This window comes from Jatropha curcas, chromosome 8 (genome assembly GCF_041381405.1).
Source record: "Jatropha curcas cultivar XTBG-Jc1 chromosome 8, XTBG_Jcur_1.0, whole genome shotgun sequence".
In the NCBI taxonomy this organism is placed as follows: Eukaryota; Viridiplantae; Streptophyta; class Magnoliopsida; order Malpighiales; family Euphorbiaceae; genus Jatropha; species Jatropha curcas.
In genome coordinates this window covers 22929552-23001640 of record NC_143158.1, presented here as the reverse complement: position 1 = coordinate 23001640, position 72089 = coordinate 22929552, and the positions used below count along the sequence as shown (strand labels likewise).

The 72089-nt window shown below is 33.8% G+C and overlaps 2 protein-coding genes, 1 non-coding gene and 1 pseudogene across 3 annotated transcripts; 2 read left to right on the top strand and 2 right to left on the bottom strand.

Annotated features, from left to right (window-relative positions):
- Positions 1 to 31989: 31989 nt before the first annotated feature.
- LOC149494357 (uncharacterized) lies at positions 31990 to 32690 on the bottom strand. Its single transcript, XM_089725259.1, has 2 exons — positions 32289 to 32690; positions 31990 to 32181 (listed from the first exon to the last, which is right to left on the bottom strand). The coding sequence occupies exons 1-2, from the start codon at positions 32671 to 32673 to the stop codon at positions 32153 to 32155; spliced, it is 414 nt and encodes a 137-aa protein (XP_089581385.1). The 5' UTR covers positions 32674 to 32690; the 3' UTR covers positions 31990 to 32152.
- Positions 32691 to 43420: 10730 nt separating this feature from the next.
- On the top strand, positions 43421 to 47633 carry LOC149494356 (uncharacterized; annotated as a pseudogene).
- A 9691-nt stretch (positions 47634 to 57324) lies between these two features.
- On the top strand, positions 57325 to 58134 carry LOC149494354 (uncharacterized). The gene has a single exon (XM_089725475.1). It carries the CDS (start codon positions 57325 to 57327, stop codon positions 58132 to 58134), a length of 810 nt encoding a protein of 269 aa, XP_089581601.1.
- Positions 57763 to 57869, bottom strand: LOC149494355 (small nucleolar RNA R71). Its single transcript, XR_016322349.1, has one exon. It is a non-coding gene; the product is annotated as a small nucleolar RNA R71 (small nucleolar RNA).
- Positions 58135 to 72089: the final 13955 nt, after the last annotated feature.

Sequence of the window (72089 nt, the reverse complement as noted above, 5' to 3'; positions counted from 1 at the left end):
AGGACGCTCATTAGGGGTTTCGGTGACGCCACTGACTAATTTCCACGTGATGTGACTATGTGAAGATGTTAATAATTGTGAGTGATGTTGTGATGCCATTTGTGTGGCTGTCTGCGTGAGCGTATAACTAGTCGGATGACTAGATTGAAACATTTGCACGTTTGTATGAATGCATGTGTTGTGCAATAACTATTATTCATTAATAAACTCACATGTCTTCTGTTTAACCGTTCAGGAAGTAGATTCTTCTAAACCCCGTTAAAGCTCTGTCTCTTTCCTCGCAGAGCTAGAAAATAAATTTTAGAGTTAGCAATTATTGAAATTATGTAGCCATATGTACAAGAATCTATCTGCTTGTGAACTCTGCAGTTGTAGAATTTATAAACTTTTAGTCGTGTATTAATATAGAAGAAATAATTCTGTGAGCCCATATTATAAAAGAGATATATTGTAATTGGGCTCGATCTGTGAAATGTTTAAGATGTTAAATTTAGGCCGAGATATAATATAATTACGAGATTTGTTTTGCATATTTATATGGGCTGAATGTTTGAAATTTATATTGAGAAAATGAAATTTTAGTCATTAAGGCTTACTACGGGCCTCGGGGGCCTTAAGCTTACCTGGGCCCTAGTGCCAGTTCGGCCCATGGAAATGGGTCGTGACAATAACAATCCTAAAATACTTTATTTAAATTGCTTAAATTATAAATTACCCAAAATTTAGCTTAAATCAAAATTTAACTTAAATCAAAACACATGGTATAGTAAAATTTATGGCCCGGTACTTTCTTTTTTTATTTCTTTGGTTTTTATATTTTTATTTATTTGTTGTTCTAAATTTATTTATAGGTTTTTATGCTGGAAGGTGTTCTAAATTAACACAATATTTTATTTTCTATATAACATTTCGTAAAATATATATCATAGATTTTTTAAATATATTTTTAAAGTTTAATAGTTATGTATAGATTGTTATGAATTTGAAAATTTTAAACTATTTTTATGTTATTTAATTATTATCTTTAAGATAATTACATTTAGATAATTACAATTTTAATTTTTCTATTTATTTATATAAATATCTATACGTTTATTTTCTTTTTTTCATTATTATTGCTGAATTCTCTAATACTTTCTGTTGCTTTATTTCTCAGGCTTACACTGATCTTTTTGAATTTTCTTTTCCCAGAGTTCCGATTGTTCAACCTATAGAATCTTCTTCAACATTTTCCTATTTGCCCAGGTATGCTTATAAAGATCCTATATCTCCTTTATAATTTTTAAAACCCATCTAACGGTGCTTGAATTAATCCTTGTGCAGTTGCAGCATGAAGCCTGGGCGAGTTTTGTTGTCCTTCGCTTTATTATGTTAGGAATTTACGCATTTTATGGCAGTATAATGCCAAACCAAGTTCATATGAGGTTGTTGTTTATCGAAAAATACGGTATTTCAGTTGTTATTAAATTATATATTCTAACTTAAATATAACTTCAATTATTATATTTTTTAATTGAATACAAATTATAGTATATATGACACTACAATTTTTAATGGTTTCTTTTTCATTTTCAGTAATTCGCATTACACATATTTTTTCAGGTCATCGGTAAATTTTACAAGTGCTTACGGTTTGTTTTCTTTCTCTCTGCTTTTTTTATTTTATTTTTATTATTTTCCTGCATTGCCTGCAATTTTCCTTTGACCAAAAATACTGATCAATAAAATTTTATGCATTTTATTCTATTTCAATAAATGCTAAATGTCCCTAGTTCAGTATCATTCTACTGGAATAAATGCTAAACACTTGAAATATTGTTTTTATTTTTTATTTTTTTATGTAAGTTTCTTCTTTTCTTTTCAAAGTAATAAATTCTTTAATAATTATAGATGTTATTATTACTATGTGGTGGTTCTAGATATTGAAACAAAACAAATATATTTAAATTATGATTCCAGATATTGAACTTTTTTTTCTTCTTTAAATTATAACACCAACAAATATATTTGTATTAAACAAACATGCAAAGTATAAATTCAACCAAGTACCAATGCAATCTTCAGAATTTAGTGAACCAAAAACTATAAATCAGCCAAATCCAAAAGAAACAAGTTCAAACCAGTACAACCAACTTCAAGCATACCAAGATTTTTATTAATAAAGACGGTCCTTCTCATTCATAAGTTGCAAACTTGGATTGATAATAGCTTGAATTGAAAAGATTTTTTATTTTTAACCTCCCAATATGAATATCACTGTCAAATATTAGTATAAATCACAACCATTCATCAATGCTGTTTTGTATCAAATCAAGAAGAAATGGTGCTAAGATTCATTTTTGGATATCATATTTTTTGTTCCAACTAAATTCGAACTCGTAACCCTACAACTTCAACGATATTCAATACTTCAATGAAATTGCAATGCAAAATAACCCAAAAGAAATCATTGAAGAAAAGCCACAATGAAAGCCATAGCAAGTAGCAACAATTCAGGGACAAAATTTTAAGCATTAATACCCATGTTGCTCAACTGCATTAAGCATCTCCTTTCAGGAACTAAAGAATAAGTACAGACTACTAGAAATAATTAACAGCCAAAAGTTTGGCCAACATACAAACTGGAAATAAATATATAGGATAATTTAGGAATCTTATAAAGTAAAAAAAAACTATAGAATGAAAATTATTGGCTCACCAAAATTCTTACCACCAGTATGAGCTAAGGCCTCAATCAATGGCACACAATGAAGAATTATTGAGCAAGGCATATGGCAACTCCACAATTAGCTTTCCCATACCCTCAGTAAGACAGCTGAATACTCTCCTATCAAGCAGAATACATGTAGAAATTTAACATCCATTCACTATATCAATGAAATTTACATCCACCATTTACGTAAAAATTAAATAAATCCATTCTTGTATCTCATTATTATGTAAACATGCCAGTTAGAAAAAGACACCAGAACAATTAAAACCATAGTAAAATAGCATATAAGTGAGCAATCATCTTTCAAAGAGATCAAAACTAAACATTTGACCAAAATATAATTTTATCCACCTAATAACATGTAAGAGATAAATTTCTTGCTACTTTTCGGGTTCAAGGACAATGAATTATGAATATGATTTTATTTTTCTTTAATTCAGAAATCGAAAAGAACAAAGCAATCATGAAATCACAGACATAAGAGAACTATGGGAGACTCACTAACAGAATTCAACAACTATCACCATAATGAAAATCGAGTTTAAACATCACCGAGCAACAAAATAAATTCATTTATTTTGTGAAAAGAACACAAACCCCAGGTATATCAACATCAGTAAGGTTCGTTTAATCGAAGAGGAAAGTCATTTGCCTCATATTTGGTCGCTTATTGGCATCTAAATCTATACATCAAAGACAAACCAGCAAGGTTCGTTTGAAAGCTCTTGGAAAAGACATCATAAGATCCGTTTCTAAGCGTATAATTAGCATATAAAATCCGTCTCTAATTCGTTTCTAAATCTGTTGCTATTTACCTGTTTATCTATCTGGCTCCAAACATTTCCATATTTCCACATTTATAAATATTCTAATCTGGTCATATTTCTAATAAAATTAATTTAAAATCGAATAAAGAAAGTTAACATAATATTGAATACATTTAAAATATCAAGACAACAGAAATTGCCATGTATTCAAATCTGAAAAAAAATGTTCTTTGGAAACATATTTTGATTTCCATGTATGGGCAAGAAGCTTCCTTAAAACCAATTGTGCAATTCTCAGCATAGAGACGACCTCCCCTGTGACATCCTGATTTTCATAACATGTTATTTTCATGTATTTCAGTATTTTTAGAGTCTAATTACGCATTAGCATGATTTGTTATAAATTATGGATGATTTATGATCATTTAGGTGAATTATAATGCCATAGGGGCATTTTCATAATTTGTCATGTTATTAGACCGTGTTTTGGTAATACAGTGTGTTTTATGTTAGATAGTCATATATTATATCATGCATATGTCTAATGTTAAATTCTAGCATTTAGATTGAAAAGACCAATTAAATCTCAACCTTTTTTAATGAGGAAAAAAAAAGTTAAAAGACAAACAAAAGTCACACCATTAAACTTTTCTAAAAGTCACACCACTATAAAATAAAAATATAGTCTCACACCTTATCTAAAAGTGTAACACCCTTTATCCTATGTACAAGCATCCTAAATCAAAGGTTGCGCACTACAACTCTACACCTAAATGCATGGGATTACAGCTCATGCACACACATGCTCCAAGCATGTGAAAAATATTATCACATGGTAAAATCTCCTAAAACTTGGCATGTGATAAGGGAAAAAGCCTTAAGAAAATATTTCTACACACCATTAAACTTGTACCCAAACTCTACCTCATTTCTCCTCTCATCTCTCTTATTTTCTCTCAACTTTCTCTCAAAACAAACACCTTGGCCCAACCATTTTTCTCCCATTTTCACCCATCTACACTTGTTATCTTCTCATGAAATTTTGATTTGTTATTATCCTCAAGAAGATCTTTAAGTTGATGTATATTTTATTGCAAGATTCCAAGTAAATCAAGGTGAAACCCTCACTTAACACTCTACCTCTTTCTCTTCCCTCTTTCTTTTATTTTTCTTTTAAATCTATGGCTAAAATCATGCATAATATGTCACATTCACTATGTTTTACAATAAAATTCATGTTCATGATTTTGGTAAAAATCTCCTTTTTCTTGATTATAAGAGGTGAATCCTCCAAAAAGTAAAGGAAAGGAAATTTTGGAGGGTTGATTTGTTAAGGTTTGTACATTTTCAACGTTTTAGAGATTTTTAGGTTATATTTTCAACGTTTGATTTCTGTGAAATATGATTCAGGTTCTTATTTTTATGCCATGTATGTTTAGATCCATGCTTAAGCTTGCTTATTTTTGCATTATTGTGAAGTTATATATATGATTTTTATGCTATTTTTGTCAAACCATAGTTGTTGTCCCTCTTTCATTTATGTTGATTTTTCAGTTATTAAGCTTATAATCTTTGAATACATGAGTTGATTATACTATGTGTCAAGTTTGGTGAGATTTGGAGCATATATGATATAATTTTTGAGTTAGCCAAACTATCTACTTGGTGATTTATTGTGATTTTATTTTTAATTGTTCTATATGTGTATTTATATTTGTATTTTGATGGTTAATGATGATTATTTTTAATTGAATTAAAATGTTAGTTTTATGCTAATCGGCCAACCATATGAGGAGTACAATGAAATTTTACAAGACTTTGTGGGTTGTCTAGAAAATTTCCTTTACCTATGATTGGAGGATTATTGCACAATTTGACTAATTAATGGGCTATTAAGGATTTAATCATGTAAATAAAAGATTTAATTAAAAATGTTACCATCTAAATTATGGACATGTGACATTTGTACAATTAAGTATATTAATTGGGACCTTAAAAATGGATTAAATGTGGACTATGGTTAATTAATTAGATCATACATCTATTTATTCCAAGTGAGATTCAAATTTATAATTAATAAAAACTCTAGAGCTATGTTTTGTTAGATATAATGCAATGAAAAATGTAATGGAATGTAATTAAGAAAATTTATGAAATATAATCACTATTCCATTTTTATGTTTTTTTTGTAAATATGTAATGTAAAATAATCAAAAAACTACCACCACCATAACATACCGCCATCGCTCCTTCGCCACTCCACCACCACCACCACCACAACCATCACTATACCACCATCATCACCAACACAACCACCACTCCACCACCACCACCACCTCAAACACTACTCCACCGCCATCATCACCTTAAATAATTTTTCCATATTTGACAAATGAAAATAATATATAACAACCGTATAAAAGATATATATATATATATATATATATATATATATATATATATATATATATATATATATATATATATATTCCATAAATTTGACATCTTTCAGTTCGTACTTTATTTTATTTATATGAAAATAATAAATTATAGAAGTTGGCTTGACATAATAACTTATCATTTATTTATGGAATCATATGTTCGGTATAAGTAAATTTTTTATATGAAACTAACGTCAGCAAGATGTGAATTAGTATAAGTTTGATAAATATTTTATTTTATTTTATTTGGTCAAAGTAATAGACAATAATTTTTTTTCAAACAACAAGTCTGATAAATAATTGAGTTTCAAATTGCTAACTTCTAAGCATAGCCTGTTTATTTTTTAAGAGAATAGAAATTTATTCAATTTTCATGCGGATTTAGAAACAATAATCAATATTATTTCAATAATAAAGTTTATACCCTTGTATAATTTTTTTTTTATTTTCGTGCTGCTTTGTTTGTAATTAGCTCAATACCAATATTCAATTAAAAAAATTCATTATTTTAAATTTCAACTTATTATTGGTTCGTTAAAAAAGAGAGTAAATCAAACTTGATTATTTTAATTAAATTCAAATGAGTTTTTTTAAACCATTTTAAATTTACTTATGGCATTTTAGCAAATATAATATTATCAGTAAATTTTTGTAAATCATAAAACCAAAACCAAAATTCTTGTGATTAGAAATTTCGTAAATGAGAAAAATGTTTCATTATTAATATGTTGAATATTGTCAATTGAGTCGACTATTAGGATTAAATTTTACTAATAGTGATTACCACTTACTATTTTTACATATTCAAATGCATACATGAAATGTAAGATCTAAATACATATGAGGTGGAGTGGTTGAGGTGGGTGGTGATGGTGATGCTGATGGTGACGGTGATTACATCAAACCAAACGTGGCCTAAGGACCTAATGTTAATTTGACCTTAATTAAGATGATAATCAACTAGGATCAGTGATAAATAAGTTACAATATTAAATTAATTGGTTAGAAGTAGTTTTATTAAATGGTTAAGTAGTTGAATAATTATATCTAAATGAATTAGGTGATTAAATGGTAAATAATAGAAATAATAGAATATATGGATATTAAATTAATTAGGCATCTATTTAGTAGTATAATTTAGTGAAATAATAAATATTAGGTTGCTAACCCTCATTAGATCAATTAATAAATTAATTGATCAATTTATGTCTCATTAATGAGAATTTAAGGAAGTATGGAAATTATGGATTAATTACGTGATGATTTATTATGTTGGATTTAGTGCATTGGATTTGTGCCAAAATCTTGAAAATTATGATAAATATGGAATAATATGATGATTATGTGGAAATATGATTTTATTGAGTGATTGATTATATGAAATGAATTATTATGCTATGAACCATAAAATATTATTTATGAATATAATATAATTACATGCAAATATGTGCGAAATTGATCAATGATGAGATTATGAGTGTGGTTATATGATTAAAATTTGAATAATAAAAATGAGACTATGATGAAATATTTGGCATGGAAAATATGATTTTATGAATAAATGCATTTTATGAAAGGGAGTATTTTTCAAACTATAATAGAAAATTTTGGTGTATTTATAAGACCGAAAATTTTAAGTTATAAACACCAACATAGATGAATTATGAAATGAATTAAATATAATGGATTTTTATTAGCCCTAGTTTACTTGTCCAGTTCGTAATAGTATAGAGGTATGACATGTTATAGGAAAAAGAATACTATGCATGCTATTATGTGACACACAGTGTCAATTATTCAGGAGCTAACGAACTCCTAGCTTATGATATGGTCACTTGATTTCGATTGACAGGTCTTATGATGTTATTATGACTTTCCAGTTGTCTGTTATTATGTTTTCTCTATCTGTTATTTGGCTCTTTTAGGTGAGCTAATGACCTGATAAAAAATGCAATTTTTATGAAATAAATTAAGAATTAATTATATTGCTCTTATGGGATGATGCTTTCATTTATTGATACATGATTTCTGAATTTGATATTACATGCTAAATTATGGATATTTTATTATGTGATTGAATTAAACCTTATTATGTAGAATATTGTAATGTCATGATTAAATATGTATTTATTGCATGCATGAATATTGAATTGAACACCATATACTAATTAATTAAAATAATGTTATTAAGTAATTGCATAAATAATTAATCATGTTGGTAGTTATGGAATTGTCTGGTCTGTTTTGATGCTATAACTATATAAGAGATTATCCTTAAATTTAGAGAAGCATAATTTAAGTGATTGGTTATTAAATACTGATGAATATCATAACTGGTGATTTAACACTGATATTAACTATTATTTTTTATTATTTTAGCTAGCAAATCATTTATGATATTAGATGATGATTATGAAAGTGTGATTAAATTATGATATAAATGTTGACTATGTGAAATTAGTCTGTGATTAAATTATGGTATGTGTTGAATGTTATAGCCTAGAATTTAATTATGCTATGAACATGTGAATTTATGTGTAATTTTCTATGAAATAGAGAAATTAGTATCACTAAATTTTATGCTTAGCGCGTTGATTTTATCACGTGCAGGTAGTAGATGGTGGTTGCAGAAGTGTAGTAAGATGGATGCTTTACAGTAGTGGATAGATATGAAAGTACTTATAGTTATTTGACTTATTGTGGCATTAGTAGCATGTAACTAATTATTAGAGGTTCTATATTAATATAATGAATTATGGTCTATTGTATTTAAATTATTGTATATGATCTCGAAGATATATGCATAAGAAAGTGAGTGATGATTATAAATCTTATGTTGATCCTTGATGATTTATTATGGGATCATTTATTAAAAGTTCTTGAATGTTATATTTGAGGCGAATCATTTATGAGAAAATGTTCTAGATAATGAATTATTGATTTTGTAATTGATGTTGAGTATTATGTTGGAGAAATTGATTTAGAAATTATAATTGGTTTGTGGTGGATTTATAGAAATGTTAAAATGATTTTCCTGATATTGGGATTTTATGACATAGAGAAAAGTCTTGCGTTCCTTCCGTAGTATTTTCTGAGAAATTTTCCAAGTTATATTTTGGAGACTCATAAATTTATAGATGTTAAGATATAATGTGGTAGGAAGGCTTTAGTCGAAAATAATTTAAACTTCTTAAGAATTAATATTGAATCACTTAAAATAATAATAAAAACTACATTTACTAATTAACTCGATGATCCTAAACTTTAATATATAATACAACTATTGTTGAATAAATTGAAGAAAGGTATAAAATTTGACTAAATCAATTAAATAAATCCAACCAGTATGAATAAAAATAAGATTATATAGTAAATATTTAATTGTTGTTAAACTGGACCCTTAATTATTTTAAATTTTTCGAAAACCAAGTGAATAACCTGTAAACCAATAGAAAATCAAATCAAATCGCTGATATTTACCAAACTGGTTCAAATCGAACTAGAATGGCCTAGAATTGCCTTCTCCTTTCTTTTTCTTCTTCTTTCTTCGAGGCCAGCGCACGCCCGCCTCTCTCTTTCCCGTTTTCCAGCCACCGGTGATGGACTCCGGCAACCAAGCACTCAAACTTCAAGTGCTCGACTAGAGGAGTCCTCCTAGGGCCTCCGTTTATACAGTAGACGCCGGAGGGAAGAGAGATCGCGCTCGAAACTGTCGCAACGCGTCTTTTTCCAGCAATTCACACTGTCCCTGATGAAGCCAGACGATGAGAGGGGTTTAGACGAGCTCCTCATAGATTTTGAACATTTTCCCTAAGCCAATCGACGGAATCAGTGGGAAAATAAGGGACCACCAGCTCAACAAATGAGCAATGGATTTGAGCTCTTTAGGAGATATTGAACATTTTGGTGTAAATCTCGAAGAATTCTGGAAAACGTGCGACCTTCAGGCCACCGTGCACGGTGGAGACGGCGGCGGCCTGGCGATGCTCCGACGGGTCCCAAGAGGCAGATTTCTCCTCTCCTCATGAGGACCGTGGAAATGTCGTTCGATTCTCGATCGGTACGCTCAAAGACCTACTTTTCCATTTTTATGTATAAATTTCAATTTAACTTTATTGGGAAATTTAATTGATTTCGAATAGATAACTAATCAAAGGCCTTATAAATATTAGGTTTTGAAGTTGTGAATTAGTTGGAGATTTTTAGGAGAATCTGAATTTAAGATTTAACTGTTAGAAATTGTGATCATATTCGGTTGAGGCATGAATTATAGGAAATGATAACTTATATCGACCCGAAGTGATTATTGTGGTGAATTTAAGACAAGTTTGGTTAATTGAAGTCGTTATAATTAAATAGCAAGAGATTAGACTATTTAAATAGCTTTGTATATATATCAATAAGAATATTTAGTCTTTTATAAATAAATTAACTTTGATTAATTTATAATTGTTGGTTTAGAAGAGCAGAAAATTAAGGAAGATAAGGAAAATTCTGCAGAGAAGGAAAAACTGTAGATTTTGTAAGTGTGGAGAAACAAATATTCACTTCTCATTAATTCCATTACAGCATAATGTAAATATTTATACTAAACTTATTTTAAAGTTTGTTCACCAACCTTCCATAAGTCAAGGAAGTTTGCTCACCAAACTTCTATAAGTCAAGTAAGTTTGTTCACCAAACCTACCTAAAAGCAAGGTAGTTCACCTACTTCTTGACTTCCACAAAGTACAACAAAATCTAAATAACTTTAATAAAATACCTCCAAAAACTGTCAACAACACTTGCATCAATTTTAGCTTTGACTCCTTGATGCAAGAGTTGAGACAAACACCAAGTCTATTCCTAAGAAATTCAAATCTTGATTTTTGCAATGCCTTGGTGAAAATATCTACTGTTTGGTCTTCAGAACTGCAACGAACAATCTGAATTTCATTTTCCTTTTCAGCTTCACGAATTGCATGATACTTGATTTTTATATGCTTGGTTTTTCCATGGAAGATTGGATTTTTAACCATAGCAACAGCTGATTTGTTGTCACAAAGTATTTTAGTTGGATTTTCTTACTAAAAATTCAGATCGACTAACACTTTTCTCAACCAAATAGCTTGGTTTACAGCAGCAGATGCTGCAACAGACTCGGCTTCTGCAGTTGATTGAGCAACTGAAGCTTGCTTTCTTGTTCCCCAGCAAATGACAGCAGAACTAAGTGAAAAACAAAAACCAGTAGTGCTCTTCATATCGTCCAATGAACCAGCCCAATCACTGTCTGAGAACCCCAACAACTTCACACCATTTAATCTTCTATAAAACAAAGCAAATTCAGTAGTCCCTTGCACATATCTCAGAACTCGTTTGGCTACTGTAAGATGGTTTTCAGTTGGAGAATTCATGAATCTCGACAGTAAATTTGTTGCAAACATGATATCTGGTCTTGTTACAGATAAATACAGCAAAGAACCAACCATTCTCCTATAAGTTGAAGCATCTATAGAGTGAGAACTATCATCCTTTTGCAATTTTATTCCATGGGCTGTAGGTGTACTCACTGGTTTGCATTTGCTAAGTTCAAACCTTTTAAGCAGCTCCCAAGCAAATTTCTTTTGTGAAATAAAAATCCCTTGCTCATCTTGAACAATTTCAATCCCAAGGAAATAACACATTAAGCCAAGATCATTCATATCAAAAACCTGCTGCATCTTCAATCTGAATTCTTGAATTAATTGTAAATTGTTGCCTGTGACAAGTCGATCGTCAACGTACACAGAAACGATAAGCACATCACTTCCTTGTTGAGTTACATAAAGTGTTGCCTCATTCAAGCTGCATTTAAAACCCAAATTCAGCAAGTAATGATCAATCTTGGCATACCAGGCCCTTGGGGCCTGTTTTAAACCATAGAGTGCTTTCTTCAACAAACACACTCTATTACTTCCATCATTAAAACCTTCAGGCTGCTCAATATACACTTCTTCCTTCAAAGAACCATTTAAGAAAGCTGATTTCACATCCAATTGAAAGACTTGCCAACCTTCACTTGCTGCTAGTGCCAAAATCAATCTGATAGTGTCAAATCTTGCAACTGGTGCAAAGGTTTCTGAAAAATCAACCCCTTGTTGTTGAGCGTAGCCTTTAACAACATATCTTACTTTGTGCTTATTGATGGAGCCATCAGAATTTAATTTCAATTTGAATACCCATTTAGTTCCAATTACATGCTTATTCAATGGTCTAGGAACTAAAATCCATGTTTCGTTCTTCATAATCATCTTCAGCTCCTCCTCCATGGCAGCTCTCCACTCAGGCAATTTTAAGGCTTCATCCACCTGAGTTGGTTCAAGTGAAACAACATTACATCTACTGTAAATTTCCTCTAGGGATCTAGTCCCTCTAATTGCATAATCATCTTCATTTGATTCTTCATTGTCAACTAGAATTCTTGCTCTTGCTGAAAATGATCTTGTTCAAGAACTGATTTAGAATTTCCTAGCTCCATTTTACTCCAATCCCATTCACCTTTCTCATCGAATTTTACACTCCTACTGACATACACCTGTTTAGTAACAGGATTCAAAATTCTATAGGCTTTGGATTCACTGCTGTAGCCTACTAAAATTCCTTTTTCAGCTCGTTGATCCAATTTCCCTCTTTTTGCATTTGGAATAAATGAATAACATATGCTTCCAAAGATTTTGAGATGACCTACCGATGGTTTAACTCCAAACCAGCTTTCGAAAGGAGTTTTTCCATCAATAGCTTTGGTTGGAAGCCAATTTTGAAGATATACAGCAGTGTTTACAGCTTTAGCCCAAAGAACTTTGGGTAGATTTTTCTCAAACAAGAGACATCTTGCCATATTCATCACAGATCGATTCTTTCTTTCACTTACACCATTTTGTTGAGGTGTGTAAGCTACTGTTAATTGATGGTGAATGCCCGCTTCTTGCAAATATTACTTGAATTGATTGGATGTAAATTCAGCCCCATTATCAGATCTTAAAATATTGATTAGGGAGCCAGCTTGATTCTCTACCATTGATTTAAACTTCAAGAACATTTTGAAAACTTCAGATTTGAATTGGAGGAAATATACCCAGCAGAATCTGGTGTAGTCATCAATAAACAATAGAAAATATTTGCTGCCATTGTAAGATGAGACACTCATGGGGCCACACACATCAGTGTGTATTAATTCAAGTTTCATAGAAGCTCTCCATGCTTGATCAGTTGGGAATGGTGTTTGGCTGAGTTTGCCTAACTGACATATTTCACATATACTGCTGTCTTCAACTACAGATGGCAAATCAGCAACTAACTTCTTAGATTGTAGCAATTTTAATGAATTGAGATTGGTGTGACCAAGTCTCTTATGCCACAAATCAGATTCTTCTTTATGACTCAAGCAAGATTCTTCTTCGAAGTCTCTTAAATTTAGAGGAAAGCTTCTCCGTTTCATTTGGACAGCAAATAACTTTGAGCCAAAAGGATCACTTATTTCACAAGTTTTATCTTTAAATAGCAAACTGTAATTCTTATCCAGCAATTGACCAACCGAAAATAAGCTTTGATTTAGTTCCGGTACGTATAGAACATTGGAAACAAGCTTTGTACCTGAAGGAGTTTGTACAATCATATCTCCTTTGACTTTGACATCAACAAGCCTACCATCTCCAAGTCTGACTTTTGAAGAATAGTTTGTATCCAAGCTATCGAAATTCGCCAAGTTTGGTGTCATGTGGTTAGTGCAGCCACTATCAACAAGCCATGCTTCTTTAGCTTCAATTGAGACACCACATTTTTCAATTTCATTTGCAGCAAACAGTTGTTCTTCATACTTTTCAGAATTTTCGGTGACTTGTGCATGATGGGCTTGTGTTTGTTGATTCTGGTTTGTAGAACAAACTTTCTCGGTGTGACCAAATTGCTTACAAACCTTACATTGAGCTCCAAGTCTGAACCAACAGTAGTTCTCAATGTGGTTTGTGTTTTTGCAATGTGGACAAGGTGGAAATCTGTCCTTCCTCTAATTTTTTCTGAAATTCTTCTTCATTTTTGGTTTTCTGTCAGTTTGCTGGCCTCTTGAACCTCCTTCTTGTATTTTTTTTTTATGAGTCACAACAAGAGCCTTCTCTCCAATGGTTTCTTCTTCCCTATAGGCTTTTCTTTGTTCTACAGCTTGTAGAGCATTTGTAAGCACATTCAATGATATTTGTGACATGTCCCAAGTATCTTCAAGGGAAGAAATCTTGGCTTCAAATTTTTCAGGGAGAGTCACCATAACTTTCTCCACAATTCTCTTCTCTTCTAACTCTTCTCCCAACAATCAAATTTGGTTTACAATTTTCATAACTGTGACATCCTACTGAGTTGAGTCTTGCATTGAGTTGAGTCTTGCATTGAGTTGAGTCGAGTTGAACCAAACCCGGTTGGGGTAGAATGGGTTTATGAGTGGACCTACTTGATTGAGAGAAAAAGATTAAAGTATAAAGATTAGGAGTTACTTGCATTAGAAGGTTAAGCTTGAGTATTAAGTTGTAGCTTTTACCAATTGAGGTACCATGTAGTAAGTTTCCATCATTTATCTTGATTTTGTGATGACTTACCTGTAATCATCCCATTTACTTTCCCATTGTTCATGTTTATCTTCATCTTCTTCATCTCCTTCATTTCCTTTATTTCTCCATCCCTTTAGGCAACCTCAATTTTCTCCAAGTAAGTAGAATTACTTGCAGCTTTATGTTATTCAACCTCTAAGGGAGTGATATTGTAGATAAGTTATAAGAATTTTGATGTGTATAGGAGAGGGAAGTTCAAAGAGTGTAGAGAAAAGAAGCTAGAACAGAGCTCACGCGTTTTGGAGTAAAGGTTTGATATCTCTTGATTTTGATCATTTTCCTTGCATGAGAATTTGTGTGATGTGTTGCTATTGAGACAATATGTTGCTTCATGTTGAGGGAGTTATGTTGAGTTTATGTTGAAACAGGGGAGGACTTCATCTGGATTTTGACCCCATTTAATGATAGAATTAGGACGTGTCATATTTATTTGTTCCTCTATGTGTTAACTTTGCATGGGTTTTTGAATCATCCAAATCGGATTTGTATATTGAGAGATATGACCAAAAGAGTGCAGACTGCGCAGGCTGGAAACGCGTCGCGACCTTGCACTGCGCAGGCTGGAAGCACGTCGCGCGTCGCGACTTTGCACTGCGCGCGCGCGACTTTCACTTCAAACTCACTGTCTCTCATTTGGCACACTAAGCGCTCGCGACCTTCAAATACGCGATCGCGACTTGTGCCTGAGAACACACTGTCTCTCAATTTGCACTCTACGTGCTCGCGACTTTCAAAAGGCGCGCTCGCGACTTGTCTTTTCCTGCACCTTTGGATTTCTTTTTCCATGCAATTGGATTCCTTTGCTCAACTTGTATGTATCCAATCATTTCAAAACAAAAAGACAACATTAGAACATGGATTAAAACAACATGCAAGCATGCAAATGATGTGAACTCATATGACCATTATGATTTATGAAGTGAGGAACTATTTCTATGATGTTGTGTTATATTATTGACATACCAACTTTATGCTCCATTGAGGTTAGGTAGAAACCATGTCGATAAGGCCATGTCGTGACATAGGATAGCAGATCTGCGCCTCATACAGTTTGTTACTCCGGCTACAGGCCGTTGAGTGGATATGATTATATATGGGCCATAGCAGCCAAGTATACAGTATTCATCCAGTTTATACAGTTTTCTTATCACCTCGGTTTCGCTATAACCTTATGGAGCCATACAGATTTCATGACTCATACAGCATAATAAACAGCAAGTATCATGCTATATGTGCTTATATGCTTAATTATCCAGATGCGTTTACATGGTTATTTCTATACATGTATGTGCTTTATTCTTTCTTTTTATGTTGAGATATCCACTGAGCTTTCTTTGCTCAGCGAGTTACCTGTTTAACTCGTAGGTTTTGAGACTGGTCCGTAGAGGGTCCGTTTACAACTGCTGCAGTTCATCTGTAGAAGACTCGGTCTTCAGGGTAGATACTCTTGTTGATCTTTTATGGCATGTACAGGGCACAAGTTGGGCCCATTTCATTTTGTAACCAGTATCATGTTTTGTATGTATTACATACATGATTAATGTCATCAGCCTTAGCATGATAGTATTTTTCCAGATACTTTTTGCTGTCAGCATGACAGGTCATACAGTCATCCAGTTTGTAGCATCTCGACTCGGTTTATCCGGGTTTACGGGTGGACCGGGAAGGGATGTTACAAATTTTGGTATCAGAGCCTGGTTCAGTTTCCCCGGGCTTGCATTCATAAGTCAGTATGGTGTACATGCCATGTCTACCCTGATGAACTAAGCAGTTGTTGGTCTTTTAGGAGGATGTCACAGGAAGGTGAGAGCGAGTCACACGCCTCCAGAGCAGTGGAGGGTGAGGCTCCAGTAGCACCAGGTCAAGCCAGAGCAGTGGAGGGTGGTGCTCCAATAGCACCAGGTCAAGAGGTGCTGTTAAAGCAACTTGCAGATACGTTTCGACAGATTGCAGGGGTGATACCTCAAGCACCAATAGTAGTAGAAAGAGAAAGAAAGCCCCCACTAGAGAAGCTTAGAAAGTATGGTGCGAAGGAATTCAATGCCAGTAAGGATGATAGTCCAGAAATAGCTGAGTATTGGTTAGATGGGACATCGAGAGTCCTGGAACAATTACAGTGTACACCAGAGGACAAATTGATTTGTGCTACATCACTGCTGATAGATGAAGCATATACATGGTGGACTATTGTTCAGCAGCGAGTATCAACAGAGCAGCGTACATGGCAATTCTTTTTGGACGAATTCAAGAAGAAGTTTATCACAGAGGCTTATCTTGATGCCAGAAGAAAGGACTTCTTATATCTTCGACAGAACAGACTGTCAGTGTCAGAGTATGAAAGAGAATTTACCAGGCTCAGCCGGTATGGTAAGGGGATAGTGGCTACAGAAGCCGAGAGGTGTAAAAAGTTTCAGGAAGGCCTGAACGATGAGATTCAGATGGGAGTGGTAGCTTCCAGATTCAGAGAGTTCTCAGCTTTAGTAGAGGCAGCTCAGGAGATAGAGCGAATTCAGGTCAGTCAGCGTACTAGACGCCAGCGGACTCAGCAGAGGAGAGATCAAACTCAGAGTGCACCCAGTACCCATCAGGCAGAGAGTAAGAGATTCAGAGGTGCTAGTAGTTCAGCTGGTTCTAGACCTTCCTTTAGCCAAGGTGCAGCTAGGGGTGCTAACATGCCAGCGGTATCAGTTGTGGCTAGTTCCGCCGGTGGTAGTCGAGGTTCAGGCAGAGGAACTGGTAGAGGCACCAGTAGAGGTGCAGAGACAGTCGGTTATCCTTTTCCACCTTGTGAGCATTGTGGCAGACGGCATGGTGGAGATTATTGGTTGGTGACTGGTAAATGTTGGCTATGCGGAGCATCAGATCATCAAAAGAAGGATTGTCCTAAGAGGGCAAAAGTTCCTACACAGTTCATAGCAGGCAGAGGTAGAGGTGAGACCTCCGGAGGGCAGAGACAGCAGTCAGAGACTGTGGACAGACCCGATACTAGGGGTCCAGCCAGGGTTTATGCTATGCGAACCAGGGAAGATGAGGAAGCTCCAGATGTCATAGTTGGTGAGTTTTCTCTATGTGATCATACAGTTTATGCTTTAATTGATCCTGGATCATCTCATTCATACATTAGCGTACCGAAACCTTAGGTTAAAGGGTTAGAAGTTGCATATGTGAGTCAGGGTATGGTAGTTACTAATCCACTAGGTGATGTAGTAAAAACCCATACAGTGGTCGAAGGATGCCCAATTGTTATTCATGGAAAAGAGTTTCCAGGAGATCTTATGGAGTTGCCCTTTAGAGAATTTGATGTTATTCTGGGTATGGATTGGCTATCTAGACATCAGGCTATAGTTGATTGTGCAAAGAAAAGGGTGACATTATATACTACAGCAGGGGAAGAGATAATAGTAGTCGGGAAGCGGCGAGATTTTCTGGGTAATGTGATATCAGCCATGGCAGCAAAGAGATTAATTCAGAAGGGTTGTGAAGCATACTTGGTATGTGTATTACAAGCAGAGAAAGAACAGTCAGAAGTGCAAGACCTACCAACAGTGTGTGATTATCCAGATGTATTTCCAGAAGAGTTGCCAGGATTACCACCAAGGAGGGAAGTGGAGTTTACTATAGATGTCTATCCTGGAGCAGCACCAGTATCCATTGCACCTTACAGAATGGCACCAGCAGAGTTAAAAGAGTTGAAAATTCAGCTGCAGGAGTTATTAGACAAAGGCTTTATCAAACCCAGTGTATCACCTTGGGGAGCACCGGTATTATTTGTAAAGAAGAAAGATGGATCATTCAGATTGTGCATTGACTACAGACAACTGAACAAACTGACCATCAAGAATAAGTATCCATTGCCTCGCATCGATGATTTGTTTGATCAGCTAAAAGGTGCAGGTATGTTTTCTAAAATCGACCTCAGGTCGGGATACCATCAGTTGCGGATAAAGGAGGCAGATATTGCTAAGACTGCATTTAGGACCCGATATGGTCACTATGAATTTTTAGTCATGCCATTCGGGCTCACAAATGCACCAGCGGTTTTCATGGATCTCATGAACCGCGCGTTTCATTCATATCTGGATCAGTTTGTGGTGGTGTTTATAGATGACATTTTGGTCTACTCCAGAGACAGGGTTGAACATGATAAACATTTGCGGATTGTACTTCAGACACTGAGGGATAAACAGCTGTATGCCAAGCTCAGTAAGTGTGAGTTTTGGCTGGAAGAAGTTTCTTTCTTAGGACATGTGGTATCATCTGAGGGTATCAGAGTGGATCCTAAGAAGATTGAAGCTATTGTTGATTGGAGACCACCCAGAAATGTCACAGAAGTTCGAAGTTTTCTGGGTTTAGCCGGTTATTACAGAAGGTTCGTAAAGGGATTCTCTATCATTGCATCACCTTTAACAAGATTATTGAAGAAAGCAGTTGTATTCCAATGGGATGATAGATGTCAGCAGAGTTTTGACATTTTTAAGACAAAGTTGACCGAAGCACCAGTGTTGACTCAGCCAGTGTCAGGTCAAGACTTTGAGATTTACAGTGATGCCTCTCATACTGGGTTAGGATGTGTACTCATGCAAGACAGGAAAGTGGTAGCTTATGTTTCCAGACAGTTAAAGCCACATGAATTGAATTATCCAACCCATGATTTAGAATTGGCAGCCATTGTTTTAGCGTTCAAAGTATGGCGGCATTATCTGTACGGTGAAAAGTGTTACATTTACACGGATCATCAGAGTTTAAAGTACTTACCGACACAGAAAGACTTGAATTCAAGACAACGGAAGTGGATGCAGATTCTGGCTAATTATGATTATGTCATTAATTACCACCCGGGCAAAGCTAATGTGGTAGCTGATGCCCTTAGCCGAAAATCATTATTTGCTTTGAGAGCAATGAGAATCAGCATGAAGTTGTACCAGCAGGGAGTTATCCTAGCACAGATGCAAGTACAGCCATCTTGGGTTCAGGAAGTTGCAGAAGCACAGAAGCAAGATGCACAAACAGCACTATGGATTTTGTTACTGGATTACCTCAGACGCAGCGGAAGCATGATGCAGTATGGGTGGTTGTGGACAGATTACCTAAATCTGCACACTTTCTACCAGTTAGGATGGACTATTCTCTAGACAAGTTAGCAGAAAGTTATGTGAGAGAAATAGTTCGACTACACGGAGTTCCATCATCCATTATATCTGATCGTGATCCAAGGTTTACATCGAAGTTTTGGGGTAAACTGCAGGAAGCATTAGGAACGAAATTGCATTTCAGCACTGCATTTCATCCTCAAACAGATGGCCAATCAGAGAGAGTCATTCAGATCCTGGAAGACATGATGAGAGCATGTGTCATAGAATTTGAAGGCAGTTGGGACAGATATGTACCTCTCATGGAATTTGCCTACAACAACAGCTATCAATCGAGCATTAAAATGGCACCATATGAAGCATTGTATGGTAGACAATGCAGGACACCTGTGTGTTGGACAGAACTGAGTGAGAAGAAGATTTTGGGTCCAGATTTGGTTAGAGAAACAGAAGAAAAAGTGGAAATCATCAGAAAACGGCTGAAAGAAGCAAGTGATCGACAGAAGTCTTATGCCGATTTAAAGAGAAAGGATATTGAGTATTCGGTCGGTGATAAAGTATTTCTGAAAGTTTCACCATGGAAAAAGATCTTAAGGTTTGGACGAAAGGGTAAGCTTAGCCCTAGGTTCATTGGTCCATACGAGATTGTTGAACGTGTAGGACCATTAGCCTATCGCCTAGCGTTACCTTCAACCTTAGATCGAATTCATAATGTCTTTCACGTATCAATGTTAAGGAGATACAGATCCGACCCATCACACGTGTTATCAACAGAAGAGATTGAAATTCAGCCGGATCTCACTTATGAAGAAGAACCTGTTCAGATCTTAGCCAGAGAACTTAAAGAATTACGAAACAAGAAAATAGCATTGGTAAAAGTTCTTTGGAGGAATCATAAGACAGAAGAAGCAACTTGGGAATCTGAAGACACCATGCGACAACAGTACCCGCAGTTGTTCGCAACAGGTAAACTTCGGGACGAAGTTTTTAGTTAGGAGGGGAGAATTGTGACATCCTACTGAGTTGAGTCTTGCATTGAGTTGAGACTGAGTTGAGTCTTGCATTGAGTTGAGTCGAGTTGAACCAAACCCGGTTGGGGTAGAATGGGTTTATGAGTGGACCTACTTGATTGAGAGAAAAAGATTAAAGTATAAAGATTAGGAGTTACTTGCATTAGAAGGTTAAGCTTGAGTATTAAGTTGTAGCTTTTACCAATTGAGGTACCATGTAGTAAGTTTCCATCATTTATCTTGATTTTGTGATGACTTACCTGTAATCATCCCATTTACTTTCCCATTGTTCATGTTTATCTTCATCTTCTTCATCTCCTTCATTTCCTTTATTTCTCCATCCCTTTAGGCAACCTCAATTTTCTCCAAGTAAGTAGAATTACTTGCAGCTTTATGTTATTCAACCTCTAAGGGAGTGATATTGTAGATAAGTTATAAGAATTTTGATGTGTATAGGAGAGGGAAGTTCAAAGAGTGTAGAGAAAAGAAGCTAGAACAGAGCTCACGCGTTTTGGAGTAAAGGTTTGATATCTCTTGATTTTGATCATTTTCCTTGCATGAGAATTTGTGTGATGTGTTGCTATTGAGACAATATGTTGCTTCATGTTGAGGGAGTTATGTTGAGTTTATGTTGAAACAGGGGAGGACTTCATCTGGATTTTGACCCCATTTAATGATAGAATTAGGACGTGTCATAGAAGAGTTATTTGTTCCTCTATGTGTTAACTTTGCATGGGTTTTTGAATCATCCAAATCGGATTTGTATATTGAGCGATATGACCAAAAGAGTGCAGACTGCGCAGGCTGGAAATGCGTCGCGACCTTGCACTGCGCAGGCTGGAAGCACGTCGCGCGTCGCGACTTTGCACTGCGCGCGTGCGACTTTCACTTCAAACTCACTGTCTCTCATTTGGCACACTACGCGCTCGTGACCTTCAAATACGCGATCGCGACTTGTGCCTGAGAACACACTGTCTCTCAATTTGCACTCTACGCGCTCGCGACTTTCAAAAGGCGCGCTCGCGACTTGTCTTTTCCTGCACCTTTGGATTTCTTTTTCCATGAAATTGGATTCCTTTGCTCAACTTGTATGTATCCAATCATTTCAAAACAAAAAGACAACATTAGAACATGGATTAAAACAACATGCAAGCATGCAAATGATGTGAACTCATATGACCATTATGATTTATGAAGTGAGGAACTATTTCTATGATGTTGTGTTATATTATTGACATACCAACTTTATGCTCCATTGAGGTTAGGTAGAAACCATGTCGATAAGGCCATGTCGCGCCATAGGATAGCAGATCTGCGCCTCATACAGTTTGTTACTCCGGCTACAGGCCGTTGAGTGGATATGATTATATATGGGCCATAGCAGCCAAGTATACAGTATTCATCCAGTTTATACAGTTTTCTTATCACCTCGGTTTCGCTATAACCTTATGGAGCCATACAGATTTCATGACTCATACAGCATAATAAACAGCAAGTATCATGCTATATGTGCTTATATGCTTAATTATCCAGATGCGTTTACATGGTTATTTCTATACATGTATGTGCTTTATTCTTTCTTTTTATGTTGAGATATCCACTAAGCTTTCTTTGCTCAGCGAGTTACCTGTTTAACTCGTAGGTTTTGAGACTGGTCTGTAGAGGGTCCGTTTACAACTGCTGCAGTTCATCTGTAGAAGACTCGGTCTTCAGGGTAGATACTCTTGTTGATCTTTTATGGCATGTACAGGGCACAAGTTGGGCCCATTTCATTTTGTAACCAGTATCATGTTTTGTACGTATTACATACATGATTAATGTCATCAGCCTTAGCATGATAGTATTTTTCCAGATACTTTTTGCTGTCAGCATGACAGGTCATACAGTCATCCAGTTTGTAGCATCTCGACTCGGTTTATCCGGGTTTACGGGTGGACCGGGAAGGGATGTTACAATAACTCTATCAACATAATCTTTCACCTTTTCATTTTCCTTCATTTTCAACATTTCAAATTCTTTTCTTAAATTAAATACCTGCATATGTCTAGTTTTTTCATATCCATAATACTCAATTTTTAACTTCTCCCAAGCTTCATGTGCTGTCTCGCATGTCATAATCTTGATGAAGATAGGATCTGCAACAGCTGCATGGATATAGGACAGAGCTTTTGGAGCCTTAGCAACCTCTTCTTCATGTTGTCTAGTCTGCTGAAGGGTTGGATTTTGATTAAGAGATGGAGGCACTCTGTTTTCCTCCACATACTGCCATAATCTAAGCCCCTTGAAATAAGCTCTCATCTTCACAGCCCAAACATGGTAGTTTTCCCCATTAAAATGAGGTGGTGAAAGAGACATGCTGCTGGAAGCCATTTGAGGAAAAGCAAATAAACAAAAAACTTCACAAATTCTGGTTTATTTGGTGTCTTTCTCTATGATTTTCACTCAAACACACACACAGCCCTTTGAGATCAAGGTTGCTCTGATACCACTTGTTGGTTTAGAAGAGCAGAAAATTAAGGAAGAGAAGGAAAATTCTGCAGAGAAAGAAAAACTGCAGATTTTGTAAGTGTGGAGAAACAAATATTCACTTCTCATTAATTCCATTACAGCATAATGTAAATATTTATACTAAACTTATTCTAAAGTTTGTTCACCAACCTTCCATAAGTCAAGGAAGTTTGTTCACCAAACTTCTATAAGTCAAGGAAGTTTGTTCACCAAACCTACCTAAAAGCAAGGTAGTTCATCTACTTCTTGACTTCCACAAAGTACAACAAAATCTAAATACTTTAATAAAATACCTCCAAAACTGTCAATAACACTTGCATCAATTTTAACTTTAAGAGATGAAGCTGTAACTTTAACAATAATATATATGGTAGCCGAGTGGAATTAATTAATTGGTCAAGAATTTTCTTTGGTGTATACATGCATTGGAAATTAGATATTGATATAATAAAATTTAGAATGATTTATATTATCCTTGGGGACATAATTGAAGGTTATTTTAAGTTATAAATTTATGGTTGGATATTGGGAATGATTATTGAATGTTGTCTAAGGTAGGTGGGTTAAATTGCTCGATTGCTTGACGGATGGGCTGTGTTAATTAAATAAATGTTTGAATGTATAATATTTTGGCGGATGGGGTCAGTTGTTGTGGATTGCCCGATGGAGGGGCTTTGAGAATTTAGTATTGAATTGTGGTTTAGCTAAATTTTAGAGAAGGTTCTGCTGAAATTTCGATAGAATCTAGGTTAGTCATAATTAATAAATGAGTTAATAGGTTTATTAGAATATTCTTTAACTTAATCCATAATAAATAAAGTTCTCTAATTGTTATTATTATTATTCATTTATTTATGTATTTGATTGCTTATTTATTTTCGATGGATCAATTATTATAATAATATATTGTTAACTACTATTTCTTTATTTGATTATAATTAAATATGAATGTCTAATTGTGCATTTGCATCATGTTAATTAATTGTTTGCTATGCTTGCATTGAATTGCAATACTTGATTATTTGTGTTGTGATAATGCTATGCCTTGTTTGTGTGGAGTTGGAATGAAGTGGGTCACCATGGATTTGTGAGGACGGTCCTAGAAATGATGAAAATATGAGATTTGACCGTCGGTCAGGTATGGGGAGATCGGCGTCCCCGTGTACACCCGATGATATGATATGAATGATAAGATATGGATAATATGATATGGATGATATCGAAAACAATAGGGTGGCCTCCTGTTGGTATGGAAAAGAAAAGAGAGAATGGAAAAACAATGAGAGGGCTGGTCAAGTGAGGATTAGACTAGTTGGCCATGTATGGGGAACGGCTCCCTGGTGCACACATCATGAGAGGATGGGCCATGTGGGAGGACCGCTCATCGAGGGTTTCGGTGACACAACAGACCAATTTCCATGTGCTGTGAATATGTGAAGATGTTAATAATTGTGAGTGCTGTTGTGATGCCATCTGTGTGACTATCTGCGTGAGCATATAACTAGTTGGATGACTAGATTGAAACATTTGCATGTTTGTGTGAATGTGTGTGTTGTGCATTAATTAGTATTCCTTATAAACTCACATAACTTGTTCAACTTTTTAGGAAGTAGATTCCTCTTATCCTGGTAAAGCTCTGTTTCTTCACCGCAGAGTTAGAAAGAAATTTTTCTAGTTTAGTAATTATTTTGTCATGTAATTGTATGTATAAGAATTTATTTGTATCTAACTATTAGTGACTCCACAGTTGTGGGATTGTAAACAATGAACCTCTGGAGATATTTAATTATTCACTTATGTGATAGTATGAATTAGTTAGCCCTTATTATAAATGTAATGTATTACAGATTGGGTCCGGTTTATGAAATATTTAAGATGTTAAGTTTGGGGCCGAGATATAATATAAATTTGAGGTTTATTATGCATGGTATTATGGATTAAGTGTTTGGAATTCGTTTTGAGATGGTTGAATTTTAGTAGTTCAGGCTTACTATAGGCCTCGGAGGCCTTAAGTTTATTTGGACTCTAGTGTCGGTCCGGCCGTGGTGATGGGTCGTGACACATACTCATAAAAAAACCATGCTTTGTGAATTTATATTTATTTATGTATTTATTTTAATTAAAGAAATGAGTTTTTAAGAGTTCTTAGTTTCGAAAACGTATCTACGAGAGGGGAAATGTATTTCTAAATTACTCAATTTACAGAAACATCCCCAAAACATTTTCGAAGAGTTTTCAAGCGTTTCCATATAGGAAACGTTTCCAAAATGCGGAACGACATTCAAAGAAAGTTTCCATACAACATAGATTGGCAGTTAATGACTAGTGATTGGTGGATTAAATATTGTTATCTAGATAGGTTGTATGGACACTTTAAAAGGTTTAACTGACTCTTATTATATTCCCGTATCAAATACCGATATATCTCTAGTATAGAAACTAGGCATCGTCGGTTCATTGAACCGCCGGTTCCGGTTCATGGAACTGATGGTTCAAATTTTTTAAAATGTTGAACCTAAACCGGCCCTTGAACCGTCGGTTCTGGTCCGGTTCCGGCGCGATTCCAATGAACTGGCGGTTCCATTCACGGTTTCCGGCGATATATGTTTTTTTTTTAAAAAAAAATCGATTTTAATGCACATCTTTCTTTCGTACATATTAATATGAGTTTAAAAAAATATTGGTAAATTTTATTTTAAATAAATTTTAGAATGCTTATACTCATATAGGAATAAAATTAATTAATTTTACAAAATAATCAAATAAATTATCACTTTATTTTGTTTAAATGTTATTAATTAAATAAATTATAAGAAAATTTTGAAAAATGCTTCAAAAGAATGTAATTTTAAACTTAGCAAATAATTTAAAAGGGTAAAAGAAAAGTTAAAAAACAAAAATATAAGTTTAGATTAAATATTTCTCTCTTTTTTTACCATTTTACTTTTTAGATTTTTAACTTTTAAAGTAAAGTGTATTTTAAAAAAAAAAAATTCTTAAGTAAAGTACATCATGTAGTATAATATTATTGAGACTTTTGCAGATGTATAAAATAGGCTAAGTGATTATCATTTCGAAAATAAAAATAGAAAATTTTCGGTTCGAACCGGACCGGAACCCTTTGTTCCGGTTCATATTTTAATATTCACATAAACCTTAACCGGCCTTTGAACCGCCGGTTCCGGTTTAAAATTTTGAACCGCCGATTCCAGTCCGTCTACAGTACGGTTTGGTTCCGGTTTGAACCGAACCTGTGGCCATGCCTAATAGAAACATCAACTTTTAGCATTTTATAATTTTGAATGGCTAAAGGCTAGGTGCCTATTGGGCAACACTCTAGCTGTTGTAGTAGCTATTAGATATTAGCTGGTAGCTGTTTAAAGTAAAAATGTTTAGTAAAAATAATTATTTAATTAGCTATTGAATTTAAAATGATAAACAATGACACTTGAATATTGAGTTAGAATTTTAACTTATAAATATAAAAGTGAACTCAATATATAAAATAGAGAGGAAGTTCTATTTTTGACATTGGCGAAATACATGTTTAAATCTTTGAACTTATCAGGTTTTACTTTTATTGTGTCCATGAACTTTGTTTTATCGACATTAAAATCCTTCAAATTTCTTTTTTTTTTTTTTTAAATGAAGCTCTTATATTTATTAACTAGGGGTTAGAGAGTAATAATCATATATGTTAAATACATGATGATGGGAAAACTTAATCAAAGTATTAAATCCATGAGCATCTATTTTTGACATTAGCGTATTGGATTCGCCATTTACTCTAAATCAATTTAAGGCTTAATCTTTATATAAATAAAAGTTAAAGAGCTTAATGCCAACAAATAAAAGTTCAAAGGCTTAATGATCACAACTCAATAAATTTAGATGCTTAAACATGAGTCCTAACTTTCACTGCATCTAATACATATATAAATATTATAATTAAGAGTTGAAAATGGTTTTAAAATTGTGGAATTTAAACATTCTTAATATATTTTCATTTATTAATTTGCCAAATAGAACTTCAATCATTTAATTAAAATCTTTAAAATGTAAAACTTTTTCTAAGGTATCCCGCTGCCTCTCTCTAAGCAAAAAAAAAAAAAAAAAAAAAAAAAAAAAATTCTAAAACCCTTCTTTTCTTTTTTCATGGGCGGCCATCGGTAAAATACCGCCGGTGATTACTCCTTGTCTTTCTTTTTTTTTTTTCTCGAATAATCCTCAGATTTGTGTCTTATGATACAGATTTGAGTTATTGTTTCCCATATTTTGAGATTATTGTTACCCGTATTTTAGAATTTTGTTCTTAGATCTAGTCGTTTGAGAATTTTTGAGTTTTGTTATCACCATTATAGCGATTTATGGTATTTTATTATTTGGACAATTATGTAGAAAGAAGTATAGATCTCCTTTTTAATAGAAGGAAGAATTTTGAAGATAATCATATCAGACTTGTAGAAAAACCATGAAGTCGAACAATGGTCATGAATCGCTACTAAGTGGAGCGAGCGATCGCTTACAACACATGTATTATGTTCTGTCAACTTGATCACATACTTCAAATCAAGATTGTCTTTTTTAATTTTTTATATGAGTGGTTTATTATTAGACTTACTTTACAAAAATATAGAAATATATTGATATGTATTCAATATTTGTATACAGATTCCTCTTAATAAAATTTCCAGTTTGATTTCCTCTTAAAAAAACTTCTTCTGAGGTAGGAGATCCATAAACTGCTAATATAAACTATAATTAAGTGGCTAAAAGTAAAATCAATCATCTGGTACATGTAAAAAAATAATTAATTTATTGAAAGATATATATCCCCTAATCTTTCATATGTAACCTTTTAAATAATATATTATTGTATCGGATTCTAACTGAAACATTATTTGAGTTATTTATAATTTTCATGCACATTATATTTTGTATTTCACGTAGTAATAAGATATAAAATGTAATGTCATATTTAAATATTCATGGAAGTAATAAGTTATTATTAAAATATAAGAAGAAATTGTTAAGAATTAATCTCAAATAATTCCACAATAACCTAGATCGTGCAAACCACTAGATTCAACAAAATAGATTGAATAAGAAAAGGTTGCGTACCTGACATCGTTGTTCGTCGATCTTGATGTGTAGAATTAGGTTTGCAGCCTTCCAGAGAATTGAAGAATCGATTTAGCGGAAGCAGTACGAAAGGAACGTAAAACTGAATCGTATTCAACTCCTCTGGGGACCACGACCTTTATATACCTGTAGCATTAGTACAATTCCTATTTCGGTCCTTTAACGAAATAGAAATTATATAATGGTCTCCACACTTAATATCTATAATTAGTTGATACCTCAATAGTCAATTATTCACAATCAAGACCACTTTTGAAATTGACTTTACAATTAGACTGCTGTACGTATTTATTTTACATATTAAGCCCACAATAGAAAATTAAATCCAACAATCTCCCACTTGGGCGAACATATGTTAAATAAAATACATACACCAAAATGAGCTCAACAAACACAGTCATACAAGGTATCCAAAAACAATCTCGTCCATTAGCTATATTGATAAAGAGCTGAAGAAACATTCGCCATAGATCTCATGACTAAGTTCATCATCAACTACATTACCAATACCCCTAAATGACATAGATTCATTATAGAAGTGTAGCATGAAAACTACATGTAATGTGATCATCATGTCTGTTTCCAACTGGTCACCAACAAAAGTGAGATCAAGCAAAACAATAATAATACAGAGTGTAACCATCAACCAAAATGAGTACTCAACAAAATTTCATCAACATAATAAAACATATCCAAAACAAAATAGAGCATTCAAAAACATAATGTATACATAAGGAGCAAACTCCCACTAAAACTAGACAGTCTCAAACAAAACGATACCCATATGAGCGGTGTGCTCATGGAAAACTTTCGGTATCACTGCCTTTGTAAGCGGATCCGCAATCATAGAGTTTGTTCCAATATGCTCTAAGGATATCTGTCCACTCTGTACCCTCTCCTTCACAGCCAAGAACTTAATCTCAATGTGTTTTGATCGAGAAGAGCTCCTGTTGTTGTTGGAGAATAAAACGGCTGACCTGCTGTCACAATACAACTTCAGTGGTCTTTCTATTCCACCTACTACACGCAGCCCAGTGATAAGGTTTCTCAGCCAAATAGCTTGATTGGATGCCTCATAAGATGCTACAAATTCAGCTTCCATGGTGGAGGTTGCCACTAGAGTTTGTTTCACACTCTTCCAAGAAATAGCACCGCCAGCCAATAGAAAAATGTAGCCAGATGTGGATTTTCTGCTGTCTTGGCATCCAGCGAAATCAGAATCAGTATACCCAATGATCTCAAACTGATCCGATCTCCTATATGTGAGCATATGTCCCTTAGTCCTCTGAAGATATCTCATGACTCTTTTGGCTCCTTTCCAATGATCCATTCCTGGATTGCTGAGATATCTGCCTAACATGCCAACTATAAAAGAAATGTCTGGACGAGTACAAACTTGAACATACATAAGACTTCCTACAGCTGACGCATAAGGAACCTTTTGCATTTCCTGAATTTCAAGTTCACTCTTTGGACATTGTTGATTACTAAATTTATCACCTTTTGCAATAGGGGTATCCAATGGTCTAGAATTCTGCATACTAAATCTCTTGAGCACTTTATCAATATAGCTCTTTTGTGATAATCCAAGAATACCTCGAGAACGGTCTCGATGTATCTGAATCCCTAAAACAAAAGAAGCTTCACCTAAATCTTTCATCTCAAAATGCTTTGAAAGAAAAACTTTGGTTTCATGCAGCAAGACCTTACAATTAGTAGCAAGAAGTATGTCATCCACATATAAGACCAAAAAGATAAACCTACTCCCACTGAACTTATGGTACACACAATTTTCAACAGCATTTGCCTCAAAACCAAACGAGACAATTACTTGGTTGAACTTAAAGTACCATTGACGAGAAGCTTGCTTGAGTCCATAAATGGATTTCTTTAATTTGCATACCAGATGTTTTGGATCTCCAATTACAAAATTTTCTGGTTGCACCATATATATTGTTTCATCAATGTCGCCATTGAGAAACGCAGTCTTAACATCCATTTGATGAAGCTCAAGATCAAGATTTGCAACTAAGGCCATGATTGTCCTAAAAGAATCCTTCGAAGAAACTGGAGAGAAGGTTTCTTTATAGTCAATCCCTTCCTTTTGAGTAAAGCCTTTTGCTACAAGACGTGCTTTATATCTTTCCACATTACCTTGAGAATCCCTTTTGGTTTTAAATATCCATTTGCAACCAATGGGTTTCTTTCCTTCAGGTAATTGAACAAGATCACAAACTTGATTATCTTGCATAGACTTATACTCTTCGTTCATTGCCTCAATCCACTTATGAGATTCAGAACTCTGCATGGCATGATAGAAACTAACTGGATCATGATCTATCATGTCTACAGTATCCTCATGTTCCTGAAGAAACACTATATAATCATCTGGAATAGCACTTCTTCTCTCCCTAGTAGATCTCCTCAAAGGCATTTGAACAGGCTCTAATTCTTGAGGTTGTTGAATTTGTTCTTGAGGAAGAATAGCATTGTCTTGAATTGGATCTTAAATAGCGACAGGAGCAACTGGAGTCTGTACGCTATCAGAAACAACAAAAGGAATGAGAACCGAATCATCCTTACTTGGTTCCTCTTCAAAGACAATGTTTCTTTCTTTATTTCTCCCTCCAAAATCAACATCCTCAAAAAATGTTGCAATTCTCATTTCAAAAAAAGTTCTGGAAGTAGGATTATAAAACTTGTAACCCCTAGACCGCTCAGAATATCCAACAAAGTAGCTGCTGATAGTTTTGGAGTCCAGTTTTGTTTCATTCGGCTTGTAAGGCCTTGCTTCAGCTGGACATCCCCAAACATGAAGATGCTTTAGACTAGGCTTACGTCCAATCCAAAGTTCATAAGGTGTTTTAGCAATTGCTTTAGATGGAATCCTATTGAGAAGATAAGCTGCTGTCTTTAACGCTTCACCCCACAGAGACTCTGGTAAAGTAGAATGACTAATCATACTCCTTACCATATCCATAAGAGTCCTATTATGTCTCTCAGATACACCATTCATGCTGGGAGTACCAGGCATTGTATATTGAGGGACAATTCCACATTCCTGTAGGAAAAGCGCAAAAGGTCCTGGACGTTGTTCGCCTGAACCGTCATATTTACCATAATATTCACCACCACGGTCAGATCGAACAGATTTAATCTTCTTTCCTAGTTGATTTTCAACTTCGGCTTTATAAGATTTAAACACGTCCAAAGACTCAGATTTTTCATGAATGAGATATAAGTAACCATAACGAGAATAGTCATCAATGAATGATATAAAATATCTTTGGCCATTTCTAGCTGCAATATGGAATGGACCGCAAATATCTGTATGAATCAGTTCTAAAACATTGGATGACCGAATGGCACCTAGTCTCTTTTGTTTAGTCTGTTTTACTTTAATACACTCAATACAAGAATCCAAACCTATGTAATCAAGTGTATCTAAGATACCATCAGAAACAAGACGCTCAATTCTTGATTTGGATACATGACCCAAACGTCTATGCCAAAGTACAGCTGAGTTATCAATATTCAACTTTCTTTTGGTACCTCTTGTAGTAACATGCAGAGATTCATGATAACTAGTATCAATGTCTAACATATATAGATTATCACATTCATTCAAGCAACCAGTACCCAAAACTTTTGAATTCATAGATAAAGTAAATACACTGTCTCCAAAAGAACAATGAAAACCAGATTTGTCCAAAAAGGAAACAGAAATCAAATTCCTTCTAAAAGAGGGAATAACAAAAGTATCTATAAGATCCAAAAAATAACCAGTACTTAAACATAATCTAAAATGTCCAATTGCCTCTACTTCAACCGGATCGCCATTTCCCACATAGACGTATCTTTCACCGTCAGTTGGCTTTCTGTAGTTGAGGCAGCCCTGCAATGAAACACTTATATGAGCGGTAGCACCAGAATCCATCCAATAAGTGTTTTTAGGAGCTGAAGTTAAATTAACTTCACAACAGACTAAAACAAGGTACTTACCCCTCTTTGCAAGCCAAATAGCAAATTTAGGACAGTCCTTTCTCAAGTGATCCGTCTTTCCACAAAAGAAGCATTTTGGCACATAAGGCTTCTTTTGTACTGGATCTACAGCAGTAGCAGCAGCAGGTTTCTCAATAGCCTTTTCAACAGTCTTTGCAGAAGGCCTCTTTCTTTTCTTGTTCTTGCCCTTCCCAGCTGAAGAAACAAAATGAGCACTCTCTCTTTTGTTAGAATTCATCTTTTCCTCCTCATCAACACAATGAGAAATGAGCTCGTTAAGAGTCCATTTATTCGGCTGACAATTATAGGAAGTCCTAATTTGTCCATACTGAGAAGGAAGAGAATTCATAACCAAATGGACTAAAAGGTCATCTGGTAAAGCCATACCCAGCGCCTTCAGTCTCTTTGCAATATGAGACATGCTAAGAATATGCTCCCGAACACCACCATTGCCAACAAACTTCATGGAGGTTAATTTTCCTAAAAGTGTTCCCACTTCGGCTTTGTCATTCTTGACATAAGCCCTCTCCAGCTCGGCAAGATAGTTTTGAGCATTGTCCTTTTCAGCTGAGACAGAGTCTCGAACATGTTCTGGGACTCCTTTCTGCATGATCATCAGACCTAAGCGATTAGAACGCTCCCACTTCTCATACTGAACCCTTTGAACATCAGTGCTCGTATCAGTAAGAGGAGCAGGTTCGTCCATCCTGAATGCAAGATCCAAATCCATACAGCCCAGAAAGATCATAATGTCTGATTTCCAAGACTCAAAATTTGATCCCTCAAGTTTAGGGACACAATCAGGATTAAATGACATGTTAGCTGACATCGGAGAAAATAAACAAATAGATAAGTATAAGCTCACAATCCACAAATGAAACAATTCACATAAGTAGAGATCAAAAATGGAAATAAGATACAGACACAACATTAATATTCTCATCTTTGGATGTAAAACATTAACTTGTAATTAGTATCTCAACGCAGCAATCGAATATTGATAACATAGTCCTGACAAATAATAAATCTTCCTTTGGGCCGATATATCATTGTCATGGAAAATAATCAAACAATTATCACATACTTATTGCCAAACATGTATTCAAAACTCAGCCAGATAGCAACCTTCCTTTGGGCCGATTAACTATCCGCAACGAATTCTAATACACCTGTCTAATATTCTAAAATAAATCAATTCAAGCAATAGAGGTCACTTTGGTGACTTATTGATCAAATCAATTTATTTTAACAAATATCAAACACAATAGGGACTTAATCACTCCAAAATTTAATCTCAAGTCGACAAATTAATTCATTTAATTGTAATTAAAACAAAACAATTGCAATTAAATGAATTGATTGTCTAAATATTTAATAATATAAAATTATTTAGCCCAAAATATATATATATATATATATATATATATATATATATATATATATATATATATATATATATATATATATATATAATCTAGTCTTTAAGTCACTAAATTAGAGACTAAGTTATAAAATTGGACTAAATAAATTTGAATAAATAAAGTTCGGGGGTCTAATTTAATGAAATATATGTCCATGGGTCTATACGAAAAAAAACAAAAAAATTAGGGGCCTAATATAAAAAAATAGAAAATTAGGGGCCTAATACGAAATTTTCTAGGGACCTAACCTTAATTTTCCATCCCTAACCTTAAGACCAAAACGATCAGAGAAGGAAAAGAACAGGTTCGCCGCCGACTCTCTCCACCTGCCGTTCCAGCCCCTTTCCGCCGCCAACACCACCAGTTCCAACCGAAGACGAGCTCCGGTCGCCATTGGACGGTGAACAGCAGCCAAGGGAGTCAAAACCGGTGTTGAAATCACAAATCCGCCGGCAACAATGGAGGTTTTCAGGTTTTTTTTTTTTTTTTTTTAAACAAAATCTGGCCAGCAAAAAAAAAAAAAATACCACCATCGTGAAAATACCACCGACGTGAAAATCAGGGTCCAACACATGATTGAATCAAAAGAAAACACAAAACACTAAATATCAAAACCTCTTACCTGTTCTTCATATTCCCCAGTGAGAACAAAATTTTTTTTTTTTTTTATTAAACAAAACCCTCAATCCGTAAACAGTAGGGAAAACAAATAAAAAAAAAAAAACATACGAAAATCAATCTAAAATCTAGCAATTATGCACAAGGCTCTGATACCACTTGTTAAGAATTAATCTCAAATAATTCCACAATAACCTAGATCGTGCAAACCACTAGATTCAACAAAATAGATTGAATAAGAAAAGGTTGCGTACCTGACATCGTTGTTCGTCGATCTTGATGTGTAGAATTAGGTTTGCAGCCTTCCAGAGAATTGAAGAATCGATTTAGCGGAAGCAGTACGAAAGGAACGTAAAACTGAATCGTATTCAACTCCTCTGGGGACCACGACCTTTATATACCTGTAGCATTAGTACAATTCCTATTTCGGTCCTTTAACGAAATAGAAATTATATAATGGTCTCCACACTTAATATCTATAATTAGTTGATACCTCAATAGTCAATTATTCACAATCAAGACCACATTTGAAATTGACTTTACAATTAGACTGCTGTACGTATTTATTTTACATATTAAGCCCACAATAGAAAATTAAATCCAACAGAAATGCGTAAAAATAATAAATAGCGATAGTGATCAATGATCCATGATGTGACCAATGTTGGCCGTGACGATTATTATGGCAGATGGTGATTAGTGGCTAGTGATAGTGGTTGCCATTGATTAATAAATTAAAAAAATATATTTATTTATAAGATTATAATATGTTTATTAATGTTTAGAAAATTTTTTCCTCCCTTAAAAATAAAAAGTCATTTTTCTTAAAAACTCATATAGAAAATATTTTCTATTAATTGATTTTCCTGAATACTCCAAATGTCAAAAAATTTAAAAAATATTTTTCAAGTAATTACTTTTAAAAAACAATCGTAGCCTTGATATTCCTTTTCACTTAAAACCTATTATTAGGTATTTACTTTTGCTACTACCAGCTTCTGGAAAATCAAAATAAACCTATTATTAGGTATTACATGTTTTCCATAGAAATAATGTGAATGCAAGACTTAATGTTAAAGGAAGACTTCTTTTTTGTTAGAAAAGTACACTTTTTTACAACAATAAGTCCATAAACCAAATAATACGATTGCTTGAGCTATACCACAAATAAAGTTTTACCTCAATCCCATTTTGTTTGCTTGTTATTTTTTTTTAGATATTTCAAAATATTTGCAAGGTTTTTAAATTTATACATGTAAATAATTATTTTTTTTATGACAATCTTTATGATTCTTCATTAAATGAAAGACTTTTATTAATATCTAAATGAGTTAAGGATTAAAAAGAAAAAAAAAACTTTTGTATACTAAATTTTTAATATGCGTATTTTGTCAAATCATGTAAATAAAATGGAATGGAAGGAATATAATTTACGTTTGAAATGCACTAGAGTCGCCCAACAATTGACATCCAATGATGCAACGACTTGGATTACTGATGTCACGACCCAATTCCATGGGCCGGACCGGCACTAAGGCCCAGATAAGCTTAAGGCGCCCGAGGCCCGTAGTAAGCCTGAAACACTAAAAATTTACTATCTCAATATAATTTTAAACATTCAGCCCATATTTATAGGAAAATAAACCTCAAGATTTTATTAAATTTTGGCCCAAATTTATCAGCTACAACATTCCACAGTTCGGGCCCAATTAACAATACATCACATTTATAATATGGGCTCACATAATTATTTCATCCATAATAATAAACGACTAAAAGTATACAAATCCTACAACTGCGGAGTCACTAACTGTTTGATATACATAGCCTTTTATACATACAGTTACATAGTAAAATAATTATGGAACTAGGGAAAATTTCTTTAGTGCCCTGTGTCGAAGAAACATAACCTAAATCGAATTAAAGAGAAACTTACTTCCTGAAAAATTAAACAAGACATGTGAGTTTTCTAAAGAGTAATAATTATTGCACAACACACGCAAGCACACAAATATGTAAACATATCAATCTAGTCATCCGACTAGTTATATGCTCACGCAGCCAGTCACACAATGGCACATCACCAGCACTCACAATCATTAACATCTTCATATAATCACATCACGTGGAAATTAGTCAGTGGAGTCACCGAAACCCCCGATGAGCCGTCCTCCCACATGGCTCATCCACTCACATGTGCATCGGGAGCTGATCCCCCATACTGGCCGACCGGTCTAACCCTCACTTGACCAGCCCTCTCATTGTTTTTCCATTCTCTCTTTTCTTTTTCATACCAACAGGAGGCAACCCGGTGGTCTCCATCCAATCTAGATCATCAAGCGCTCACAACAGGAGGCCACCCTGCGGGCTGCGATCAAATCTAGATTGTCCGGTGCGCAACGACGAGAAGCCAACCCGTGGTTAACGGTAACGGTAACGGTAGGTGCACACGGGGGCGCCGATCTCCCATTTACCCGGCTAACAGAAACAGAATCAGGATCCATATAACAGAATCAGAATATAACAGAAATCAGAATCAGGATCCGTATAACAGAAACAGTCTCACAAACCCATGGTGACCCACTTCATCCCAACTCCACACAAACAAAGCATAGCATTATCACAACACAATTAATCAGACATTGCAATTAAATGCAGACATATTGATCAGTTGAACATCGTAATGCAATGCACAATTAGTCATCCATTCTTAAATGCAAATAAATAAATAAATAAGTAATATTAACATTAAATAAAATAAATGATAATAATGACAATAAATAAATAATTGAATAATTCAACGAATAATAATGAAAATAAATAAATAATTAGAACACTCTATTTAATATTTATTTAGTTATAGAATTAATCTAAATAAACTTATTAATTATGTTATTACTTAAAACTAGTCTAAGTTCTATTGAAATTTCGGCAGCACCTCTCCTAAAAATTGGACTATCCACCTGTTTAAATATCACAATATTATTATATATTTATCAATCAATACACACAGGCCATCCGTCGGGCAATCAATCAATTTAAAATCCCATCCTCCTTCCAAAACAACAATATCAACACTCAACCATTAATTTACAATAATCATGTTCCAATGATAATGACGATCACTATTTACTTCATATAATTATAACTAGCTTCTATAGCTAATTACCAAACAAATGAAAGCTTTAATATATATATATAATCGAATAAAACTTATATCATTAAGTTAATTTCAATTACTTTCACTTGATAGTTTCGTAGTGTCTAACTATTATAGTACTCTTTATCAAGCTTTCATTTCTTCATTCTTGCTTAAAGATAATAATCACATATTTATACCCTTTGTTACATTTTATATTAGCCAATACGAACAAATGCTTCTATTAAATTAAAATCTAAAGAATACATCTACTAAGAGATCTAACTTACAACTTAAAATATACCGATTAACTATTCCTAACAAGAATTAAACCTACTATTTCAAATATTTCAATTTATCTTTCGCGTTTGGATTCATAACAATCATTCTGAATGTTTCGCATTCATAAGTTCAAAATTAAATGTATTTACCTATCAAGGTTCTCTAACAAGAATCATACTAATTTTAACTAGGCCTATTCGGTCACTCCTATTTTCAACATAAAATTAAAACTCCTCTTATCCCAATACATGTCAATTTCCATGCTTAGAAAACATTAAAAATCCATATAAAGCTATAAAATTCAAACAAGACAAATAATCACAATTAAATTCAGACCCAAATCAAATTGACTTAAGCCATTTTCTAATAGAATTAAGCATTACTTCAGCTTTGATTACTAAAGATTACTATTAACTAATATATTGAAGCTTAATAACTAAAAGATCCACAAGGAGATAGATTCCTATCTTAAACATTACTTTTGTGTAACTAATTCATTCTTAGGTATTATTCAAGTAATCATTTAGCTAATATTCTTGATTAACTAATGTTAAGGCATAATATCCTTAATTAACCAATTTTCTGCAGTCTTATACTTTCTAAGCCTAATTATAAATTCAAGTCAAACAATAGTTTGAATATCAATCAATGTCAGATTGCAAATCTAATAATATAGTCATACTCTACGGGTTGAGTGCAAAATTCTGCCTATTTAGCACTTTCCGGTCACCGGAAACATCCACCATCGCCACAGGCCACGGTGGCCGGACGGCCAGCAGGCCTGAGATCAAACAACAATATACTGAAAATAAAGAATGCTTCCTGTAAAGTTCGATTTTTGAGATCAATATCTACAAAATATGGCAATTAGTTACTAAAACCCCAAATTTTATCAATTGACAAAACCCAAATCTTCAATCATCTCAAATGGCTCATTCAAATTCAGTTTGTCCATTAATTATTTATCTAAAGATAACAAGAAGGCATTTTGGACGCACCTTACTAACGGGGGATCGCCGAAAAACGATGAGGTCGCCGGAAATCGAGCAGGAGACGCGATCTGGCGGTGGAGCAGAACTGCGACTTCTGCCATCGCTGCGCTCGCCAGAGAGGAGGAGGAGGCTTGAGCATCTGCGGTGGTGACGCGACGGCGAGGTGGCGCTGGTTCTGGTGGTCGGAAAAGCGAGAGGAGGAGAGGCAGTGAGGTCACCCCGCGCCGAAGAAGGAGAAGAGAGAAAAAAAAAAGAAAGAAGAACGGTTTCTAGCAAATTCTAGGCCATTCCGGTTCGATTCAAACTGGTTTGGTCTGTTTCAACGATTTGGCTTGATTTTGCTCGGTTTGCAGGTTTTTCACTTGGTTTTCAGGTTATTCGCGTGGTTTTCCAAAATCAATTTGATTTCCGGGTCCGGTTCCATTTATTTCGATTGTTTTAGTTAGGTTCCGTAACTTTTTCTCCGTTTACTCAATAATAATAATAATAATAATAATATTAATAGTAACAATATTTGATTTTTAGGATAATTAATTTATATATATATTCATAATAGGTTAAATTACGGGGTTTCGTATTATTTCTCAAAAATCTTATCTGTTTACGATTCAAAATTTTCGACATTTTTATTTGGGCTTGGGCCCTACTCGTAAAACTTTGGGCTCAAATTAGAATCGCTCGATCTTACCAACCCATACTATCAAAAATTCAGATTTTTGATTTAATAAAAATTTCAAAGTTTTGAAAATAAAAAATTCGGGATATTTCAACTGATCGCATTGAATGTAATATTTATAAAATTGTTTAATAAATTTATAGTTTTAAAATCATCCATTTTAATTTTTGATTTATCAAAATGAAAAGTCAAAATGATTTTGTTTGATTATTTTTTTTAATTATATTTGATTAGATCAAATGAGCACATAACCCTGGCACGATGCGCCGGTTAATTATTAATGTAATTTAAAGTTGTGTCTTGATATAATAGAATTTGACATTTTGTAATAAAAGTTTATGTATGGTACTTCATATTTGTTGACTTCATATATAATAATTTAACTTATAAACAATATTATAAGTATAATAATTTAACTTCATATACAAGATTGACCAAAATATACATATAATTATATAATAAACCATAATATTATATGTGCAGTTTGATGATGCTACTTCTAGTAGAGTTTTATCAAAATATTTGTTATCACACAAATATATAGATTTTCAATCAAATAAGGTTAAAAATTCATATATGTTTGTTTTTGTCTTAGTTAGTGCAACTTTATTTTAAATTTTTCAACAATACAATTTTATTGTCAACCTATAATAATTTTAAAATATTTTTAAAAAAAATAAATATAAAAATTAATAAAATTATTAATGAAATTAATTTCATCATTAATTTATTATTTAAGTAATCACCAAAGGTAATTTATATTTGTGATTAGTTGAAAATAAATATATGAAATACTATATACAATAAGTTACATTTATACTAGATAAAATTTAATATTTTATCCATTTATAAAGTTTTTAAATGTGAATATATGCAAAATAAGTTTTTTTTTTTTAATGTGAATCTATTTGATATATAATATTTCTTAAATGAAAATGGGCAATTTGTATAAATTAAACTAAAACTAATTTTTATTAATTTATCTACATTATGATCTCTACATTATGAGAGAAGATATATGCATTTATTGATTAATTAGGTCTAATAAATGAAAAAGTATGGAAATAAATCAAATTAATGAAAAATTTTACCCATTAATATTTTTGTATATAAATCAATGGTACATCAATTTTATATATACAAAATTAACTATTCAAATTTTTTATAATTATGTTTTTTTTTAAAAAAAAATGCAATGAAAAACTCATACTAAGTTTTGCTTATATAAATTAAAAAAATTAATTTAAGAAATTTTAAATGAATAATTATTTAAGTTATGGCAAGAATGTATTAAAGAATAATAAAAGGGTTAAGCGAAAAGGTAAATAAAATAATATAAGAAGAATAGTAAAAATTTTATATTTTAAAATTTTATTGTTAAATATAAGAAGATATGCATAAAATAATAAATCGTTATAGTCACCTATAACTAGTAGTGATGGTCGATGCTAGCTAGTGGCAATGGTAGTGGCCGATGACTGGTGGTGGTAATTACCGTTGATTAATAAATTAAAAAAAAGATTATAATAAGTTTACCAATATACGAAAAATGTTTTCCACTCTTAAAAATGAAATGTTATTTTTCTTAAAATGATAATTTTCCGTTGATGAAGAAACTATTTTTTGTTGACTGATTTTCCTGAGTAGGCCAAATATTGAAAAATTTGAAAAATATTTTTTATACAAATTATATCTCGAAAAACAAATAGAGCCTCGATATTCCTTTTCATTTAAGACATATTAGATATTTATTTTTTGCTACTACAGCTTCTGAAAAATTGAAATAAATAAATAAATAAAAGGCATTCTTCTGGCTCAATAGATAATGCTTGCTTATCATTTAATTTTCATAAGTCTAAAGTTGATTTAAAATATAAAATTATATTTCAACTTATTAACAGTAATCTTTATGCTTGATTAAAGAAATATTTTGTACTTAAAAAGGAATCAAGTGGAAGATTTACATAATATTATTCAACTAGCGCACACTCTAGGGTTCCTCTCTTCCTCTTTCCTCTCTAATCTATTTAATCCTAATTTTTATTTGGAGCTGCTGCTGTTAATCAACGGTAGCCCCATACTTAGGCATTTAGAGAGTTATATGTTTTTCTATAGAAACAATGTGAATGGAAGACTTAAAATTAAAGAAAAAATTATTTGTTATTATGACAACTATGAGTCAAGTAAACCAAATAATACTTTTGCTTGACTTATATCAACAATTGACATCACGACCACTTAAATACCGACTGCATTGGCAGTCATGGTCAATCAAGTGGTGGCCTGTTTGATATTCTTACTTATGTGAGGATTAGAAAATCTCGAGTTTGAGTCCTCTTGACTACAATTGTTTTTACCAATATCGTGAGTCAAGGGTAGGACTACACCTAGTTGTGTAGCTCGCAATGTTATTTCGGCTCATAAAAGTTTCTAATGAATTGAAAAAAATACTGATTGCATTTAAAATTGAATATAAAATTATTTAATAAATTTATAATTTTAGAATCATCCATTTTTAATTTTTTACTTATCAAAATGAAAAGTAAAATTAATTTTGTATTTGATATTGAAAAAAAAAATTGAAAGTAAATGCTATTGAATTTGTTTATACTTTCACCTTGATTAATTGAACTGGAAATAAAATTTAATTTTCCCATTGAACTTGGTAGCAATATAAAATTTGCTAATTTGCTTAAAAATTAATTTTTTGTACAATTTACACCTTAAATTTGTACAAAAAGAAATAAAAAGCTCATTTTTTTGAAAAAATAATATTTTATATTTTTAAATTTTTAAAAATTTTAAAATTAATAAAGAAAAAATATTTAAAAACATAACAATGATTATAAAAAGTCACATTATTTTATGTTTGATTTAGAAAATAATGAAACAAAATATTTGATTATAAAATATTTATTATTATTTGTTTGGTTATTTTTTTAATTATATACGATCTAGATCAAATATTTAATTATTTTTAATTATATTTGATTTATATAAAATAATTTATTTTTAGATAAAAAATCGCGCATTGTATTTTGTGGTGTAAGTTTAGAGGGTAAAAATGTAAAAAAAAATTAATTTTTCAACAAATTATATATTGCTCTGAAGCACTTCTAAATAAATATTTGAAATTTCAACAAGCACTAGAATAGAAGATTCAAATTAATTAAGCCCTTGTGATTTCTTTTGATTAAAAAAGTATATAAATTTTTTAACTCACAGTCACAACTCTATTAAAATTCTGTTCTTTTTTTTTTTTTTTCCATCAAAGCACAATTTCAAATCCATCAACTAAATATATGTTACCTTAAAAAAAATACTTGAACTTCAATTCTTTTTTAGTTTTTAATTAACCAAAAGAAATGAAGTTTAATCTCTTTTATTATTTGAATGGATTTTTTTATTGGTATCTCACTTAAAGAGAAGAGTGTTGAACCATTCATCCATACACTCGTTGGTTATTATTTAAGTTAACTTTATTTTTAATTCTCTTCTACAAAAAACAATACACCAGAAGTTATAGTAAGGGGTTAACGTGACACATTTTGGAAGACCTTTTCTGCAAACGATTATCTTTATAACGAATGTTAAATTATGTAATTTTATGGTTGTAATGGGTTGGCTGAGCTCGAATTTTGAGAGGAAATATTTTTTTTCTAAAAAAAAAAAAATCAAGAACTAACGAGAATAGAATTTCAAAATGGAGGCCTCTCATTGATTTCTCAAATTTTAATTTTTTTTTAATTTATAAAGTATATAAAAAAAATTTAGAATGGTTAAATTTTAGGAGTCAAAAAAGAGTTTTTATAGAATGGTTAATTTAACTTTTTGTAATTTTTTTAATTAAAATATAAAAATGTAATTGGATGGATGGAGGAAACTTCACTGAAGGATTCTCCAACATGCATTTACTTTGCAACACATTTTTTCACGTCATGGACCATTTTGCTACTTCTCTCTGTATATAACAAGCTAGAGCGAGTTGAAGATAAGTATTAAAAATGGATATAATTAAGAGGTATTGTTGGATATTAGTGATTTTATTATTGTTAAAAGAGAGTTGTGATGGCTGTTTAGAGGAAGAAAGAGTTGCACTCTTGCAAATAACGTCTTCCTTCAATTCTTCTTTGTTTGATTATTCTTGGAGGAGAGATAGTGTTGCCTGTTGTAATTGGGAAGGCATTGAGTGCGATGAAATTACTGGTCGAGTTACAAAACTCGACCTTTCATTCAAGAGGAATTTTTCTTCACAGAATGATTTTTACTTAAATGCCTCTTTGTTTCTTCCATTCCAACAATTGAAGTATCTTGATTTGGGATATAATCGATTTAACAATAGTATCTTATCATCGCTGGGCGGTCTTTCATCTTTGAAATACTTAATTCTATTTTGCAATAGATTGGAAGGAATAATTAATATGCCAGGTGATAACTTCACTTTTTTTTTTTTTTTTCCATTTTGCCTCAAACTATTAACAAGAGGCAGCAGAATCAAAGGCTTTAATTATTAATTTGAAGGACTAACTTTTTGTTTTCGTCTCAAACTATTAAAAATATTTATGTACACTGACGTGTGTTGAGAAGTGCAGAATTAAATAATTTGATAGAATTGGATATGAGTGGCAATGAAATCAAAGGCTTCAATTCTTACCATGGTACAATATATTTTTGTTTTCTTATTTACTAATATCTAACAGTTTTGATCTCTTAATTAACAACTTTCTAAGTGAAAGTAATTTTTTTCTCAATGCTTATTAAATATTCATTTGAGGAGAAATTTAAATTTGGTGTTTCATTTGAATCAATAGGGTCCTATAATTTCACTAATTTGGTGTTAGGAATCAGCTCTGATACCAGTTGTTGGGCATCAGCTCTGATGCCACTCGTTGGGCCCTTTCAACCAATTAAGAGAAAATTAACGCAGTGGAATAATCAACATTGTGACACATAGAAATTTACGTGGTTCACCCTCAACTGTTTAGGGCTACGTCCACGGGACAAACTCCGAATCATTCTTCCACTATTAAAAATAGTAGGTACACAAAGAGAGTAATACAAAAATAGTAGCACTCAAAACCCTCAACTGTTTAGGGCTACGTCCACGGGATAAACTCAGAATCATTCTTCCACTATTAAAAATAGTAGGTACACAAAGAGAGTAATACAAAAATAGTGGCACTCAAAGTGTTTCCCAAAAACACCCTAAAATAATTTTCTCACTATTTTTCTCCCTCTAGTTTTAGGAAAACCTTCCTAAAACTAGATAACTAACTCTCTCTACATTTTTCCTTCGTCTTTCTGCTGTGTGTTGTGTTGAGGTGCATTTGCCTCTATTTATAGGCGAGGATACGAGAGAGGTAATACAAGAGAGGTAACAAGCTCTGATACCACTTGTTAGGAATCAGCTCTGATACCACTTGTTAGGAATCAGCTTTGATACCACTTGTTGGAAAAAAATTACGCAAAATCCCTAATAAGTCAGATTTATGAGGGAACAAAAGAAAATAATAACACACAATTTGATAACGGAGTTCGGCCAATCTTGCCTACATCTCCGGACTGCCAGAGATCTTTTATAAGAGAAAAAATAAATAAAGTGTTTACATACACTCACAACTCTCTATTCAAGAATACCCGAAAAATTAAACTTAATTTTTCTTCTTGAATAATCACTCTATTTTTCTCTCTCACAATTGTTCTCTCACAATTGCTCTCACTCTCTCTGTCTTGTTGGTGTATTGAACAGAGAGAGGAAGATGAGAGAGCCTTGTATAACTCATTCACGGCTCTCCATCTTTGTCAAAGTTGCTTGCCAACTTTCACCTTTTTTTTTTTTCTTTTCATCACGTGTGTGAGTACACCACAACCTAACTTTGACATTTGGAAGAGTTGCACCTGGATTATTCTATTATTGTGGATGAAAACTTTCTTCAAAGCCTTGGAGCAATGATGCCTTCTGTTGAGCTTTTGTCTTTAAGCTGGCTGAATGGATCCGTACCTACTAGAGGTAATTAAATTAACTACACTTCAAGGAAAAAGAAAACAAAAGATGTCTCTCTTAAAATGTCAGATTAAAAAAAAAAAAAAAGAGCTTATATCAGTAAAAAGAATCTCTCAAATTTAAAATTATCAAAAAAATTCCAATATATTTTCACACACTCCTTTTTGAATTTTTATAGGTTTACTTAATTTCAAAAATTTGGAGTATTTGGACTTGAGGTATTCTGCTATCAACAATAGCTTTGGTCTACAAGACATTGGAATGATGAGGCATCTTAAAACTTTATTATTACGTGGTTGTGGAATTACTGGACCCATACCTACTGATCAAGGTATGTTCAACAATCTCTGGCTCTCCCTTGTATCATCTCTTTCAATAAATTAGAATTGTAACTAACCAAAGGTTTTTTTTTTCTTTTTTGTTGCAAAATTTCAAATATTCAGGTCTTTGCAAATTGAAGTTTCTGCAAGAGCTAGATATAAGTGGCAATTATCTCAATGGTAGTTTGCCATGCTGTCTAGCAAATTTGACATCCCTCAAAAAATTCTCTCTCTCTTCTAATAACTTTATTGGAGACATTGCTTCATCTCCTCTTAGGAGATTAATATCTCTTGAATATCTAAGTCTCTTTGATAATCTCTTCCAAATCCCAATCTCACTCTCTCTATTTTTCAACTATTCAAATCTCAATTTTTTAAATTGTCAACAGAACACCATATATGCCATAACAGAGGCTCAAAATTTCACTCCAAAGTTTCAGTTAGAGACTCCCCTGTTGTCTGGCCATGGATATGGTAGTGGAGAAATTCCCAAGTTCCTCTATCATCAGTATAATCTGCGATATGTTGATATATCAAACAATAAAATAAGAGGAGAGTTTCCATTCTGGTTATTAGGCAACAACACAAAACTAATGGATCTTAATTTGGCCAACAATTCTCTTTTAGGGTCATTCCAGTTACCTATTCATTCTCCTCTGAATTTGTCATTCTTGGATATTTCTGACAATAGTCTGTATGGATCCATCCCAAAAAAAATTGGAATACATTTGTCAAGATTGATGGATTTAAACATGAGGGGAAATGGTTTGAATGGGAATATTCCCCCTTCATTTGGAAATATGAGCTTTTTGGAAAGTTTGAACTTATCTGACAATAGATTGTCAGGAAGTATACTTGAGAAATTGACCGTAGGTTGTATCTCATTATATCATCTCAAACTTTTAAAGAACACTTTGCAAGGATCTTTGAGTGATGTATTTAATGGTGACTCTTCATTATTTATGTTAGATCTTAGCCACAATAACTTAATAGGAAAAATTCCAATGAGGATTGCCAACAATTCTAGGTTGAGGTACATTCAGTTAAGTAGTAATCATTTGGAGGGTGGAATTCCAACTCAATTATGCAACTTGTATAACTTAAGCTTGATTGATCTCTCTCATAATAATCTTTCTGGTCATATTCTCCCTTGTCTGAGGCTTACTAGTGATTGGTCTAAACGACATGAATTTCCAATTGACTTACAACCTTTAGAGTTTACAAACAAGAATGCATTATTCTTATCAACCAAGAACACTCCAATATTTCTCGGGAATTGATCTTTCTTGTAATAATTTTTCTAGAGAGATTCCATTTGAAATTGGAGATCTTGATACAATTCAAATGTTAAATCTATCACACAATAGTTTGACTGGATCAATTCCACAAACATTTTCAAATTTGAGGCAAATCGAGAGCTTAGATCTTTCTTACAACAATTTGGAGGGGGAAATTCCTTCTCAAATTACTCGATTATATTCTTTAGAAGTTTTCAGTGTAGCACACAATAACTTATCTGGTAAGACACCTATAAGAGTTGCACAATTTGGAACATTTGATGAAGGCAGCTATGAGGGAAATCCTTTCCTCTGTGGATTGCCACCGCCAAAAGCTTGCAATGCAGTAATACCTTCATCACGAATACCCATAAATTCAATTGTTGACAATAGTGGCTTCATCGACATGGATATTTTCTATGTGAGCTTTGTGGTATCTTACATCATAGTTTTGTTGGGAATAATTGCAGTTTTATATATAAATCCATATTGGCGACAAGCTTGGTTTTACTATGTAGAATTGATATCCACCAATTGTTATTACTTTCTTGTTGACAATATTCCTTACTTATTTAAGTTTGGAGTTTCTACATTGTCTATGGTTCATAATTCATAGTGTAACGCTTATGAATAATGAAATGTAAGGTAAATTATAAATTTAAATTGCATTTTTTTTAGAATAACAAATTTAAACTATGTTTCTTTATTTTCTTTTAAACATATTAGAGAGGTAAATTGATTTTGCAAAAATAAAACTTATATTTTAAATATGACTAGTATTTAAAAATGTGTGGTGCATGTTTATAAGTAATCATTATTAATTTAATAATTTTTTTACAATTTTTATTATTTACCAAGAATTATGTTCATTATTATTTTAATTTTTTTAAAAATAAATTTAATATAATAATTAATAACAAATAACATTGATAATATATAATAATATTAATATTAAATAAAATTAATATATTAACAATTGATGATAATAATAAATCGGATGAATGTTTGGGGTACACTTGATACCGAAATCCTTAATAATGAAAGTGTGTATATATATATATATATATATATATATATATATATATATATATATATATATATATATATATATAAACTTCTACAGCAGGACATTAATAAAATTTTTAATTGGTACACTATTAAATTTAAATTTTCTATTTTATAAAATTTATAATTATTTTGTATGCTTTATTTTATTTATTAAAATAAGAAATCAGTGTAACCAATCAAAGTGAATTACTTCTATTTTTTCAACTAATGATATCAAAAGCTTTAAAAATATTTTTGTCGATCTATAAATTTAGTATGAATATTTTTATCAATTCCAATATTTCTCTTCTTATTTCCACTTTTATATACTCCCTTCATTCCACTTTAATTGCAATATTTCATCTTTTCAAAACAATTAAGAAAATGATTGGAACACATTGATTTTCTAAAAATACATAGTAGAATACCTAAATTGGCCTTCTTAAATTAAAAACTCTCCATCTTTTTTTGGATACATAGGAGGCTCAATGGACCGAAATAATATTGTGAGCTACACAGCAGGGGGCAAAAAAAATTCTCCATTTAATTTTACTACAAAGTCAATGCTAATTTTATCTCGTATTAAAGGGAAAATAATAAACTTATTTTACTACAAAGTCAATGCTAATTATGCTATTTCATCTCCCTGCTCACTTCTTTTTTTTTTTTTTTATGATTTTATAATTCAAATACCCTCTTAGCACTCATAATTCTCTCTGCTTTTCTAAGGGTGGATTTTAATCAAACACTTGATGGGCAGAAAATTATAAAAATCCAAAAAATCTCTTTTAAATTTTTTGTGGTCTTCTGATTGAGTTGGAAGACCCTTAAGAGGAATCATATCACTTGCTATTACATTTTGTAAGTATAAATGTCAATTTGATTTAAAATAGGAAAATGAGTAAACAAAGAAATATAGAGTAAATGTAAAATGTTTTAAACATAAATGCAAATTCTTTTTTGGATTTATTTTTAAATATAGTTTTAAAACTTTTTTTTTTATATAATCACAAAATTTTCTTTTAACCGGAGAAGGTGTCTAGTTACATGTTCTTTTAATTTATTTTTTAATTTATTTAAATTTGGTAGAAAATGCAAACTTAACGGAAAAAGCTAAATTTTTGATGGAAGGAAGTGCACAATGGTAAAAAATATAGGGATAAAGTAGTATATTAAAAAAAAAGAGAAAAATAATTAACATAAGATCCGTATAAGCAAAAAATAATTAACATTAAGCATTAAGCATCTCCTTTCAGGAACTAAAGAATAAGTACAGACTACTAGAAATAATTAACAGCCAAAAGTTTGGCCAACATACAAACTGGAAATAAATATATTCCCTCCGTTTATTTTATTACTTTGTTATTCTTTTTTAGATGTTTCATAATGTTTGTAAGGTTTTTAAATTTAAACATGTAAATAATTATTTTTTTCATAATAACTTTTATAATTATTTATCAAATGAAAGAATTTTATTAATATTTTAATGAGTTAAGGGTAAAAAATTATAAAATAATTTTTATTAATTAAATTCTTAATATAAGTGTTTTGTGAAACCATGCAAACGAAATGGTGCGGAGGGAGTAAATGTTTGATGAGTGAAATTAAATACATGAGCTACCTGTCCACATCAAACGTTTAGGTCAGTGATTTGCTAGAAAATTTTAAACCAATTGGAATGAACTCTAGTGACTCATTTGAATGAAATTAAATTAGAAATAATCTGAAATTTTTAATAAATCTCAATACATTTTTCCGCTAAATTCTGATTGAAATGATTAAATTTATGTAATTAATTATATTTATAAAAAATTTAGAAAAAATAAAATAAAATTGAAAAAAATGTGTATAAAGTCAATTACCAACATCTACTGGTCCATTTAAAAAAAATCTTAGAGATGATAAAAAGAAAAAGAAAAAGAAAAAAGATGTTTCATATTAATAAGAAAATTAAAGAATTCTAAAAATTCTTCGAAATATAAAAAATATAAAAAAAAATGATAAGACTGTGACTCCCACTCTGCAGTATCAACTATCAAGAGACTATAGAATGAAAATTATTGGCTCACCAAAATTCTTACCACCAGTATGAGCTAAGGCCTCAATCAATGGCACACGATGAAGAATTATTGAGCAAGGCATATGGCAACTCCACAATTAGCTTTCCCATGTCCTCAGTAAGACAGCTGAATACTCTCCTATCAATACATGTAGAAATTTAACTTCCAATTCACTATATCAATGAAATTTAAATCCATCATTTACGTAAAAATTAAATAATTCCATTATTGTATCTCATTATTATGTATACATGCCAGTTAGAAAAAAGACACCAGAACAATTAAAACCATAGTAAAATAGCATATAAGTGAGCAATCATCTTTCAAAGAGATCAAAACTAAACATTTGACCAAAATATAATTTTATCCACCTAATAACATGTAAGAGATAAATTTCTTGCTACTTTTCGGGTTCAAGAACAATGAATTATGAATATGATTTTATTTTTCTTTAATTCAGAAATCGAAAAGAACAAAGCAATCATGAAATCACAGACACAAGAGAACTATGGGAGACTCACTAACAGAATTCAACAACTATCACCATAATGAAAATCGAGTTTAAACATCACCCAGCAACAAAATAAATTCATTTATTTTGTGAAAAGAACACAAACCCCAAGTATATCAACATCAGTAAGGTTCATTTAATCGAAGAGAAAGTCATTTGTCTCATATTTGGTCGCTTATTGGCATCTAAATCTATACATCAAAGACAAACCAGCAAGGTTCGTTTGAAAGCTCTTGGAAAAGACATCATAAGATCCGTTTCTAAGCTTATAATTAAATCCGTCTCTAATTCGTTTCTAAATCTGTTGCTATTTACCTGTTTATCTATCTGGCTCCAAACATTACCATATTTCCACATTTATAAATATTCTAATCTTGTCATATTTCTAATAAAATTAATTTAAAATCAAATAAAGAAAGTTAACATAATATTGAATGCATTTAAAATATCAAGACAACAGAAATTGTCTCAAATAGAAACAACAATATGTCTTAAACGGACTATTAAATATGTTAATACAAAGCGAGTAAAGTCAACTTAGATGATATCATCACCCTAAATACCAGCGTGAGTATCTGAAGAAGAGTGCGATCCAGGATGCTCTGAAGTATGAACTGGAGGAGCCATACGTGTCAAATGATTGCAAACAAGCTCTGCAACTTCTTGTTGTAACTGCTGCTGCAACTTTTCTTGCATAATTTGTTGTTGCTGTTAGAACTCTTGTTGATATCGCATCTCCAACTCTTTCATTCATTACTCTAATATCTCCTTAATTCGAGCATCAATATTTTCACCAGCTTGTTCTTGAAGGCGAGATGTAGCAGAAGAGCTAGAGGTGCTGGAATGACCAAAGAAAAGTGATGCCTACGAACTGAGACTATACACTTGCTATTTCTTGATTCCACCAACTTGTTGTAGATATATCTGAGTAGCATCAACTGGGCATGGTTCACTGGACCCCTCTTCAGCTTGAGATTCAATTTCAACTCTAGATACAACAGCCACCTGAAAGTAATGATAAAATATATAATGATCAGTACTTGTACTTCCATTATTGAAATATAAGCAAAATAATTATAATTTTGGCCGTGTCAACTTACAAATGTTTTCTTGGCGATTCCTAGTAATAGGGTCTGAATACTGGTTGTTTATATATATATAATAAAAAAAAAAACTATTCCTATGACTATAAATTTTATTAGAATAAATAATAGAAAATCCAAGAGAAACCTCCTTAATTCTCATCAAATTAGACAAAAATAACCGAGAGGTCTAGAGATTTCTATGAATTGAATCGAAACTCAACTTAAAACATAGCAATTGAACCAAATTGCCTTTAAAAGGCTAATCAGAAACTTTGGTTGTTTGGCATAACTATTGGTGCCAACCCAAAGAGTCTATCTACTTGGTTTCTTATAATTGAAAAGGTTGAAGCAAAACTTTCCCACTGAAAAGCTAGACATTTTCGATGGGTGGAAAAATAACTTTATTTATATTTATTTTATCTTTTTTACCTCTCCATTTTACGTATGAATTTAGAGCCTCACAAAATATACTCATAAACTAGAATCTATTCAGAGAAGATTTTTATGCGTAAAGGCCTTGACGGTGAAAAGCCTCTAAACTGGATAGCGTGGATGTTGTAACTAGGGAGAAAAAGCATTATGGGTTAGATATTCAGGTGTTCAAAAATAAGAACACAACCCTTTGGAAACATATTTTGATTTCCATGTATGGGCAAGAGGCTTCCTTAAAACCAATTGTGCAATTCTCAACCTAGAGACGACCTCCAATGTAACATCCTGATTTTCATAACATGTTATTTTCATATATTTCAGTATTTTTAGAGTCTAATTACGCATTAACATGATTTATTATAAATTATGGATGATTTATGATCATTTAGGTGAATTATAATGTCATAGGGGCATTTTCATAATTTGTCATGTTATTAGACCGTGTTTTGGTAATATAGTGTATTTTATGTTAGACAGTCATATATTATATCATGCATATGTGTAATGTTAAATTCTAGCATTTAGATTGAAAAAGACCAATTAAATCTCAACCTTTTTTAATGAGAAAAACAAAAGTTAAAAGACAAACAAAAGTCACATGCCACTACAAAATAAAAATACAGTCTCACATCTTATCCTTAAATAATTCCATTATTGTATCTCATTGTTATGTATACATGCCAGTTAGTAAAAGACACCATAATGAAAATCGAGTTTAAACATCACCGAGCAACAAAATAAATTCATTTATTTTGTGAAAAGAACACAAACCCCAGGTATATCAACATCAGTAAGGTTCGTTTAATCGAAGAGGAAAGTCATTTGCCTCATATTTGGTCGCTTATTGGCATCTAAATCTATACATCAAAGACAAACCAGCAAGGTTCGTTTGAAAGCTCTTGGAAAAGACATCATAAGATCCGTTTCTAAGCTTATCTATCTGGCTCCAAACATTTCCATATTTCCACATTTATAAATATTCTAATCTTGTCATACTAATAAAATTAATTTAAAATCAAATAAAGAAAGTTAACATAATATTGAATACATTTAAAATATCAAGACAACAGAAATTGTCTCAGATAGAAACAACAATATGTCTTAAACGTAGTATTAAATATGCTAATACAAAGCGAGTAAAGTCAACTTGATATCATCACCCTAAATACCAGCGTGAGTATCTGAAGAAGAGTGCGATCCAGGATGCTCTGAAGTATGAACTGGTGGAGCCATACGTGTCAAATGATTGCGAACAAGCTCTGCAACTTGTTGTTGTAACTGCTGCTGCAACTTTTCTTGCATAATTTGTTGTCACTGTTAGAACTCTTGTTGATATCATTATCAAAAAAAAAAAAAAAAAAAAAAAAAAAAAAAACTCTTGTTGATATCGCTTCTCCAACTCTTTCATTCATTACTCTAACATCTCCTTAATTCGAGCATCAATATTTTCACCAGCTTGTTCGTGAAGGCGAGATGTAGCAGAAGAGCTAGAGGTGCTGGAATGACCAAAGAAAAGTGATGCCTACGAACCGAGACTATACACTTGCTACTTCTTGATACCACCAACTTCTTGTAGATATATCTGAGTAGCATCAACTGGGCATGGTTCACTGGACCCCTCTTCAGCTTGAGATTCAATTTCAACTCTAGATACAACAGCCTCCTGAAAGTAATGATAACATATATAATGATTAGTACTTGCACTTCCATTATTAAAATATGTTGGGAAAAATTACGCAAAATCCCCTTTACGAGGGAGCAAAAGAAAATAATAACACACAATTTGATAACGGAGTTCGGCCAATCTTGCCTACGTCTCCGGACTGCCACAGATCTTTTATAGGAGAAAAACACTCACAACTCTCTATTCAAGAATACCTGAAAAACTTAAGCTTAATTTTTCTTCTTGAATAATCACTCTATTTTTCTCTCTCACTATTGTTCTCTCACAATTGATCTCACTCTCTCTGTCTTGTTGGTGTATTTAAACGGAGGCAAATCCTCTCCTATTTATAGGAGAGAAAGATGAGAGAGCGGTGTATAACTCATTCACGGCTCTCCATCTTTGTCAAAGTTGCTTGCCAACTTTCACCTAATTTTTTTTTGTTCTTTTCATCACGTGTATGGGTACACCTAACTTTGACAATCTCCCACTTGAAGACTGATTTCAATCTGTCTTCACACATTAATTCTGCGGCAATCTTCTCTGGTCTGTTATTCTAGCTCTATCCAGCTGATTCCCAACAAAATATAAGCAAAATAATTATAATTTTGGACATGTCAACTTACAAATGTTTTCTTGGCGATTCCTAGTAATAGGGTCTGAATACTGGTTGTTTATATATAAAAAAAAAACTATTCCTATGACTATAAATTTTATTAGAATAAATAATAGAAAATCCAAGAGAAACCTCCTTAATTCTCATCAAATTAGACAAAAATAACCGATGGTCTAGAGACTTCTCTGAATTGAACCGAAACTCAACTTAAAACATAGCAATTGAACCAAATTGCCTTTAAAAGGCTAATCAGAAACTTTGGCTGTTTGGCATAACTATTGGTGCCAACCCAAAGAGTCTATCTACTTGGTTCTTATAATTGAAAAGGTTGAAGCAAAACTTTCCCACTGAAAAGCTAGACATTTTCAATGGGTGGAAAAATAACTTTATTTATATTTATTTTATCTTTTTTACCTCTCCATTTTACCGTATGAATTTAGAGCCTCACAAAATATACTCATAAACTAGAATCTATTCAGAGAAGCTTTTATGCGTAAAGGCCTTGACGGTGAAAAGCCTCTAAACTGGATAGCGTGGATGTTGTAATTAGGGAGAAAAAGCATTATGGGTTAGATATTCAGGTGTTCAAAAATAAGAACACAACCCTTTTAGGCAAATGGTGGTGGTGATTCAAATTTGAAAAAAATCTTCTTTGGAAACATATTTTGATTTCATGTATGGGCAAGAGGCTTCCTTAAAACCAATTGTGCAATTCTCAGCATAGAGACGACCTCCCCTGTAACATCCTAATTTTCATAACATGTTATTTTCATGTATTTCAATATTTTAGAGTCTAATTACGTATTAGCATGATTTATTATAAATTATGGATGATTTATGATCATTTAGGTGAATTATAATGCCATAGGGGCATTTTCATAATTTGTCATGTTATTAGACCGTGTTTTGGTAATACAGTGTATTTTATGTTAGACAGTCATATATTATATCATGCATATGTGTAATGTTAAATTCTAGCATTTAGATTGAAAAAGACCAATTAAATCTCAACCTTGTTTAATGAGAAAAAAAAAAGTTAAAAGACAAACAAAAGTCACATGCCACTACAAAATAAAAATACAGTCTCACACCTTATCCTTATGTAATCTCACACTATAAAAGTGTAACACCCTTTATCCTATGTACAAGCATCCTAAATCAAAGGTTGCACACTACAACTCTACATCTAAATGCATGGGATTACACCTCATGCACACACATGCTCCAAGCATGTGAAAAATAATATCACATGGTAAAATATAACTTCACAATAATGCAAAAATAAGCAAGCTTAAGCATGGATCTCAACATACATGGCATAAAAATAAGAACCTGAACCATATTTCACAGAAATCAAACAGTTATAACCTAAAAATCTCTTAAACGTTGAAAATGTACAAACCTTAACAAATCAACCCTCCAAAATTTCCTTTCCTTTACTTTTTGGAGGATTCGCCTCTTATAATCAAGAAAAAGGAGATTTTTACCAACTAAATCATGAACATGAATTTTATTGTAAAACATAGTGAATGTGACATATGATGCATGATTTTAGCCTTAGATTTAAAAGAAAAATAAAAGAAAGAGGAAAGAGAAAGAGGCAGAGTGTTAAGTGAGGGTTTCACCTTGATTTACTTGGAATCTTGCAACAAAATTTACATCAACTGAAAGATCTTCTTGAGGATATTAACAAATCAAAATTTCATGAGAAGATAACAAGTGCAGATGGGTGAAAATGGGAGAAAAATGGTTGGGCCAAGGTGTTTGTTTTGAGAGAAAGTTGAGAGAAAATAAGAGAGATGAGAGGAGAGAGGAGGTAGTGTTTGGGTACAAGTTTAATGGCGTGTAGAAATATTTTCTTAGGGCTTTTTCCCTCATTTCTTTCATTATTCTTATTGATTATGGAATATTTATCAAGTATTATTGGGTTTTATTTAAGTACTATGTGTAACTAAATTCTTATACTAGGGGTTGATGTAGCTTAATCTCTTTTCCAATTTATGCAATTAGATTTATTTTTCCTTATTCAAGTTATGATTTATTAATGAACTTAATGCTTCTAGGCAGAATTTTCCCCTAGATTGATTTATTTCAATTATCACTATCGGAAGAAGGATCTTTGATATGAAAAGGTTAATAAAATACATGAGAATAATAACTTGATACGGAAGCTATACGGTTTGACTCATGGGGGGTTTTCATAAGTTAATGACCTTAGGTTATGAATTCACAAAACAAACCATAAAACTTAATGATTTAATTCATGTTTGATTGCGCTATTGGAAGATAGGTAATTAGACCGGGTTAAAATAGCTAACAATACATCGGGAGAGCTTGTTAGTGATTTTTGGGTTGTTTCCCCTACTTGAATAATTAAATTGATCAATGAACTAATGAAATAAATTGGATAGAGTTAACTGAAATCAAAACCCCTAGTAGCTTTACTTTCTTGATTTCTTTTAATCAATTTTTGTTTACTTGACTCTTGTTTATTTTACATTTATACAATAAATCTCTTAATTATCGTTTAAATAATAACAAGATAACACAATTTTGGTACTTGGTTTACAATCCTCGTGGGAACGATATCTTACTCATCATATATTACTTGTAGCGATTCGTACACTTGCAAAATAAGCTGTCAAGTTTTTGGCGCCGTTGCCGGGGATTGGCAATACCAATATCAATACGAATTATCTTGTTATTACTTTAGACATTTACTTATTTAATTGTTTTTATTCATTTAATTTCTCTATAGACTATCTCAGGATTTATGCAAAGAATATCTAGAAGGACAGAACCTCTAATCTTTGATCCCGAAATTGAGAAAACCTGCAGAAAGAACAACGCAGCAAGGAGAGCACAAGAAAACAGATCCGAACAACAATCAAACATGGACGGAATTAATCCTCAATTTCCAAACATACCTCTTGCTGCAAATCCTCAGATCGTACAACAAAATGTTCGCACATTGCGAGATTATACCACACCTTCTCTCAATGGAGCCACCTCCAGCATCACTAGACCAAGAGTGGAAGCAAATAATTTTGAAATTAAACCAGCAATTATCCAAATGCTCTCTACTTCTATCCAATATGGAGGACTTCCTAGTGAAGATCCTAATGCTCATATCACTAATTTCCTGGAAATTTGTGACACGTTCAAACAAAATGGTGTTTCTGAAGATGCCATTAAATTAAGACTCTTTCCTTTTACTTTAAGGGATAAAGCACGATCATGGTTACAATCTTGTCCCGCTGGAAGTTTTACAACTTGGGAAGAATTAGCCCAGAAATTTTTGGCTAAATTCTTTCCATCTTCTAAAACAACTAAATTAAGAAATGAGATTATGACTTTTGCTCATCATGATCAAGAAAGCTTGTATGAGGCTTGGGAAAGATTTAAAGATTTATTGCGAAAGTGTCCTCACCATAGTTTACCCAAATGGTTACAAGTCCAAACTTTCTATAATTCATTGTCACCTAATATTAAAATTACTTTGGATGCAGCTGCAGGAGGATCCTTCGAAAGAAAAGAGATCGACGAGGCATATGACTTAATAGAAGAAATGGCCAGCAATAGCCATTATCAAAGCAGCTCCGAAAGAAGAAAGACTGTTGGGATTTATGAGATTGATGCCATCACTGCACTCAACGCCAAGGTTGACAATATGGTAACAAAAGTTAGATTTGTTAACCACTAAGTCTGTAAATTCTATCATGCAAACTTGTGACAGATGCAACGAACCACACGGAGTAGGAGAATGGATGTTAGATCCTGCAAATCCACAAACTTTGGAGCAAGTAAACTATGTGATGAATCAACAAAGGAGGAATTACCCATATTCAAATCCTTACGATAACAGGTTGAGAAATCATCCAAATCTTTCATATGGTAATTCTAATAATACTTTAAATGCACCACCAGGTTTCTTACCTCCGGAGAAAAAGTCCCATGATGACCTCCTTACCGCCCTCTCAAAATCGCACATGGATTTCATGAACGAAACAAGAGAACACAACAAAATCCAACAAGCTGCGATAAGGAACCTGGAAATCCAAATGGGACAATTTGCAAACATGATGGCAGCTAGACCTCAAGGTACGTTACCTAGTAACACAGAGAAAAACCCTAAAGAGCAGGTACAAGCCATTACTTTAAGGAGTGGTAGAGAATTGGAGGACAAACCCAGAAAAGAGAAGGAGAAGGAAGAGGAGAAAAAGGCACCTATCATTGATCTAGTGGGGAAGGAAGAGGTAAAACCTTATGTTCCACCGGTTCCATTTCCACAAAGATTGAAAAAGACACAGGATGACCAAAGCTTCATGAAATTCCTGGACGTCTTCAAAAAGCTTCAAATAAACATTCCTTTTGCTGAAGCTCTTGCTCAAATGCCCAGTTATGCAAAATTTTTAAAAGAAATCTTGAGCAAGAAAAGAAAGATTGATGACTAGGGAATGGTAAAACTGACTGAGGAATGCAGTGCAATCATTCAAAACAAATTGCCACCAAAGCTCAAAGATCTAGGGAGTTTTTCTATCCCTTGTAATATTGGCAATTTAAATTTTGAAAAGGCTTTAGCTGACTTAGGGGCTAGCATAAATTTGATGTCTTATGAAGTTTTTAAAATGCTAGGTATGGGGGAGCTCAAGCCAACAAGGATGTCTCTACAATTAGCCGATCGATCGATCAAATACCCCAAAGGAATTGTAGAAGACGTACTAGTCAAGGTAGGAAAATTCATTTTTCCAGTTGATTTTGTCATCCTTGACATTGATGAAGGAAGAGAAGGATCATTGATCCTTGGAAGACCTTTTCTTGCAACTGCAAGAGCTCTAATTGATGTACATGATGGGAAACTGACATTGAGAGTTGGTCAAGAAGAAGTTGTTTTCGATGTGTTAAAATCTTGTAAACTACCTATGGACTGCGATGATTGCTTTAGAATAGATGTAATAGATACATGTGTAGAGAAAACTTTGTATAGTGTAGAAAATAATAATACAGAAGAAAAAGAAGACACACCTAAACAAGAACTGAAGCAGCTTCCTCCTCATTTGAAGCATGCATTTCTAGGTGTGAACAACTCTTTTCCTGTTATTATTTCCTCTCACTTAACGCTTGATCAAGAGGAAGGGTTGTTGCAGGTTCTTCGAAAGCACAAGAAAGCAATAGGGTGGTCGATTTCTGATTTACAAGGAATCAGCCCGAGTGTATGCATGCATAAGATCCTAATGGAAGACAACTATAAGCCCTCAATCGAGCATTAAAGACGATTGAATCCAAACATGAAGGAGGTGGTGAAAGCTGAAGTCATAAAACTTCTGGATGCCGGAATTATCTATCCAATCTCCGATAGCAGTTGGGTAAGTCCTATTCAAGTTGTGCCAAAGAAGGGAGGTATGACTGTCATCTTTAATGAAAACAATGAATTAATTCCTACTAGAACAGTCACAGGTTGGCGTGTGTGCATTGATTATAGAAAATTAAACAAAGCAACACGTAAAGACCACTTTCCCCTACCCTTTATTGATCAAATGCTTGAAAGACTTGCAGGTTATCCCTTCTATTGCTTCTTGGATGGTTATTCAGGATACTTTCAAATACCCATTGCTCCTGAAGATCAAGAGAAGACTACCTTCACCTGTCCTTATGGCACTTTTGCCTATAGGAGAATGCCCTTTGGCCTATGCAATGCTCCTGCAACCTTCCAAAGATGCATGATGTCCATATTTTCTGATATGGTTGAGAAATCCATTGAGATATTTATGGATGATTTTTCTGTATTTGGTTCTTCTATCGATGCATGTCTTTATAATTTATCCTTAGTAATGCAACGATGTGAAGATACTAACCTTGTGTTGAATTGGGAAAAATGTCACTTCATGGTTAGTGAAGGTATTGTCTTGGGGCATAAAATCTCTCAACAAGGAATTGAAGTAGACAAAGCCAAAATCGAGGTAATTGAAAAACTACCTCCTCCTAACTCAGTGAAAGGCATAAGAAGTTTTCTTGGTCATGCAGGGTTTTACAGAAGGTTTATCAAGGACTTCTCAAAAATCACAAAACCTCTTTGTCATTTATTAGTTAAAGATGTTCCTTTCAATTTTAACAAAGAGTGTTTAGATGCCTTTAACAGGTTAAAAAAGGAGTTAATTTCAGCACCTATCATCACTACACCAGACTGGACTCTTCCATTTGAACTTATGTGTGATGCTAGTGATCATGCTGTTGGAGCTGTTCTTGGGCAACGGAAGGACAAGAAGTTGCACGTCATCTATTATGCTAGTCGCACCTTGAATGATGCACAATTGAATTATGCAACTACCGAAAAAGAATTGTTAGCTATTGTTTTTGCTTTTGACAAATTCAGGGCCTATTTAATTGGAGCCAAAAAAATAGTCTATACAGATCATTCAGCCATCAAATATCTGCTAGAAAAGAAAGATGCAAAACCGAGACTGATTCGTTGGGTTCTATTATTGCAGGAATTTGATTTGGAAATTCGCGACAAAAAGGGAACCGAAAATCTTGTGGCTGACCACCTTTCCAGATTAGAGTTGGAAGAAGAGGATTCAACTGAACTACAGATCGATGAAAGCTTCCCCCATGAGCAACTCTTGATGGTAAAAACTCAAACCCCCTGGTATGCTGATATAGTCAACTATCTTGTGTGCAAAATCATTCCTCCACATTTCTCTTATCAACAAAAGAAAAAAAATTTTCATGATATCAAATACTACTATTGGGAGGAGCCATTTTTGTTCAAATACTGTAGTGATCAGCTATTCCGGCGGTGCATACCGGAAAGTGAAATGGAAAGTGTCCTTAAATTCTGCCATTCAATGGAATGTGGAGGGCATTTTGGAGCAAACAAGACAACAGCACGTATTTTGGAAAGCGGTTTGTATTGGCCTAATCTGTTTAAAGATGCTTTTAACTATGTTCGTCTTTGTGATCGATGTCAAAGGTTAGGTAACATTTCAAAGCGGCATGAGATGCCTTTGCATGAAATTCTTGAGGTCGAAATCTTCGACGTTTGGGGTCTAGACTTCATGGGGCCATTTCCATCGTCATACTCGAACCAATATATCCTAGTGGCGGTGGATTATGTATCAAAATGGGCAGAAGCTGTTGCCCTTCCCAACAATGATGCTAAAAGTGTGATGAGCTTCATCAAGAAATATATTTTCACACGGCATGGTACTCCAAGAGCAGTAATCACCAATGGAGGTAAGCATTTCTGTAACAAGTACCTTGACTCACTACTTTCCAGATATGGCGTTACACATCGTGTAGGTACTCCATATCACCCTCAAACGAGCGGACAAGTAGAAGTCACGAACCTGGAAATCAAAAAGATTTTGGAGACAACTATTGGCCAATCAAGGAAGGATTGGTCCAAGAAGCTCGATGATGCTCTTTGGGCCTATAGAACTGCATTCAAGATGCCAATTGGCATGTCACCATATCGAATGGTATACGGTAAGGCTTGTCACCTCCCTGTCGAGATTGAGCACAAGGCATATTGGGCGATCCAATTCCTTAACTTTGATACTAAGGAAGCTGGTCAAAAGAGGTTGCTTCAATTGAATATGATGGATGAAATGAGGCTCCACGCTTATGAAAATGCCAAGGTCTATAAAGAACGCACAAAACAGTGGCATGATAAGCGTATTATTTTGCGGAATCTAAGGGTAGGCCAGCAGGTATTACTTTACAACTCTAGACTCCGTCTTTTTCCAGGGAAACTGCGCTCAAGATGGTCCGGCCCATTCACGATTAAAGAGATTTTCCCGCATGGAGCAGTTGAGATTATGGACAGTGACCGAAGTTTCAAGGTTAATGCTCACCGTCTGAAGGTTTACCAAGGTGGAAATTTTGATCCTGTTAAAACCACTATCAATCTGGAGTAAGCTTGAATCAGGTTCGGTACGTCGAACTTAACGACGTTAAACAAAAGTGCTTGTGGGAGACAACCCATTTTCAATTTAATTTTTATGTGTTTGTTTTATTCAATTTTCAGGAATAACAAAAAGCTAAAAAAGCAGCATAACCTGGGTGTGTAAATTAGCACGACCGTATATAGTTCTTAAAAAACAAAAAAAAAAAAAGGGGGTTCAGAAGGTTGCACGCCTAAAACCGTGCGGAGATGCACGACCGTGCCCCATTGCACGCCCGTGCGCGCTTTCACCAGACTTCTAGAAGCGCGCACGGTCTGGACCATGCGGAGATGCACGCCCGTGCGCGCCTTGCTATTTAAATAGCACGCCCTCCATCCAGCGCGCACGCCCTAGCCGCCAGCGCCGTTTCTCTCCCTTTTCTTCCATTTTCTCTCGTTTTCTACCCTTTTCTTTCATTTTCCTCATATTTTCTTCACTATTTTTCATAATCATGCCTCCCAGGTACAAAAGGAGCAGACCTGCTGAATCTGTAGCCGCTGGACGACGCTCTTCTCGCTCCTCCACCGCTTCTCCACCATCCGACAGTCCACCTCTTCCTCCGTTTGAAACGAGTTCTCCCGCACAGCTGGAAAGGTACCATAAACTCTCCTCACGTTCTATCTTGCCCAATAAATTTATAGATGTTGATGCTTTATCCATAGTTGGGCTTCGGGATGCTGTGATTGAGCCTTTAAAGCGTGTGGGGTGGGGAGCTTTTATTGACATGAAGGATCCTGTGTATGCTCCCTTGACATTAGAATTTTTAAGTTCCTACTCCTCCACTATTAGATTCCCCACTGGATGTATTCGAGACTTCATTCGATTTAGATTACTTGGGCGAAACTTTGAACTAACGATAAATGAGGTTAGTCACATTTTCGGTTTTCCCACCGAAAATGCGATTACACAGATCCCTGCAGATTCTTTTGATTCAGATAGGTGGCATGAATTAACAGGTGCAGACCGATATAATCCTAGGGTTTCTAAAGCCTCTAAATTAAAAAACCCTGCTTTGAGGTACATCCATAAATTTATCGTTAGTACCATCTTTGGAAAGAGTGAAAGTGACGGGGTTCTAGGACGAAATGAACTTTATTTTTTATGGGCTATTAATAATGGAGTATTGCTTAATGTTGGATACTGGTTGTGCCAAAAATGGGCCCGAGTCGCAAGGGCCGATAAGGGAGCTATCATGATCGGTTGCTTTGTTACACGCATTGCTACTTATCTATGGGTATGGAACCCGGCTCGACCCATTTATGACAGCTTAGGAGGCAGTAGAGGAACTAAATTGGATATTGATCTTATGATTCACATGAAGATTGTGGAAAAATTTGGAGAATCCTATCGAGTCATAGGTGCCCCAGCAGAAACTACTGATGATGACGCACATACAGCAGCTGACACTGCGGAGGATCAGCCACCTCCTTTCCCTAGTTTTAGCTTTGGTGCAGGTACCTCCGGAGCTGGACCTTCCTCTCAGGGCACTTCCACAGTGTCCAATGATGAGCTGCTTGCCCAGATGCTTTCTCGCATGGACGTGTTCGACACTCGATTTACTGGTGTGGAGTCCATGATCACTGATCGCTTCCAGTCCCTTGAGATCACACAGGGCAGCATCGACTCTCGACTTGACAGCATCGATTCTCGCCTTGACACTGTGCAGGATCAACTTCAGACTATTCTGCAGTTACTTCAGCCCCCTCCACCTCCTCCTTCAGAGGCCTGATGCTCTTTACCTTATTTTAGTTCTCATCTCTTATATTTCTATTTGTTGACTATTTTGGTTTTGTTTACATACTTCCGATTTCCAATAGTTACAGTAGCTTATTTGGATCTTTAATTATTTTTCAATTTCATTTTTCTGGTTATTATATTTCTAACCTTCTAGCTTGGATGCTCTATCACGCCTCATTGCACTCTCTTGTCTCCCATCCATAATGGTACTTTTCTGAACTATTTATTATTTATAATGCCATAAGTTTGGGGAATTGCTCATTGAGGACAATGTGCTCAATTAAGTGGGGGGTAGACATCTTATCTCATCTATAAAAATTAATACAGTTTGGTTTTGTTGAAATAGAATAAGTATGGAATAATTATGAGCAAGAATTGATGATTTATCCTAAATTCATTAAAACTTTGAATAAACTAACGATGTTTCCAAAGTAAATTGTTTTTAACCAAATTTGATCTTAACATACTTCTTTGATTTAACCAATTGTTTAGAAAATTTTGAATCTGAACTTGAATAAAAAGACAAGGGACACTGACGCCATCTTACATGTATGTTTTAAATCAATAAAGCATGAAGGTTTTATTTAAGAAATAGCGGAAATCCATTTTAAACCAAGTAGTATGGAGCATAAAATGCAACTACTTATTATTTATATCTATAAAAGTGGTATGGAGCATAAAATGCAACCACATAAGAAGCAAGGTGGTATGGAACATAAAATGCAACCAAATAATGTAATAGAATTAGGTTACCTAAAATACCTTGAGGTAAGAAATATTACATGTAGGCTGAATTTATCCTAAATATTTACTATTCTAAAGAAAGAAACAAAATGTTCTTTACTCATGTTTAATAAAAAGAATGTGTTATATTACTTTTGGCTAGAAATAACTTACATAGGATACATATACGATTTATTCTTATGATTAATAATTTGGATATTTGATTAAATTCGCAATTAATTATTCCATGCTTTTTCAAGGGAATTTTATTGCTTGAGGACAAGCAATAGTTTAAGTTTGGGGAATTTTGATAGTATTGATTTTTATAGTGTTTTTATTGTAATTCTCACTAAGATTTCTAGTACTTTTAATTTATTCTAATTAATTTTCATATAATATTTGTATGTTTTTAATTAAAAGCTTCCTTAAAATACAACTCACTTGATTGGGAAGAAAATTGTAGGATTTTGCAAAGAAAAGAACAAAAACAAGGCAAAATACATTTGGCACGCCCCAGCCCGTGCTAAGAAGCACGGCCGTGCCAAATACAAGGCAAATAGGTAAAGATCCAGAGCACGCACGCCCCAGCCCGTGCTGAGCCGCACGCCCATGCCCGCGCACTGAAAATGGAGCTCTGGCCCGTGCCGTTGAAGTACGCCCGTGCCTCAATTGCCTCAGACCTCCAGAGAGATGCACGCTCCTGGCCGTGCCAAGCCGCACGCCCGTGCGCGCTATCAGCCAGACTCCTAGGAGACTGCACGGCCAGACAACACGCCCGTGCGCGCTTGCTTGCCCAGACCGTGCTACGGAACATGGCCCGTGCCAAAGCCTCTAAACCTCCAAAGCCTGGCACGCCCCAGGCCGTGTCAGGCAGCACGCCCGTGCCAAGCAAGAAATCAATATTTTGAGTCAAAAGTTGCCAACTAATTCCTACCATTTTCACAAGACACTTTGGATGCTCTCTTCACATGCTAGTCAAAGTTCAACCATGTGCATTTGGATAGCCATAATTGAGAGCAATTTGTGGCTTGATTTAGAACTTTTCCACCCCACAAAAGTTGGACTTTACTCATTAAAGCATAAGGCTTGTTCCCCCAAGAAGTCTATATAAAGAAGGGAAAGAGCCCTTCCAAAAGATCATCCCACACATTACACACTCTCCATCTTTCTCTCATTTTATAGTCTTGTACATAGTTTTATTTTCTTTTGAAGTTAAGTATTCAAGAGTTGTGCAAAGATTCAAGGAAGCCATCCAAACAATTTATCACTAGTTCTTATTTCTAAACTCTTAATCTTGTTTATTTCTTTCATTATTCTTATTGATTATGGAATATTTATCAAGTATTATTGGGTTTTATTTAAGTACTATGTGTAACTAAATTCTTATACTAAGGGTTGATGTAGCTTAATCTCTTTTCCAATTTATGCAATTAGATTTATTTTTCCTTATTCAAGTTATGATTTATTAATGAACTTAATGCTTCTAGGCAGAATTTTCCCCTAGATTGATTTATTTCAATTATCACTATCGGAAGAAGGATCTTTGATATGAAAAGGTTAATAAAACACATGAGAATAATAACTTGATGCGGAAGCTATACGGTTTGACTCATGGGGGGTTTTCATAAGTTAATGACCTTAGGTTATGAATTCACAAAACAAACCATAAAACTTAATGATTTAATTCATGTTTGATTGCGTTATTGGAAGATAGGTAATTAGACCGGGTTAAAATAGCTAACAATACATCGGGAGAGCTTGTTAGTAATTTTTGGGTTGTTTCCCCTACTTGAATAATTAAATTGATCAATGAACTAATGAAATAAATTGGATAGAGTTAAGTGAAATCAAAACCCCTAGTAGCTTTACTTTCTTGATTTCTTTTAATCAATTTTTGTTTACTTGACTCTTGTTTATTTTACATTTATACAACAAATCTCTTAATTATCGTTTAAATAATAATAAGATAACACAATTTTGGTACTTGGTTTACAATCCTCGTGGGAACGATATCTTACTCATCATATATTACTTGTAGCGATTCGTACACTTGCGAAATAAGCTGTCAATCTTTCATCTCAAAATGCTTTGAAAGAAAAACTTTGGTTTCATGCAGCAAGACCTTACAATTAGTAGCAAGAAGTACGTCATCCACATATAAGACCAAAAAGATAAACCTACTCCCACTGAACTTATGGTACACACAATTTTCAATAGCATTTGCCTCAAAACCAAACGAGAAAATTACTTGGTTGAACTTAAAGTACCATTGACGAGAAGCTTGCTTGAGTCCATAAATGGATTTCTTTAATTTGCATACCAGATGTTTTGGATCTCCAATTACAAAATTTTCTGGTTGCACCATATATATTGTTTCATCAATGTCGCCATTGAGAAACGCAGTCTTAACATCCATTTGATGAAGCTCAAGATCAAGATTTGCAACTAAGGCCATGATTGTCCTAAAAGAATCCTTCGAAGAAACTGGAGAGAAGGTTTCTTTATAGTCAATCCCTTCCTTTTGAGTAAAGCCTTTTGCTACAAGACGTGCTTTATATCTTTCCACATTACCTTGAGAATCCCTTTTGGTTTTAAATAACCATTTGCAACCAATGGGTTTCTTTCCTTCAGGTAATTGAACAAGATCCCAAACTTGATTGTCTTGCATAGACTTATACTCTTTGTTCATTGCCTCAATCCACTTATGAGAGTCAGAACTCTGCATGGCATGATAGAAACTAACTGGATCATCATCTATCATGTCTACAGTATCCTCATGTTCCTGAAGAAACACTATATAATCATCTGGAATAGCACTTCTTCTCTCCCTAGTAGATCTCCTCAAAGGCATTTGAACAGGCTCTAATTCTTGAGGTTGTTGAATTTGTTCTTGAGGAAGAATAGCATTGTCTTGAATTGGATCTTGAATAGCGACAGGAGCAACTGGAGTCTGTACGCTATCAGAAACAACAAAAGGAATGAGAACCGAATCATCCTCACTTGGTTCCTCTTCAAAGACAATGTTTCTTTCTTTATTTCTCCCTCCAAAATCAACATCCTCAAAAAATGTTGCAATTCTCGTTTCAAAAAAAGTTCTGGAAGTAGGATTATAAAACTTGTAACCCCTAGACCGCTCAGAATATCCAACAAAGTAGCTGCTGATAGTTTTGGAGTCCAGTTTTGTTTCATTCGGCTTGTAAGGCCTTGCTTCAGCTGGACATCCCCAAACATGAAGATGCTTTAGACTAGGCTTATGTCCAGTCCAAAGTTCATAAGGTGTTTTAGCAACTGCTTTAGATGGAATCCTATTGAGAAGATAAGCTGCTGTCTTTAACGCTTCACCCCACAGAGACTCTGGTAAAGTAGAATGACTAATCATACTCCTTACCATATCCATAAGAGTCCTATTACGTCTCTCAGATACACCATTCATGCTGGGAGTACCAGGCATTGTATATTGAGGGACAATTCCACATTCCTGTAGGAAAAGCGCAAAAGGTCCTGGACGTTGTGTGACATCCCAGGTTTGGGGCACAACACCTTAGGCGAATCCCACATCGGCTACGCACAAGGTGGAAGTCCTATACATAAAGGGTGGCAACCTTGAACTAGTGTGACGCGTTTAAAACCGTGCGGTGTAGGGGCATCCGGGGACTACACCAAAGCGGACAGTATCACACTAGGTCATACAGTTGCATATGACATCCCAGGTTTGGGGCATATAGCATACAGTATCATCCAGGGTGACGCGTTTAAAACCGTGCGGTGTAGGGGCATCCGGGCCATCCGGGGACTACACCAAAGCGGACAGTATCACACTAGGTCATACAGTTGCATATGACATCCCAGGTTTGGGGCATATAGCATACAGTATCATCCAGGGTGACGCGTTTAAAACCGTGCGGTGTAGGGGCATCCGGGCCATCCGGGGACTACACCAAAGCGGACAGTATCACACTAGGTCATACAGTTGCATATGACATCCCAGGTTTGGGGCATATAGCATACAGTATCATCCAGGGTGACGCATTTTGGGCTGGCAGAGCGGAGGTTTCCCTGGCCCAGGAACAAAACCGTGAGGGTTCAGGCCAGGTTTGGCACCCAAAGCGGACAATATGACACTAGGGCTGGGCTGTTACACGTTGTTCGCCTGAACCGTCATATTTACCATAATATTCACCACCACGGTCAGATCGAACAGATTTAATCTTCTTTCCTAGTTGATTTTCAACTTCGGCTTTATAAGATTTAAACACGTCCAAAGACTCAGATTTTTCATGAATGAGATATAAGTAACCATAACGAGAATAGTCATCAATGAATGATATAAAATATCTTTGGCCATTTCTAGCTGCAATATGGAATGGACCGCAAATATCTGTATGAATCAGTTCTAAAACATTGGATGACCGAATGGCACCTAGTCTCTTTTGTTTAGTCTGTTTTCCTTTAATACACTCAATACAAGAATCCAAACCTGTGTAATCAAGTGTATCTAAGATACCATCAGAAACAAGACGCTCAATTCTTGATTTGGATACATGACCCAAACGTCTATGCCAAAGTACAGCTAAGTTATCAATATTCAACTTTCTTTTGGTACCTCTTGTAGTAACATGCAGGGATTCATGATAACTAGTATCAATGTCTAACATATATAGATTATCACATTCATTCAAGCAACCAGTACCCAAAACTTTTGAATTCATAGATAAAGTAAATACACTGTCTCCAAAAGAACAATGAAAACCAGATTTGTCCAAAAAGAAAACAGAAATCAAATTCCTTCTAAAAGAGGGAATAACAAAAGTATCTATAAGATCCAAAAAATAACCAGTACTTAAACATAATCTAAAATGTCCAATTGCCTCTACTTCAACCGGATCGCCATTTCCCACATAGACGTATCTTTCACCGTCAGTTGGCTTTCTGTAGTTGAGGCAGCCCCTTCTTTGCAAGCCAATTAGCAAATTTAGGACAGTCCTTTCTCAAGTGATCCGTCTTTCCACAAAAGAAGCATTTTGGCACATAAGGCTTCTTTTGTACTGGATCTACAGCAGTAGCAGTAGCAGGTTTCTCAATAGCCTTTTCAACAGTCTTTGCAGAAGGCTTCTTTTGTTTCTTGTTCTTGCCCTTCCCAGCTGAAGAAACAAAATGAGCACTCTCTCTTTTGTTAGAATTCATCTTTTCCTCCTCATCAACACAATGAGAAATGAGCTCGTTAAGAGTCCATTTATTCGGCTGACAATTATAGGAAATCCTAATTTGTCCATACTGAGAAGGAAGAGAATTCATAACCAAATGGACTAAAAGGTCATCTGGTAAAGCCATCCCCAGCGCCTTCAATCTCTTTGCAATCTGAGACATGCTAAGAATATGCTCCCGAACACCACCATTGCCAGCAAACTTCATGGAGGTTAATTTTCCTAAAAGTGTTCCCACTTCGGCTTTGTCATTCTTGACATAAGTCCTCTCCAGCTCGGCAAGATAGTATTGAGCATTGTCCTTTTCAGCTGAGACAGAGTCTCGAACATGTTCTGGGACTCCTTTCTGCATGATCATCAGACCTAAGCGATTAGAACGCTCCCACTTCTCATACTGAACCCTTTGAACATCAGTGCTCGTATCAGTAAGAGGAGCAGGTTCGTCCATCCTGAATGCAAGATCCAAATCCATACAGCCCAGAAAGATCATAATGTCTGATTTCCAAGACTCAAAATTTGATCCCTCAAGTTTAGGGACACAATCAGGATTAAATGACATGTTAGCTGACATCAGAGAAAATAAACAAATAGATAAGTATAGGCTCACAATCCACAAATGAAACAATTCACATAAGTAGAGATCAAAAATGGAAATAAGATACAGACACAACATTAATATTCTCATCTTTGGATGTAAAACATTAACTTGTAATTAGTATCTCAACGCAGCAAGCAAATATTGATAACATAGTCCTGACAAATAATAAATCTTCCTTTGGGCCGATATATCATTGTCATGGAAAATAATCAAACAATTATCACATACTTATTGCCAAACATGTATTCAAAACTCAGCCAGATAGTAACCTTCCTTTGGGCCGATTAACTATCCGCAACGAATTCTAATACACCTGTCTAATATTCTAAAATAAATCAATTCAAGCAATAGAGGTCACTTTGGTGACTTATTGATCAAATCAATTTATTTTAACAAATATCAAACACAATAGGGACTTAATCACTCCAAAATTTAATCTCAAGTCGACAAATTAATTCATTTAATTGTAATTAAAACAAAACAATTGCAATTAAATGAATTGATTGTCTAAATATTTAATAATCTAAAATTATTTAGCCCTAAAAAAAAAATTATAATCTAGTCTTTAAGTCACTAAATTAGAGACTAAGTTATAAAATTGGACTAAATAAATTTGAATAAATAAAGTTCGGGGGTCTAATTTAATTAAATATATGTCCATGGGTCTAGACAAAAAAACAGAAAATTAGGGGCCTAATCTGAAATTTTCCAGGGACCTAACCGTTATTTTCCATCCCTAACCTTAAAACCAAAACGATCAGAGACGAAAACAACAGGTCCGCCGACTCTCTCCAAAGAAACCAGAAAATTAGGCCGCCGACTCTCTCCACCTGCCATTGCAGCCCCTTTCCGCCGCCAACACCACCAGTTCCAACAGAAGACAAGCTCCGGTCGCCATTGGACGGTGAACGGCAGCAACTTACATGTAAGTTTTTTTTTTTTTTTTTTAAACAAAATCCGGCCAGCAAAAACAAAATACCACCGACGCGAAAAATCAGGGTCCAACACATGATTGAATCAAAAGAAAACACAAAACACTAAATATCAAAACCTCTTACCTGTTCTTTGTATTCCCCAAGAGCAGTGAGAACAAAAAATTTTTTTTTTTTATTAAACAAAACCCTCAATCCATAAACAGTAGGGAAAACAAAAAAAAAAAAAAAACATACGAAAATCAATCTAAAATCTAGCAATTATGCACAAGGCTCTGATACCACTTGTTATTTAATAATCTCAAATAATTCCACAATAACCTAGATCGTGCAAACCACTAGATTCAACAAAATAGATTGAATAAGAAAAGGTTGCGTACCTGACATCGTTGTTCGTCGATCTTGATGTGCAGAATTAGATTTGCAGCCTTCCAGAGAATTGAAGAATCGATTTAGCGGAAGCAGTACGAAAGGAACGTAAAACTGAATCGTATTCAACTCCTCTGGGGACCACGACCTTT

Bases quoted from the DNA above. Each gene is read 5' to 3' on its own strand.
- LOC149494357 (XM_089725259.1), bottom strand. From the start codon at position 32,673: ATGGCTTTACCAGATGACCTTTTAGTCCATTTGGTTATGAATTCTCTT. The intron at 32,182-32,288 runs GTAAGTACCTTG...GTTTCATTGCAG, and splicing joins TATTTGGCTTGCAAAGAGGG to GGCTGCCTCAACTACAGAAA.
- LOC149494354 (XM_089725475.1), top strand. From the start codon at position 57,325: ATGGACGGAATTAATCCTCAATTTCCAAACATACCTCTTGCTGCAAAT.